Below are 72089 nucleotides of genomic sequence, written 5' to 3'. Positions count from 1 at the left end.
CCATATTTTGTCGTGTGCTGCGGAAACTGACAGAGAGAGCGAAATAGTTCCAGAGTTTCATACAATAATTGCTAGAGAGAAATATGGCGCTAAAGTCTACGGTGGAGCCAGCGAGGGAATTATGGGAACTACATAGATTTGCCTAAACTTCGTCCTTCCGGCTTCAAGCGGCTTCGCGACTTTGTAAGCTCATCATTTTCAACAATGTACTGTGTAATAAATAATTAAATAAACATTATTGAAACTGTCCGACGGCAGGATTTGAGCACCGGACCTCCAGCACACAGGACCGATATTGAAATCATCACGCCACGGCATGCATGAATAAGCGACATATTGATTTATACGCCCTTATGAAGTTATTGTGGGGAAGTCGGTGCCAAGATCGATCCAAGTAGGTCGCGAACCTTCGGGCGAAAAGCAGTTCAGTAGAAATTGTGACCGACATCAGCAAAGGTGCTTATGGGAGCAGTGATTGAAGCGCGACTATGTTTGAAGGGAACAAACATTGGAAAAGAAAAAAAGCGTTTTTCTTTTTATTTCAAGTGAGACAGAGTTAGATTCATTCAAAGAAAATAAAATTTCTGGTCAATTTTGTATATTCGTGACGCGTTAAGAAAATACAAGTTTATTTAATTTCATTATTAAAATACGTACATTTCTTTTCCGCGCCCATTGTTACAGGGGGCGTTGACCCCGTTATCGCTCGCAATCCAATGCAGCTCTTGAGATGTGCAAGAAAGCACGCTCGTAAAGTTCACCTGTTGAAATACGCCCCCCTCACACGTTGTGCTTTTTTGCTTGTCAGTGCTTGTCTGAATTTGGTGACGCGGGCAGCTTCATCGCTTCTAAACATGTTCAGTCAGCAGTAGTGGGTTACGACCGCTGGATAATTGTTGTTTGCGCTGGCCGACGGGCGGGGCGTCTGACGATAGGACCAGCACTCTCCGCCTAAAGTTTTCATCGGCCTCCAAAGAAAGTATGTTCCGTGCAGGGGTACGATTTCGACAACCGTACGGCTGGTCTTTCCCCGCATCGCTTTCCGCACTGAAAGTTCGAAACGCCCATCAAGTCTAATGGCGGGGCATTTGAATATATAGCTCTAAAGACGGGCCAACAAAACGAGTTTCGCGCCTTTGAAAACAAAATGACGTCACCTCTGTTTTCAACGGATGGGGCGTCCCATTATTTTTTCTTCCGCCCGAAGTGTTCCCTCCACATACAAATGGCGCTAAGCCCCATGAACCGCCGATGAACCGCCATGTTTTGAAAGTATGGGCTCCTATGGAAGCTTCGCTACCAGGTATATTTAGCTGGTCAGTGTCTCGAGACGCGTTGAAACGGTAATTGTCAGTGCCACGAGCTGAACCGTTGCAATTAGTAGCGATTGTGAGTGTACGCAATGTCTTCTGCGCTTAAAAAAGTATAGATTGCTCTGAAATTTATGAGAATGAAGCCTAGAAAGCGTAATCCATGTACTTCTAATCATTCCAGTGGTGACTCAACGATTGCAGCGCCAGAGTTCCCCCTAGTAGATTGTAGGAAACTCTACGGAAAGAACAATCCGCGATAGCCCTCAGCCTGTCTTCACTCGCGCGCTGGCCGCCATTGTTCGCTCGCCATGGTTCTGTCGTCTGCTGCCCCGTGATTGAATTGGCAGCCCAGCCTGGGCTGCACCGATAGCAGGTCACTAGGGTCGAGATTATGTGCGCTTCCTCTAAGCGGGTGTACGAGAGCAACGGATTCTGGTCTATGAGGTATGCATGAATTAAAAGATGAACCGAGACACTGCCGCTCACCAAGTTAGGGCGTCTCAGACAAGCCAGCCGACGTTTCGATAGGTCACCGTATATAGCTTTATTAATGGAAGACTTGCCTTTCTTTGTTGCTCGTGAGCGAAGCATCTCATTTATGTGGCACAGACAAAAAAATATAAAGAGAAACAAAAACAACTCTGCATATACATACTTTTGCGCAATGAGACCTTTCTGTCGATGTCGGAAGAAAAAGAAAAGGGGGCGAAAATTCTCATCTTCATCACCTCGTTTATTAGAAAGACGTACGTTGAGCGCTGTCTTCTGTGAATACATTTATATCATGTTTTGCTTGCTTGGAAACGACGATTCATGACGGAGTTTGAGGACCGAACAGCATCAATTTTGCCGTTTCTTGAGCGAAACAGGTCTGTAAGCAAAATTAACACATAAACGCAATCGTCAGGAAATCAAATGAGAATACGCATACACAACTATGCAGGCAACATATGTGTCCAACACACAAACACAACAAATCGTTCAACTTGGCATGACCGTTTTTAATACTCACTCACTCACTCACTCACTCACTCACTCACTCACTCACTCACTCACTCACTCACTCACTCACTCACTCACTCACTCACTCACTCACTCACTCACTCACTCACTCACTCACTCACTCACTCACTCACTCACTCACTCACTCACTCACTCACTCACTCACTCACTCCACAGTGACCAGGAGATCACTGCTGGTGCTTGCCCAGCTAGCGCCTGCGAAACTAGGCACTCACCGTGAACGCCTGGAACTTCGACCTGATTCCTTGGGCTATCTCGGTGCTGGGTGCGTGACTGTCCTGAAATAACGAAGGGAAAGAAGGGATGCATAACGTGTAAGCGAAACGAAGTGATGATTGAGCAAACTCAGCGCCACAAAGGGCGATTTCGTCGCACTACTGATACCGGTAGATTAAGCACGAAGTGAGCTTGCTTAATCGAAAAATTGGGCTAGGCAACCAAGTGTATAAAATACAGCTCTTTAGGGAAAATGAAAGGACTGGACTCCTTGATTTATTCATCCAATGGAGTGATCTTAAACCTGAAAGAAAAGGCTTAGTATAACAGCTGCAGCTGTGTTTTATACATTTTGAGGTGCAGATAGGCTGAACAAGGCAACGCGGTGATAAAACCATTGTTTATCGCGATGGCTTGACGATTACGTATAGTACATACAATAAACAAGGCTGTCGCTCACTACCAGAAGTATACGGTGTGCTGGTTTTCCCCAAACTGTGCAATGCGCTTTCCGTAAAACTATTTCCGTAACTAACATCCTTAGTTGATTTCGTAAAGTGTAGCTTTTTTTTTTATCCTCCGTAAAATCCTGCTGAGCTTAGTGAAAGTTTTCATAAATTGGCGAACTTACAACGTATTCCAGAACGTCCGTCGGCTGGTACTGAAAAAGAAAGGACAAGTGAGAAAAAAAGAACAGTGACAGATTCATAACCGTGAGTACGAATTAAACTGTAGAAGCGTTTTGGTTAGTTGTCTCGTATAGCAACAGACGAAGCGCACTGTCGTCAACGTTTCCTCTACGCTTTGCGCATTGTCGAAGTTGAGGTTCATATGTTCCCCGTTTTCACTAGGTTCAAGAGAGAGAGAAGGAAAGGGCATTTTTCTACCTTACATACGGACGCCCGTTATAAGGCAATCGAATTGGGAGACATTACAAGTAAAAAACACATAGTAAGCCCAAAACATGGATGAGTGTTAAACAATGTGCATCACTTGTAACACTGCAACCTGTAACACAAAGCGAGAATGCAGTTTTGTTTTATTAGCTACACCAAATTTTTTAAAGAATTGCCTGGAGTAGATTTACCAGTTTTAACCATTGATCGAAATGACTCGATGACGAGGCCATTACTTCAACGAGAAATCGAAATGTTTAATTGAATATTTACCATACCCATGCTAGTTAAGCTTCTTACTAGTTACTTCACGGCACATATTTAAATCTACGGATTGTAGCTACTGAGTATGCAAGGCATATCGACACACAAAGAATTCTTAGTATGGCACCGGTCTTGAGATATGCGCCTTCAGTGTTGAGGTAAATATATGCTGCTGTTCCACTTCGATAACAAAACGTTGTTTTATGCACCGAAGCACGAAACTGGAACGTCAGTGTATTTCGTCGGATACCTTGAAAGTAAACATCTAGAAATTGGTGTAGTTCTGAATATTCGTTCTAAGTCGGCATGCCTTGCATTCTGGCTAGCTACAATTCGTAGATTGATGTTTGTGCGATATAATAATTATTAAAAGAAAATTAGTGTAATGACATTATTATTCAATTAATCATTTTGATTTATCGTAGAAGTAACGACCGCCTCATCGAATTTTTTGACCCAATAATTAGAAATGTGCTATGTGCCGCAGGAAATTTTGAAAATTTGGTGCAGCTAAAGAAGAACACCATGTAGGCTGTGTAGGGCGCCTTCAGTAGCTATGCTCCCTTTAAGGTGGTTGACGAGTGTCTCTCTAAGGACCAGCCAATGGTCCTTAAAATGGAGGAAACAACTTAAAGGAAACTGAAGTCACTTTACGACACACGAGCATTATTAGTTTTCCAAGTCGACGCCCATCGCAGAATCGTATTTCTTTATATACTGTTCTGAAAACGGGTAATCGAATTAACTTTTCGCCGGGTGCGAGACCGATGGTTCGATCAGCAACCTTTCCTAACCCGAGTTACTATGCCCTTCACACTTTAACACACGTACCAATAGCAGCCATACAGAATTCCCGCGTGTCGGAAGCCACCGCTTGCTGCATACAGTGTCCGAAGGCCGAGCTCCATTTGCATTACGACACCGCCTTCGTCCCGCGGAACAATCTCGACCCGCGATGAACCAGCGCCTGTGAGTTGGGCGAAAAGAATTGCACGCTTCTATAGCTTTCGTTGTGAAATACAGGTGTTAACGGAGTGTTTCGGAATACCTTTAACGTGCCTGTTGGTCTACGTGCGCACCTGAGACGGTTAGTTCGCGTGTTCGCGGTATGCATCAACTTATCTTTCACCCAACGCGTTGAGTATAGCGTGCCAGAGGGCAGTACGAAATTGCGAGCTAACAGGGAACAGCTCACATTCTGTTAGAAATTAGAAGGAATACAGCGGGCTAGATGGCGTAACGCATAGATGATATAAGCGGTGGACTGGCAGATGGAACGGGGTGGGTGCCGAGGGAAGGAACACGTGGTCTAAAACCGCACAGAATGTGATGATGTTGCGCGATGCGAAATTTCGTGGTTAGAGGATGCGATCGGCTGACGCAATTCAGAGGATATCAGCATAGAAATTGTTACAAGAAATTAGTAGGTGAAAGCTTGGCCCTTGCGTTTTACCGGAGCTAAGAGTGTGGCAGCTATAAGCCATGTGGCATGGGAGTGATTGGCTGTAGTATACGCGAGTAGGCTCGCGTTTTGTCCTTGTGGTATCAAACGGCTTTCCGATCTTGCAAATGTAACCCAATATTATCCTGTAAGTGCAACGAGTCGCAATGGAAATGCGTGTGCTTCGAAACATGCGTGACCCTCGCCTCTTTAGGAAAGTAGGAGTACTTGGATATCTAGAAAGACGAAGTGCAGTAAATACTGCCACGGGAACGTCTCAATCCCCAATGCTTAATGTAGAACAGATCGATGCACTATATCCATCATTCCTCTAAAAGCTGATTTCACGATCACCGCGCTGGAGCTTCTTCCAGTGATTTTCGTAGGTAACATCTCTTTGGTAATTGCAGATAACCGCGAGTGACTTTTGTCACGCAGTGGGCAAGAAATAGACTGATGAAGGTGACGCCGGCGATGGTGGCCTTGGCGATGCCCGGCCGTCACCCAGGTGTCCAGTCTTTAGCTGCAGCCGGCCTCCCATGTTCGCTCTCCAGCTCATGCCACTAGTTCCGCACTGCGCCGTTGGGAGGCGTGACGAGCGCGACTGCACTCTACCCTCGCCCATGCTCACCGGGCGAGACCCGCGCTCTTCGGCTTGTTGTCTCTGGAGGTTCAGCACCTGGAATTACAATGTGTGCACGTGGAGGGGACGTCACTGAGCCTCTCGCAGAATCACATGGCTATTGCACTGTTTAGACGGCGGTGTAAAGTGTGTTTTGATTGGTGCACCACAAGGCGGCATCCTTCGTGCATGTTTAGCTTCAGATGTATGCGAAGTCGAACGCCTCTAAACGAAATGATCTGTGTAAGGATAATTATCTCCAGGGTATATTGTGAGTCGTGCAGTGCGCAGAATTTGCAATGAAGTGACATGTATAGCGAATAATTTCGGAAGCCCAAGACACTTCGTTGTAAAAGGTGTTCGACTGTACGCACTACACTTCAGTTAAGGCGAACCCGGTTAAGCCAAATTTTCGCATGTCACGAACCCCGCGGGCGAACACCCGTTTGGTTTGATACAGACACAGGGTAAAAAATAATCCGCCTAAAACGAACAGGTGCTCTCGTTCAGCTGAACTTCAGCATCCTCCACTGGAAGGAGAGTCCTGAATTCGAGTAGTGGGTGATGTTGACATGGGGACATAAACAACTACGTAAACGATGACGTGTATATTTGCAGGGCTGACACAATACGAACAATAATTGAGGAAGTCCTCGAGGTTATTCTTAAGGCTCATAATTACGGCGTGCACAGTAGCCACAAGGACCAGATGTATGGTGCAGCTAATAATCCCCTGAATGCTTTACCGTCTTTTTTTTAGCAGGACGAGGGTACCGAAGAAAATATCCGATGAAGCTAAGTGAAAAATCATATACAATTCATGGTGTTACAGTATTAGTACTGGACCAAGGATACCGGCGCAAAAAAAAGAAAAAAAAGAAGACGAAGCTTCGTTTTCGTGTTTTCTAGTAATCGACTCCACACGTCGAAATGAAGGAAAGTTTCATTTAAAAGTACACTTACACAGTCTAAACGGTTTAAGTGTGACTCTTTAGTAGCCCTTTTATGTCCAAATCTCACTGTACTAGTCTGGTGAATTGCGCAAGACATATTACAAGCCAATATGCGACACCATGCGGTAATAAAAGCAATACTAAAGCTCCGTATCACCTATATATGACACTTACGGTGGCGCTCTCTTCTGCTGTCATCTGGGAGTTAGCCAAGCACGTTTGCTCTGGAACAATAATTCGTCGATTAGAGTTCACGCAGGAGAAAACATGTGGGAAAATTAATTAGCAGCTAACACTTGATGCGCACATTGTGAATTGAACTATTAACACATCGATCACGACAAGAATATGAACGAAGTCGGCTACAAGCTACTTCGCGTCTGTCCTCTACGATTAGTCAACAGGCATCAGTCAGCGTACCGAACCATGAAACCCACTTCAGGAAGAGATAGAGAAAGATATAAGATGAGGAGAGAGTGAGATTGAACAAAAATAATTGGATTGGGATTCTCATCGCCTGTATAGTAAATCAATATGCGGGCATGAGCAAACGTTGAAGTAGCAGTACGTAGTCCCTTGCAAACTCTTATACAAATGTGAATAAAGAAAAAGTCAGTGGCGATTTGGGTCCCATATCCCCGAATTTTTGAGGTCTTGGACCCATAATTCAAATTACACTCGCCACATTGAAAAGTGTTGTTGAGGAGCTCACTCGGTCCAGGACCTGCCTCTTCGAGGAGCGAAGTGCAACTGACTGTGGTCCATATCGGATCATAGATAAAACTCCTTCCCCGTTTTGCTTATTTGTTGGCGATGTCTTCGCGTAAACGTGTTCCTGAACACTCTGTATTCCCTTTACCCACCTTCTTTTTCATGCATAAGCCTGTGAAGTTCCCTTCGCGGCTGTCTAGTGCCGCGGGAGCGGTGCGTTTTCGAGGCCTTTGGCGCTGCCTACAGGGAGGAAGCTGGAACCACGTAGTTGCTTCTGAGCATGCGCTACCGAGTAGACAGGACGTCGACACTCCCAGTAATAGCCATGCGCACCCTTATGCCGCTCCTGACAATTCTGCTCGATGAGAGGGGGAACCGCGGTAGCTGCAAGACTGTGAGGTCATCGCAGCAGGAACGGCTCTTGATCAGTGCTGCCTGCTACGCAACCACTCGTCAATTGAGAAGAAACCATGCGCTTGTACGGTTTGTCCATATGAGCTGGTGATTGATGATGAATACGGCACGAATGCTTAGGAACAACAACAACAACAACAATTATTATTATTATTATTATTATTATTATTATTATTATTATTATTATTATTATTATTATTATTATTATTATTATTATTATTATTATTATTATTATCATTATTATTCATGTCCCGCTTTGCATTATAACGACACAAGTATTTTTCACATCAGAAGCGCTGGCATTTAAGCATGCCGCTTTAACTTCTGTGCTGGCCCTGACACAACTGATTTCCTGAAGCATACAGAGATATAAATAACGCAGCGTTGTGCCAGTTTTGGCTTCATACAGAAGCACCCGCAATGTTTTAACGTACGGGGTGTGCTCGCATGCCTGCTGAATCCGCACATGCACAAGGTTCATGGCTATGACCGCGAGTGTCGAAGTCCTGCCTACAAGGCAGCGCATGCTCAGGAGCAACTGTGTTGTTCCAGCTTCCTCCTGTAGGCAGCGCCAAATTCCTCGGAAAAGCACCACTGTCATGCTCTAGACAGGCCGTGACGGTGGCTGTACTTAATAATATCAGCCTCCTCTTTCAGCAATACAAATTAGTGTTAATTGATTCATGCGAATTTTTGCTTGGATGTTCTTTTACCTTCTCACACCACTATTCATACGGTTGTACTTTCCACACATTCGTGACAATATATGGACGCAGCACGAAAGCTCACTTGTATTTGCGTTTGTCACCCTTTCTCCTCTTTGTCTTGCAGAAAATTTGCTGTCACACAGCGCAGCTTAGAGGAAAATGTTCAGCGTTGAAAATGTAGGCACTAAGACTATCTTGATGATTCACAATAGCTGTGAAAATAAATACTGAATTAGGCATACGAAACGACAAGCACAAATCAATACCAAATAGGGCAGACATGGCGCCGCTGACGTACACTTTTACCTGCTCACCAAATAATGTTCCAGGTGCATGTTCGATAGGTAAACGCAGAGTTACTAGGCGTCGTGTTGACGCGTCTGCGTTTGCTGCGGGGCGCTCCAGCTAGAGAGCCTCTGGGTAACGGTGGCTGTTGCCTCAGAGATCACGGTGTCAAACGTTGCGTCACCCCTCGCCTCCCGCCTATTCTTGATGATTACATTTTTTAGTTACACACGTACGGTACGCAAGCTGTATCACACAAGATTATACGAACCAGTGCAAACAGTAATAACGTAGTTCGCTATTGCAAATAAAACACCAGTTAAGCACGTGTCTTGGAGGCACAGTAACATATGAAAGGCTTCAGACAAGAGGCTTTACGAAACCGTGCAAACACTAAGTATATATATGAATGAATAGAATTTATTCAAAGGAAAGACAGAGAGGTCGACGTGAGCTAGTGCGCTCTAATCTGCTACTCTGCACTGGGGAAGAGAGAAGGGGAGTGAAAGTATTGGGATGGATGATGATGAAAAGAGAAGTGGTGAGTGCTTATGTACATGAGACAGTTGCCTTGCTAGAGCCGCTCGTCGAGCTTAGCTACAGTTAATAAGTGTGTCCCTAAGTATCGCAAGTAAAAACATATGAACTAGGAGCGCATTAAATGGCGTCAGCGTAACGTGCGCTCGGCCTCACACGATTGCCATCCAATGAACGTTCCCGCACTTTGGCTATAGCGCATTACATTTCAACTATACTAAGTAACTTTACTCTCTGTTCTATTGCCACCGTAATGCAATGACTCAATTTCAACAATCATGGCCGTTGTGACATCTTTAAGCCCCCGTTTCGCTTATGGCGTGCAGCGCGACACAGTGAAAAAAAAAAAACGAAAGGCGCTAGAGAACCAGTCTCTGGCAAACATTTACCGCGAAGTCTGATTGTGGACTCTTCCTGAGTAATCCGCGCAACGCGATGAGCCACGCCTGGCGATAAGGCACCGGCTAGAAACTGGAGAAGAGCGATAATACGCGATAACTTGTGGCACGTGTATGGCGGGGCCGAGACAGGCTTGACAAAAGCTGTCACCCTGATTCATGTCTCGGTGAAGACGACACTCGCCTGTTATTTTCGCGCGGAGAACGAAACAGTCTTGAAAACAGCGGCAACGCAAGCGACTCTATATATAAAAAAAGTTGGGTGAGCGAGGATTCTCTTTTTGAAGCGAACCAGAGGGTCTGATCACGAGATTTCTTGTTATGTTCTGTTACATCATCCTTTCACTTAACCAGAATGGGCTTTACGTTTGGGAAAAGGAGGACAATGAAACGCATATTGCTGTACATTCAAACAACGTAAAATTGCAGAGAGAGAATTGAGCAGCTGAGATACCTGGGCTATGAGGTCCCAATCGTAGAGCACCCATACACTGTAGCAACAATAATCAGAACAACTTATTTTGGCTGTGTTCGGATGAGATAGATAGATAGATAGATAGATAGATAGATAGATAGATAGATAGATAGATAGATAGATAGATAGATAGATAGATAGATAGATAGATAGATAGATAGATAGATAGATAGATAGATAGATAGATAGATAGATAGATAGATAGATAGATAGATAGATAGATAGATAGATAGATAGATAGATAGATAGATAGATAGATAGATAGATAGATAGATAGATAGATAGATAGATAGATAGATAGATAGATAGATAGATAGATAGATAGATAGATAGATAGATAGATAGATAGATAGATAGATAGATAGATAGATAGATAGATAGATAGATAGATAGATAGAAAAAAGGATATCTCAGAATAAAAAAAGGAAAAGAAACCCTCCTGCGGTTACGTGGTAATAGTACCTGACTTCTGAGTGACAGAACTTGAGTTCGGATCCTATTTTCCGGGATCTGTTTCTTTAGCTCAGTAATTTTTTTATCAGAGTATAAATGCCTAATTTCATTAATTCAACCTTTGTGGAGCATCAGAAAGAATGACCGTTACTCCCTTGAGGATCGGAAAAGGGATACTGTTAGCCCTGAAGGAGTAACCGCATGGGGAGTAACAATTCATCCCCTCGCACTTACCCCCTAAAGCGAGGAATGGTTGTGGCAGATCAGTTACTCCCCTAAAGGAGTAACCTCAATACCTCATTTCCTCCTTTTCTTCTTAGAGTGTATATTAGCTGTCCGGCTGGTGACTCTTCACTGGAGGACGCAAGCATACATAAGGTGCTAACAATTAATGTTTTTAACGAAACTGGAACTACTAGACGACTGCGATCGTTGGATGTCAGACAAGTTGTCGGAGACGTTATTGCTGTGCCTGCTCAATGCAGAGCGTTGCGCATTTCAAATTTTTGTTGTTGTTGTTGTTGTTGTTGCTGTTGTCACCTAGCAAACCTTACTATTAAAAAAAGAGAAGAAAAAGAAAGAAAGAAAACTCTGCAAGGTCGTAGATCTGCAAGGTTCATCTTGAATATCCCTGTCTTACAAAATATAAACTGCATAATCTGGAAGCCTGGAGCGCAAATTTATGGGCATGTGTGATGAAAAAAAAACGTATGGATTTATTCACCGACGGCACACGTATTCAACCTAGTGGAAATACGGCGAACCTGCCTGGCCGTAGATCCCGGTCAGTCGGCAACAGCTGCTCGCCGAAAGTCAGGCCGTCCACGAATAACTGTATCCATGTTTTCATCCCGAATGTCCATTAACTAGAGGAACATGCCCCCAGATTATACATTTGTGCAATTTTCTGAAGCAGAACACTTCTACAGCATGTCTGAAATCTGTTATTTTGCCGAGTATTGAAATAATTCTCTCAGGCAGCCAAGCGACGAACTGCAGAGAATGAAGCTGCTTATTGGGCCGAACTTGTGCCAGAAAAGCAAACAATTCGGCAGTGATAGTGGCAATACTGGCACTATAGTCGGCGATGGGGGGGCACCCGTCGTGGTTACTTAGTGGCTATGGTGTCACGTTGCTAAGCGTGAGGTCGCGGTAACGAATCCCGGCCACGGCGGCAGTGTTTCGATGGGGGCGAAATGCAAAAATACCCGTGCACGTAGATTTAGGTGCACGTTAAGGAATCCCCAGGTGGTAAAAATTATTTCGCAGTGGCTCCATTTCGGCGTGCCAAATGATGAGGCCGTGGTTGCGGCGAAACCCCATATTTTGATTTATTTTTTAATCATCGGATCCAATGACCAAGCCGTGCGGTCGGACCCACGCAAACAAGGATCAAGAGTCCGCCAGGCTACAAGACGCATTACGCAGCACGGACCTGGCGGAGCAGCTCTGGGCTGTCCAGCGAGCCCACGATGCGGCCAGGGAGTTACAACTCCCGGTCCCAACGTGGGAGTAGCCCGCTCTATGGGACCTTGCGCCCCGTAGCTCGCAGGACCTTTCTATAAAGTTACTCCATCCATCCATCCATGACCAAGCGGAAATCTGTCTGCCATGTTTACACCTGTACACGATGCATCACTGCAAGTTCTAAAGTAGTCGATCATTTGATTTGTGACGTCTTTATGGTGCTTGCGTCGATTCGAAAATGTACTTTGCACGAGCAAAGCAACGACGCTTTGTTACAAGCACCCCATTTAGCATGTCTAATGTAAAGTGCATTCTGCTTGCATTTTGGTTACCTTGGTTTGGCTTTATTTTGTTCGCTTTGTGTGAGAGCTCCAAAAGCTGTGCATATTATTCGAAAGTTACAGTAAATCTGCTTACCTCTTTCTTTTTAATGTATGGCTTCCTCTTCATCACTGTGCCTCAATTCCTCATTGTTGCTGTAAACCCTATACATGTCTGTCAGATATGCCATGCTATCGTACATTGCCATATTATCGAGGGAGCATTCCCCATGTCCAGCTACTAAATGCAGTAACATTTAGTAAACATTCCTTCCTTTCATGCAAAGGAATGAATAAATGGAACAGAATTGAATTCGACTATGTGGGATAAAAGTATGCTGTACAAAGCTGTACGACCAAAAACAAGCAGACAACAGCGAGGCGGACGGCATTATATGCTGGGAGAAATCGTGCGGGACAATATCATTCAGGAAAAAACTACGTGGTGACAATAATACAATGTGGCACTAAATCTCTCGAAACAAAAAAAAATATGCCGGACGAAAATTTAATATGCAGGGTATGCGCGACGAAGTTATGTGGGGCATAATTATGCGGGACGAAGGTACGAGAGATAATGATATGTGGAACGAAGTATCACGCAACAAAGGTGTGCCGAATGAAAACTAAATAGGCGTGGTATGTAGGACAAAGCTATGTCGGACAAAATTATGCGGGACACCATGCGGTACAAAACTATGCGAGAGATATCCGCGCTACAAATACACATTAACAACCTTCACCGCGACTTTCTTTTTGGCAAGGAACTTCGAGCGTCCGGTGTCTCTCTAGGTTATTTTTATTTATTTATTTTATTTAGTCATACTGTTGGCCCGGAGGCCGTTACAGGGGTGGGGTACAGCACAGAAAATGAAAAACATAATGTACATTATACACAATGCACGCAAATTATACACAAAACACTGCTTTTGAGCATACATTCATAAAAACCAGGAAACTAGTAAAAGCACAAATACAAAAGCAATATGCAGGGACAATAAACACAATCTGTGTTGGTGTAACATAATGCACATAATTTTGTTTAGGGCATGATTTGCCTCAGATTGTTTTCAAATTGTGTAACGGTATCACATTGAACAATGGCTTTTGGTAGTCTGTTCCATTCATTTATTGTTCTGGGGAAGAAAGAATTGGCGTATGCATTAATGTGCAGTTGAGATATACGGAAATTATGTTCATGTGTACCTCTTGAGGTTCTGCCTTGTTTTGGTGCTAAATAGGGAGTAGTATTTATGTTGAAATGCCCTTTCCAAAGCAAAAAAAAGAAACTTAAGTCTGGCTACATAGCGTCGTTACATGCAGAAGAAAAAAAAACATAATGACAGAGCAATAGAATGTCGCCGCTGATTGAGTTGGCGACCTGTTATAACATATCTCGTCCTGTTGCATTGTGTGATAAGCTTCATTGGTTATTTTCGCTTCTGCATCGCTCGGCTTAAATTTAGATCTCTTCAAATGCATACTGACATCAAACACCATCTTCATTGTGCAACTCTGGTACAGCTCTAGAAAAGCAGACAAAGAGCATAAAAGAAAAAAAAAGAAAAAATCTACTTCGAACAATTAGCAATAAAAGAAAGTGTGACGTCCGCGACAGGACTCGAACCTGCAATCTTCTGATCCGAAGTCAGACGCCTTATCCATTAGGCCACGCGGACCACGTCTGCGGGGCGGAATAAGTATCACCAAGCTGTTGAATGCCTTGCTCCTCGGCATTTTGGATTTTTCTATTTGTATACTTAACTAGACTTCCGTCGTATTTAAAATTCGTAAGCAGCTTGCTTGCTTCACTTGATTACTGATCCTTCTCAACGTGCATAGGATTAGTACATAGGATTAGTACATAGGATTAGTAGGATTAGTAGCGCATCACGTGTGGAAGAGCGTTACACGTACTGGAAGTCCTGTAGTAATTAGACTCCATTTCTTGCACGAAAAAACAACATAAAAGTCATTTGGGGCTTATATTGGTGAGCCCGATATCGTTCTAAATTTATCCGCAGGCCCTTTTGTGTTATTCCTCACAACGCCGTCCATTCCAAACATTTTCCTAAACTTTCCCATTCGTCAGACACTTAGCGCTCTAGCAAGAAGTCCTGCGTCCCTTGCCCATCAATAAATATGTTTAGGGACCCTTTCGAATTCGTTTAGAATAATGTTTAGAAATATGTTTAGGTGACAACAAGAAGGGCAATACCAATAAAGATGACAATACCGACAACGAAAGGTGAAAACTTTGTGGTGCTGAGTGTTCTGTGCATTTATACAGTATCTAAAATGTCGTCATAATGCCTAAAGGAGTAAAAATGAAGAGATTTATGAAAAAAAAACATAAGCGTCAATTAAAATGGCCCAGGGATGCCCCTTATCCCTCCATCCTTGAGCTTCTCCATGAGAGGGGAGCGGGGGGGGGGGGGATGTTCCGGGCTGCATAGTTTAGGCAACAGAATTACCCACTGTGACAAAGGAGAATGTTCAAAGGAAATTATATTTGTACAAACAAAGTGAGCGCTTCTCTTCCCCGGATCCCGGGTGACGCCCTCTGGGTCCCGGACTCCGGGAAAATGGCGAGAACTAAGTCACTTAATTGCGACGTACTCACAGACAAAAAATAAAAAAAAAATAACGAAAGAAATGTGCATGGAGAAAGAATGGAGTTAACTTCCCAATCGCTGTATAAAATGCTCTGTTCAAATTAGGTATAGTGTATGTAAGCAACTTACCGCTGCATGTTGAAATTTAACATTATTTACACATCTTATTATTGATGTCCCCCTGACAGTTTTTATCTTTGGGACACGCCATCATGATACTTCTGTGGAATTTGCGCAACTACAAGATCAATGCAATAAATCTGAATATCCGAAACGTCTGAAAAGAGCATGGCGCATAAGTGGCATGGCCCGCAAATTTATGTGGGACAAACTATATGAGACTGAACTGTGTGGCAGAACATTCTCGCGCAGCAGAAATGGGCGACACGAAAACAAGTAGGCATGGCATGCGGGACGAAGTTATGCGGTACAAACTTACTCAGGACGAAGGTACGAACGATAATAATATGCGGAACAAATCTCACGCCACAAAGATGTGTCGAACGAAAATTAAACAGGCGTTGTATGCAGGACAAAGGTATGCCGGACGAAATTATGCGGGACAAAACGATATGTGAAGGAAGTATGCGGTACGAAACCATGTGAGAGATAACTGCGAGACAAATACATATTGACAACCTTCATCGCTTCTTTTTTTTTTTTTTTCGGCGCGGCACTGCGAGCGTCCGGTCTCTCTGGGTTATCACACGCAGGAGGAGGAGAAGGAAAGAACTTTATTGTGTGCCCTGCGAGTTGGTGGGGAGGGCCAAAGGCCCCGCCTAGGTGACGGCCAGGTGTTCTAGGGTCCTGGCGGCATCCTCGGCCCGCTGGACGGCCCATGCATAATTGATCTTAGAGGGCGAGGCTGAGCAGCAGAACAAAAAAAAAAAAGAGGCAATACAATGTGGCCGGTGATCGAGCTGGCGGCCTGTTATAACGCATCTCATCCTGTTTCATTGCGTGACAAGCTTCATTCGTTATTGTCGCTTTTGCATCGCTCGGCCTAAATTTAGATCCCTGGAAGTGCACGCTGAGATTAAATATTTTCTTCATTGTGCAACTCTCCTACAGCTCTAGGAATGCAGACAAGAGCACATAAGAAAAAAAAATCTACTTCGAACAATTAGAAATAAAAAAAAGTGTGACGTCCGCGACAGGACTCGAACCTGCAATCTTCTGATCCGAAGTCAGACGCCTTATCCATTAGGCCACGCGGACCACGGATGCCAAACGGAGCAGGTGTCACCAAGCTGTGGAGTGCCTTGCTCCTCGGCATTTTAGATATCTATAATATTTGCGTCCGTAACTACACTTCCGTCGTAAATAAAACTCTTAAGCAGCTAGATCACTTTACTTGATTACTCATCCTCTTCAACGTGCGTAGCATTAGTACATGCACGTTGCGTGTGGAAGAGTGGTACGCGCATTGAAAGCCTTGAAATAATTAAACGCCATTGGTTGCACAAAGAAAAAAAAGGAACGTAAAAGTGGTTTGGCGCTTATATTGGTGACCCCGATATAATTCTAAGTTTAGCTGTAGACCCTTTTGTGTTATTCCTCACGCCACAATCCACTCCAAACATGTTCCTACATTCCTCCATTAGTCAGACACTTAGCGCGCTAGCAAGAGTTCCGGCGCCGCTTGCTCATCAGTGAATATGCTTAGAGACCTTTTAGAATACATTTGGAAATATGGTTAGAAATATGTTTAGATGACAACAACGAGGGTAACATCGATAAAGATGACAATACCAAAAATGAAAGGTGACAACTTCGTGGTCCTCAATGTTCCATGCAGATACACATTATATACAATGTCATCATAATGCCTAAATGAATAAAAAGAAGGGATATATAGAAAAAAAACCTAAGCGTCAATTAGAACGATGCAGGGATGCCCCGCCCCCCATTCCCTAAGCTTCACCAAGGAAGGGGAGGGGGGGGGAGGAGAGTTTCATATCTCTCCCTGCGAAATTATATTGTCGATATTTCTGTGCGCCCAAGGTTGTCGGAATGATTACATTGTTTTTACTACGTCTTTTATTATGGCACGTCTAGTTAGAGCCCCGTTGTCGGCCTCCATACATTTCTGTGAGGCCCTAATGGTAAGGGTGTTGCCAGTGTGACAAGAAAATGCCCTAAACGGTGTAAACATTTTTACATTGTGTAATTTACTCATCAACCGAAATGAGGTCAAGGCGCATTCACTCGAAATGACAATCCATAGCAGCCATGCGCAGCAGAGCTTATACTCCAACTCACAGTAAAAAAAAAGAAAAAGAAGAGAGAGGTTGCAATTTCGCCGGAAAGGCCAAGCATTACTAGCAATAACGGAGTAAAATGCATTTACACGAAGGAAGATTACACAACCGAGAGACGCTAGGCAAAACTGCTGCTTTTTCATTTGCTGTTACTTTTTTTTATGCCGGTTCACTTCCTCTCTCGACCTAAAGTGTGTGCCGTAAACCATCCTCCAACCTGTGGCGAGCACGTCACTATCGGTGATGTTCGTCTGCTTCTCAGCCAAGCGAGTCGGCCTGAGTCATTTACGGTACTCAATGCAGCAAAATACTCGGCTTGTAACGTGCGCTCTTCAGCACTGCTCGGTTGCGTATGCTGTCTCAAGATGGGAAAGAAGCTCGTTGTTTTCTGTATACCATATTACATTAACAATACTGGCGAATGACGCAAACAGCTTGTGCGCAGCAGACGACAGAGGCGAGAGGCGTTTTCGCCGGAACAATCGTATGCCCCGAGGTAGCTAGCCCCTTTATTTTTACTGAGGAGGAAAACTGGTGCCCTATAACGTAAAACTATCGAACCTGTTTTTATTCTAGGCTCTTGACGTCGAATATACGTAACCACCGATGTAAGCATTGGGCTATAACGAGCCGGGTTGTTTCAAGAGCCCAATGAAAAACTCCCCTCATTTCTAGGGGATCACATTTGTTTGTTTTTAAAGCGAATGGCTTTGCCTGCATTGAGCGGTTTTTCGTATTTGATTGGCTGACAAGAGGCGAGGAGCTCAAGTGGAAAGGGTTTCGACAGGGTCGAGCCGAGGCAGGGAAAGTAGATAACCGGATGAGGAGGGTGGTGCCGGCTTCTGCGATTGGTCCGCTTCCCTTTGCTTAAGTTGCAGTGGTTCGTACAAAATTTCCGCACCATGCAACTGAAGGATAAAAACGCCGATGACGCAGATTCTCAGAGAAGGAGAGTTGGCAGAGTGATGTCGTATACTGCCAAAGGGCTCAATAAGCTTACACTGACACGCAAACAAATCCAAGCTCCCGTGCAGCTCCGAGTAGCCAGTGCCAGAGTAATCGGCGGGCAGTCATTTTTTGTTCGTTTCGGAACGGTCTAGTCTCTGCCTATTCAGGAAATATTTAAGTTTGGTTCGCCATGTTGCATCTTTAACGCGCACACGTCCCTTTGACGCAGTGAGTCCTCGCGGTTTTGGGATGTCGCGTGAGAGACTGGCGAAGTGGGCGCAGGCCGAAAGTTTTTGACTAATGGGAAAAAAAAGGCGTCGAGAAAAACGACGTTTGAAAAAGGCGCCGCCGTCGTAAGCGAAAAAGGCTTACTCGCCGTTCAGGAGAGCCTCACCTTCCTTAAAAAGTTAAATTCTGAGGTTTTACATGCCAGAACGAAAATGCGATTATGAGACACGCTGTAGTGGGGGACTCGGTATTTTAACTACCTCGGGTTCTTTAATGTGTGCCCAATGCACTGTCACGGGCCGCGCCGCGCCGTGGCTGGGATTTGTACCCGTCACCTCGCGCAGAGAAAAGCAACGCCATGGCCACTTAGCCACCACGGCGAGTATATCTCGACTCATGTAGGCAGGCTTTCCAACGTTACTGCTGGCTTCGAAAGCGGAAGCTCTGTTGAGAAACTTCGATGTGAACCGAGCACTACACCAGTAGAAGGGGGAAAAATGGACTAGGAAAACAGTGGCGTGACTTCGCCCCTACGCCAAACAGTTCTATTTCCTCTGCAATCAGGTACAATTTATTGTCAACACGTTTAGGTAACTCATATTGTTATGCGCATATCTGCAGCTTATACGTATAAGCTTATCTATATGAATTGAAGCGTCGGTTAATTAAATCAGCTACGATCGCAACTACGCTTAGTGTCTTATTTTGTGCCTCAAACCCCTTCTAGTCATGTACCAACTAGCCCTACAGCAAACGCAAGTCTCAAGCTGCGCCCAGCTCTACGCTTTTCCCACTTTGTGACATTCTCCTCCTCCACTCCCTTTGCGTGCTTTCGCCTATACACCAGATATTTTCGATGATTACTCACTACGCCGATGACCCTTGAATGATCCATAAGAGAGTACAGTCACTGCATTCCATCGCGACACTTATCCTCAACCAAGATGGCCGACCTGCGGCCTTCAACTCTCTCAAAATCGAGATACGTGCTCCGAAAGCTTGGATCATTCGACGGACGGAGAGCGGCATGGGTAGTGGCACCAGTGTGCATGTTGTCACCTCTTTAGTCCGAGGTCCGGCATCTTGATTGGGTCGAACGATATGTGTGGAAGTGGGCACTTGCGGAATTTTTCGCTTGCCTTGTGCCTTGTTCTTTTTTATTATTAAATAAAACAAATACAGTGTTATCCCTTAAGGGCCGCCATCCCGAAAAGCTCGAGTTCACCGCACAGCTTGGGACGGCATTATTGCAAAGACAAGCAATAAACAATCTAGTTTTACATCCGGCACAATTCATTTGCACTCGATACTACTGCGTGCGTGCCAAAGTTGTGCGACAGTCTGGCGGCGTCTCGAGAACTTGCCGCAAACCGTTTATGTGTGCCATTGTCACTTGTGCAGAGACTTTACTGTACATTCCCTTGTAACGTTCAACCACGCTGTCGCTGGCGGCGAGCGTTCGGCCCGCACACGCAAGAAACCCTTCAGACAAGACACTCGCAGCCCGCTTCCCCTGGAGACAACGCAAACTAGAATATTTTATTAGGTGAAATGGCCCCGCCCACCAATTTATGCGGCCTCCAATGCGTATTTTTTTTTTTTTTCGTGAACCGTTTCGGGAGGCGCTAAAGGCCTAAATGCGATTCTCCAGGGAACGAATCTGGAGCATATAACGCGTGCGTATAACATTCCAGCTTCGAGTCTAAGTCCCGGTTTTGTACTTCCATGCCTAACGAATACGTAGGAGAAGTTACGTAGGAGAAAACAAAAACAAAAACAAAAAACTTTGAAGTGCACGTATTGTCATCATGGAATATATATGCGCGCGCTAAAGACACAGTTCTAAACGCTCACTATACATTAACATGCACTGCGCCGTAATCTACAGTTTACCACAATTGCAATGCAACACATGGGCGGTCCGTGCTCGTGGCATAGGCATCTCTCGTAGCAATCAATATATAGTTACCATGCTGCGGTGACGCGGCCTGTTGCACCTGGTAACATTGTCTTGACCGCTGCGGCATCGCAGGAAATCGCATGATTCGCTTCGTTAAAGCGATAGAGCAAGTTGATTATCAACATCCGACTCCGTCGCTGAGCAGACTCGCCGAAAGATGGTCCGGGTCGCCATTCCTGATGCGCAGTGTGTGGTAATGTACGTAGCGCTCATGATGAGCCGATGGCTATATTCACTATGTGCAGTAACAAAGAGTGAATAATAAACGAGGTCCAGCAAACGTCGATACACATTCACAAGATACGAAATGTCCGATTGAACCGAAATAAAAACGGAAGGAAAGAGAGAGAGAACGCCAACGAGACAGAAACAGACTGGTTAACAGTACTGGTGGGAAGACTAATATGAAACGCCTATAAACGAACGCCTATATACCTAAACGCCTATATACCAGCGAGTGTCCCAAGAAGGCTGGCTGCGAAGTTGCCACGGTAACAGAGAAAACAAAGTTAAAGTTGCGTACAGTTCGTGCGCTAAGATCTGCGTTCCTCATTACGACGTAGCAAATGGCAGTTGGGGGCGAAAACGAAATATATGACTCCCTAAAAGGTAGCGGCTCATTCCGGAGTCGTTTGGGTGCTGAGAATGCCGTACTTGTCCGCTACGTTGACCATCACGATGACCATGCTCAGGACGATGGCCTTCGCGAGCAAGCCAAACAGAAGCTGAAAAAGAAGAAGAGGAGGAGGATTGATCAGTGTATGTATATATATATATATATATATATATATATAACCCGTTAGGAGGAAGAATTACCCGGCGCTAACTCCCGATTTTCCTATTCAAATGCATGTGACAGACAGAAATGCTCTCTCCACAGTCGACAGACGCACGGATTTGAACTTGAATGAAATCTGCTGCACTATAGAGAAAGCTGGGTTTTACCGACTCTAGGAAGCATTATTTCGATTTCGGGCGCCATATAGATTTAAAAGCGAAGCTTTTGTTTGCGAAACTCGCCGAGTTTTCGCGACCGTGAGGGCTGCGGCGTGGCTGTTCCGTGGCCGAATATGCAAGACCGAACACAGCGGTGGACGCGCACGACATCACCGCCGCTGGGTACCTTTCACCACCACCAGATGACGCTCGCCTCCACACATCTGTGAAAGCGGCGGCGCCGGCCAGGCCGATAAAAAGATGAGAACGAGAAAGCTTGCCTGTGCGCGTCCGCGGCACCGGTAGCGGCATCATTGCATTAGCCTCTACACAGCACCTGAATAAACCTTTCCTTGTCACTTTGCGGGGACGCCTTTACTTGCCACATTGTGGGGACAACAGACTCTGTTTCGAACCTTTATGCACTCAAACAAAGCTTCGCTGTGTAGAGAATCTAACTCGTTGGATATGCTGCCTTTTCTTTACTATATCTGCCCAATATCGTTAACTTAATCATACTCAATGCCTTTCCACTCTGTGAAGAAGGATGACCAGCGAAGATGTGTATGTGGAATCCTTAATGGCAAACTGCACCTCCGCCGTGGGTCAGCCCCGCAATGCGCTCTCATAGTTTCTTTTTTCTACACGCGGACACGACAGTGGGGAAAGTAGCCATTAACAGCTTCCCTGTAAAAATATTGGGGCGGGAACTCTACGCTGCGGAATTGTCACATAGTGCGTAACATTCTTTGTAATAATGAATTATGAAGCTTTTAATGTAGCCTTGAAACCAAGGCTGCCGCGCTTTAAGGGATAAGCAACTGCAAAGAATACGACGCACACAGTGACGATCTACCCAGGAAATTTTTGTTTACTGTCATTTTTGTGTTTCGTAAATAAAAGGAAATTAGGGCAGGAATTGCCCGCTGGGAAATTTTCATGTAGTGCCCAGTGTTGTAGAGATGATGATCTCTGCGGCCATTACCAATGAAGATTATACTGTACCCTTGAAACCAAGACAGACGTAATTTAAGAGATAAGCAACTGCATAGGATACCACGCATACTATGAAGATCTCATCACTACACTCATTTACTAGGGAGATCGCGCCGCATATTCCACGCAGTTTGATCGGACTTTGATAGATAACGTAATTATTCGTCGCGCTCTCAATAGTGTAATTTACCGGGTATACACGACTATCCATGTCACGAAGATACCAAAAGAACACACTTCTTTTTTTGTGGTAACACCCAGTACCTGTTAAAGCTAACTGCGGCGAACCGCGTGGGAAGTGGGACACGTACCAGCCTCCAGAAGGACACTCGCGCCAATTCGTGCATCAGGGCGAGCGGGGCCGACGCCGGCATGATGACGTTGGACGAGGCGCCCACGATCACCGGAATCGCGTAATACGTCTGGTGCACGCGCTGTACCTCTGCCTGCGGAGAGGCCGAGCAAGGAGTCTGCGTCAATGGCAGGGTCACGCAGAGGTACGCACATCTTGATCGGAAAGAATTATGCGTCCACCTCCTTTCTTTTTATCTCTCTATACATGTGTTTGTTTTTGATTTTGTTGATGTGAACAGCCAATGAACAAACGGCACAAAAAAAGTAGACGCCATCAGGCAAACCACCGTCGTTGTCATGCGTCGTCGTTTGCTATTACTCCGAGTTTCTAACCATCTTTCATTGTTTTTGTCTCTCCCTCCTTCGCAGTGATGCATTGCCGCGTCGCCTTTCGGAGCCGCTAGTGTGGTTCCGTCAACATGTTTATCGTTTGCCTATTTTATTTTACATAAACATATAAAAAATGAGGGCGATCAAGAGAGATGTGTGGCCGACCTGAGCTGATTCCGTCGAGAACGGCACGTTCGCGCGCCCTCCGTCAACTCGCTCGATCCTTTTACGATTGGTGTCACATCCACTCGAGGAACAAAAGCTCCACCGACATGGCTGACGAATTGCCGAGATGTGGTTGTGCCTGAGCAAGACGGAGGCAAGGACATGTATACAAAGGATGCGAAAGGAGGCTACAGGACGAGGACAAACGGTCCGTCTAGCTATGCCGTGAGGTGCCTGCTTCGTCCGCACTGCTCGACATCGCGGCTTTATTGGTGCGCGCGGTGGGTAACTGCACTGCTCGCGATCTTGCTGATCACTTGGGGCAGTGCTTTCACATACCGATGGTCTCTTCGTAAAGGAATTATTTCACGAAGAGCAGTGGGATGCATGGTGAGCTATCACTGTCTCTCTCTCTCTCTCGCCCCCTCCTTCTAGTTTTGTTTTTGGGAGGAACACGCTTTCCTCAACGCGTGCCGCCAATCTCGGAGACCATAGTCTAACTAACACATGGTCTAACTCATAGCGTATGTTACTAAAATTACTAGAGGTAACTTCAGCGCTGAGGTCATTCAGCTTGTATGGAAATGATAGGTACTACACGAAAATTAGTTTGACTTTCGTGCTTATGCCTTCAGACTTTCTTGTGGCTTTGTCCACTTTGCACTTCATTCTTCTCGATTGGCCTAAATTTTGAAGCAATGTTATTTTTCCCAACGCACAAATGATGCAAAGAGTGTTTGAGACCGCAGGCATGATCACTGCAAATCATGTCATTTTTAAGGCAAAACTTAATTTAGATAATCATTTTGAAAAGTCAGAAAGCCTTTTGACACCAGAAAGAACAAGTCTAGACCACTCCATTAGCTAGCCTCCATTCTCGTGCTGGCTCAACCCCCATACTCACTAGCGCCAAAGTTACCTCTAGTAATTTTTATAAGGAACTCTATAGTCGAACCATATACTCGTATAGTTGCCCTTCAGTCCGCTAGGGCTGCTACTATACCGGCATCCCTTGCAGCAGCGGTGGCGTAAGGAAACTTGTAGCGAGATCAATCTATATCAGGTTTAAGGACGCATGCAGCTGTAATGCAGCCCTGATTTCACAAAATCGTCCGCTGTCGCATGACCCCTGAGGCAGACTCCGCTTAACCCGTGCTCGTCGCCGGGTGTGCCCAGACGTGTAGATGACGGTCTCGTGATCGCTGCATTCCACTCACGATGTTCACCACGACTGGCGCCATGACCTGGACGAGCACCCGCTTGTCCGCCGTTTCGGCCATCACCGAGCTGGCGATGGCCAGCATGAATTGCGCCTGGACCGCTGTGCACTCCTCCCAGAAGGAAGTGGACACCAGCTTGAAGACCTCGTGTGGAATATCGTAGACCTGCAGAGGTTTCATTAATGGTTCGGTCGCCATTGAAATTCCTTACACCTCCGGCAATCAAAGATGAGAATGAGCCTCCATTAGTTAGACCACTAGTTCAAAGGCTTTCTTCTTTGTCGCATGCTCCCAAAAAGGAAATAAAAGGCCATCGTATTTATATCTTCCAGGCCTCGCGCAGCATGCCGGAAGTGGGCTACCTGCTACAAGTGCAATGTATTATTATGTTGTATTACAATTATTATTACTGAAGATTGCGGACGAGCGTCCGAGTGATGGACTAAAGCCAACACTAAACATATGGGATGTTCTGCAGGTTAACTTCCCCACCTAGACAAGGTGCAAGATGGTGCAGCGCCATACAACCGCGGTGCCACGGCGAGGTTAGCGCGCAGCTTACAATGTTGGCATTACCACTCAAAAGCTGTTAAAAAATGCAGCCAATGCAACGAGTTGGCATCTATATACAGCGCAGCTTAGTGTGCGTGCATAAAGAGCCGAAACACGAGTTTGTGTTTATCGAATGTCCGTACCGATTGACACGGAAGGCTTTATTCAGGCTGCCGCGGACGTACGAAGGCAAGCCTTCTGGTTCTTTCTTTTTTTTTTGTGCCCCGCATGGCCTGCGCCGCCACCTGCGCCAACATTACTAGACAACGTTACAGACGTTGGCTTGCGCGGTTGCACGGAGGCGAGCGCCATCTGGTTGTGGAATGCAGCGGCGCGCTTCCTGCTCTGTGATTGGTTGGCCTACTCGGCTAGGGGACAGCTACGCAGCAGCACTCTTGGTCCCAAAAACCCGGATAGGCTTTCAAAGAAAAATCTTCGCCTTTAAAAGCAAAGCACAAGATCGGTGGAGAGGCTCGGCAGCTTAACTGGCATGGACTTACGAATGCTTGCGTAAACTTCGCCAGTTCTTTACACCCTTGATTGTGATCACGCTATGCAGGAATCAGATGCCCCTTTACAATTAGCACGTTTATCTACTTGTAAGGACTACTCTTTATATCACACCTTGGGGGCGTCGAAGTTGTAACCGGAAGACTGTTCAAGCTATAAATCGCGAGAAAAAGCGCCAGAACGACCAGAAAGCGCCACAAAGCGACGACACGGTAGCGCTTCTACCAGATAGCGAAGAGTGCGTCGTCATAGGTCGCCGACACCGGCGTAGTGGCCGCCGAGGCTTGTGTCTCGGTGGCACAACTACAGGATAAAGAATGCAAGTGGTGGGCACATTACGGCCGAGATTCTGGCATCCTGCATTTCTTGCAGTACTTCCCCTTGTGTTTTACGAACGCTATGCCAGCGGTTAACCATAATAAGCAATGTAGTTTCAAGCAATCAGCGCCCAGCTATACACGAAGGAAACGTTGGGTTCAACAAATCACATTACTGAACAAGAAATACTTAAGTCGAATTCGTGGTATCTATCTATCTATCTATCTATCTATCTATCTATCTATCTATCTATCTATCTATCTATCTATCTATCTATCTATCTATCTATCTATCTATCTATCTATCTATCTATCTATCTATCTATCTATCTATCTATCTATCTGTCTATCTGTCTGTCTGTCTGTCTGTCTGTCTGTCTGTCTGTCTGTCTGTCTGTCTGTTCGTCTGTCTGTCTGTCTGTCTGTCTGTCTGTCTGTCTGTCTGTCTGTCTGTCTGTCTGTCTGTCTGTCTGTCTGTCTGTCTGTCTGTCTGTCTGTCTGTCTGTCTGTCTGTCTGTCTGTCTGTCTGTTCGTCTGTCTGTTCGTCTGTCTGTCTGTCTGTCTGTCTGTCTGTCTGTCTGTCTGTCTGTCTGTCTGTCTGTCTGTCTGTCTGTCTGTCTGTCTGTCTGTCTGTCTGTCTGTCTGTCTGTCTGTCTGTCTGTCTGTCTGTCTGTTCGTCTGTCTGTCTGTCTGTCTGTGCGCGTGCGTGCTTGTGCGTGTGTGGGTGCGTGTGTGTGTGCGTATACCTGCAGTAGCTTCGACGAGACTTGGGTTGCCCCGATGAACAAGAGGATGCTCCACGGCACCACTTGCCAGATCTGTCGGACGAAGTCGAACGCAGCTTCCAGGCATGACGTAACCAAGCTCGTGGCGAGCATCATCGACGTCAGCGCACTAAGTAGAGCCACCCTGCACGTGGAGCATGCATTTAGGCACCTATTATTGCGTTTTCTGTTTACTGTTAGTGTTCGCGCAGGGGTTACTGAGCGGGGAAAATGTCAGTGCATTACAGCGCAAACACAATGGAGACGTTGAAGCGCGAGAGGCTCACGGCAACCGCGAGTCAAGCGCTACGCCTAGCAACTGACTTTTCGATGCCTCATCTTAAACATACACCTTGGGCTGCCCATGTTCATCTATGCACTACGCACTGTCTAGTACCAGGTAGTCACGGCCCTTCAAATGTCTGTTTGTATCTTCCCCCACGCCACATCGATTGCAAAATGACTCGCTCGACGCAACACTCGGGTAATCGTCGACGACGCGCCGTCATGTGCTCACGCTTCACCTTTCTCAACATCAACTCTCCTCGGCTTCATCTCTTCCCGCGAACTTGCGCCTTTTAAGCGGAGGCACCGGCGCTGCATAATAGCCTTCGCTTGGACGTAATTGCCATAAATCGACTCGAGATGGCGCGGATGCGATTTGGCATTGACGTGAAATCACGCGTCCGAACACTTGCATGCTACATCTCTCCCCATGCCCATGGCTCAATCGCTGTTGCGTCGTATATCAGGGGGAAAACGCGAACCGCATGCGAACGCTTGTGAGCGTAACGGGCTGACGTACTGAAGGAAACTGCTATCGGCTTTCCTGTATTATGAATCCTTGGCGCCAATATATACACTAAAATCAGTTACGAACCAGTTACAGAGAATGCGTTTCCCTCGGTCGATAGACAATTTCATTATACCAATAAAGAAGCCGATCCCGTAATAAAAAATGGCTGTGGCTTAGCTAAGGTGAAGCCCAGGATGCGAAGCATACTAGCGTTTATTTTAACGCGACAGCGTTAAGGAGCTCGTGTCGCAGAAAAGCCGGTGTCGTCGGCGTCGGCTCAGGCGTGCGGCGCTTGCTCAGGCGCACATTTCGTTGTCGCGCCGAACGCTGCGTTGCTCGACGCTCACCGCGTCCGATGCGGGGCGCGTAGTCGCTGCGCCGTAGCAAAGCCACCTAGAAACAGTCTCTGTAGCACGCCGTAACCTTCGCTTCTCATTCCAACGAGCAGCTCTGTCTCCAGGAGGCATCTCACCTCGTGAGTGTCTAGCAGAGGCAAGCGCAGCTGCTATATATATATATATATATATATATATATATATATACCGCCGCGACGCCGCGAGCGACGGCGCGAGTTGGAGCCCCGTTTCTCCTCTGTCGTGACGTCACGGTGTCACGTGGTATTGAAGGCGACACCGCCGCGCCTGAGGAGCTGGGTTGAGCTCTAGTAATATGCTTCGCATAAAAAAATTACTGACGATTACGATACTCCTTAACGCAAAATTTGAGCGCAGCTGTACACATGTTTTTATTAAGCCATATATCCGCTGGCGCGGACAATCCGTGTCGTGCGGCACGTTGCAAACGGAGCGAAGTGTTGCGCGACTGCCTCGCTAATCGCGGGAGATGGCGAGAGGCAGCGCATGGGTGACGCGTGGGCGCGATTCACAGCAGCCGCCGCAGACATACCTTCGCTCATGCAGTGCTTTGTTTCCGCATATGGTATCGGTGGGCGCGTTCGCCGCACGACATCTATTTACAGACGACGGCAAGCTACTCTGGTACCATCTCGTATAGCGGTAGTCGCCGTTGAGCCCGTCTTGCGCGGCACTACGCGTTCCGCCTCCTAATAACGTTGCACCCTCCTCCTCCGCTTTCCTCCTCGTGCTCTTTTCGCTATCGCGGTCTTTGATTCCCCGCTGGGCTCCACGTTCTCTTTTTCATCCTTCGCTATGCTCGTTCACTCGGTTGCGCCGACGCTCAACGCAGGAACGGGCGCCTAAGAGCTGCAGCATAGTGAATGGATTTCAACAAGAGGGTACACTCGGCGAAAACTGGCAACAGGAAGTACGTCACGCTAGTATTCATGACAACCGTTTGTTCCCGCGAGACTCGGCAAAAAATAATTTGAAATGAAGTTAACAGATATTGTTTTATTATTGTATTCTTTCCCGGCAGAACTAAAAATACTTGCGTATACATTAATTTATACTTTGCGACTTACTTTTCCCTGCGTTACCTAGCGACAGGCCAACGAAGCGCCAGATGTATGCGTCATGCGTCAGACACGCTGCCGACGCGAGCGAGGCCGCCTGCGGATCCGAGCGTTCACGACCCGTCTACCTGTTTTTATTTTTATGCGAAGCATATTACGAGAGCTCAACCCAGCTCCTCAGGCGCGGCGGTGTCGCCTTCAATACCACGTGACACCGTGACGTCACGACAGATGAGAAACGGGGCTCCAACTCGCGCCGTCGCTCGCGGCGTCGCCTTCAAGGCTGACCACGTGACACCGTGACGTCACGACAGACGTCACGGTGTCACAGTTGCGCTTGCCTCTGCTAGACACTCACGAGGTGAGATGCCTCCTGGAGACGGAGCTGCTCGCTGGAATGAGAAGCGAAGGTTGCGGCGTGCTACAGAGACTGATTTTCTAGGTGGCTTTGGCTCAACTCTTGCAAGATGGGCTGGGTAGGAATCGAACCAGGGTCTCCGGAGTATGAGACGGAGACGCTACCACTGAGCCACGAGTACGATGCTTCAAAGCGGTACAAAAGCGCCTCCAGTGAATGCGGTGTTGCCTTAGAAACGAGCTGTTTCTAAGGCTCAGGCGTGCGTCGCTTGCTCAGGCGCACATTTCGTTGCCGCGCCGAACGCTGCGTTGCTCGACGCTCACCGCGTCCAATGCGGGGCGCGTAGTCGCTGCGCCGTAGCCCATTGTCTTACACCCCTTGGCGGGTCGACGGGAACGCTGTCGCGTTCCACTCTTGAAGGCGAAGCAGAGTAACGCATGAGTTGTTTCTTCGTCTAGCCGAACCAAATATAGCCAAGCAATAGCAGTTCACCAGGCTAAACAGTGGTTCAACAACTAATATAAAGGCTAGTATGCTTCCCATCCTGGGCTTAACCTTGGCTAAGCCACAGCCATTTTTTTGGGGGGGATTTAGCCTGGTTTCGTGGGCTCCCAGCATATTCCTGCGTTCCTTCTGTACTTGTGTCTTGGCGCAGTTGATTTGAATTAAAGACTCTTACTGAAAGATGTTTGCGATGCTTTCTGCGAATCCCACATTGTTGTTACTAATTTCGGTAGATTTTGGGCGCGCTCGCTGCGCCTGGTGTTGTCATGCAGAGGAAAACAGCTCGGCAACTTGAGGCTGTTGTTTTCGCGCGTACTGAGTCTTACTGGGACAAGTTCGTGACGTTTTCTCTGACCCTCAACATAGTTGTAATTCATTTTACTATTTTTTGGGATAATATTGAGCCACACTAGCCGCGCTTGTCATGACGCAGCGATGAGCAGCTCGGCCGGGGTTATGAAATTAGCTTGGCGTGTACCGAGTCTTAGTGCGACAACTTTGTGACGCTTTTTATGGCCCTGCCACAAAATATGCCTTCTTTCGGTACTCACGCTTGTCGAAAACGCGATGAGCGATTGACAAGAGTGATAACATGGGGGTGCGTTGCTTGCGCTGGCAGAACGTGCAAAAGATAATCCCACAGAGCTCAAACACCAGGGATTTGTAACTCAAAAATTCTGTGTTCCGAGGGACTGAAAACAGGCTTTTCACCCAAGAATTTGTCTTGAGTGCGAGTAGAAGGAATTTTGCGAGCATTCAACATTGTCTGTTTGAGAGCCTGTGTTGTGGATTTCTCTGTGTGCACGTAGCGTACTATCGCGTGTGTTGAAGCCATGTTCTTTTTGAAACGCGCAGTCGCCCATTTGATAATTTTCTTAAAGTGCAGCATATAAGGCCCGTGAATGGGGGAATGCTTGCAGATCGGATGTTTTCGTGGTACGCATGTCACTGTTCGGAATGAGTCGGATATTGTCTATGCCATGTGTGTAAAAGCAAATTGTTCTTGTTTGTAATGCCGCCCATTCACCACTTTGGCACTTTTCACCTCTATACGCATTATTCCTAAAAGGTGGTAAAACCAAAATGGCATATGCTTGTAATTTAATTTATTTAAGCTGACGTCGTCCAGTCGAGATTTGTACGCAAACTACTGCTGCTTACGTGGTTCCATAACGTTGGATGAATGAACAAAAAGCCCGGAACGAGCGTTTATATAGGGTGAAATAAACAGTTCCTCATATCACAAGGCGTTAGGCGTCTTCTTCGTGAAATTGCACGAGGCACATATTCTAAGGAGGTATATAAAAATCGTTCGCAATTATTTTTCACTTAACAGCACAAGTATTCCGCAATAAGAACGGGCGTGGGCGAGCATTAGAAGCAAAAGCAAAAAAAAAATGGCTGTGGCTTAGCTAAGGTTAAGCCCAGGATGCGAAGCATACTAGCCTTTATTTTAGTTGTTGAACCACTGTTTAGCCTGGTGAACTGCTGTTCCTTGGCTATATTTGGTTCGGCTAGACGAAGGAACAACTCATGCGTTACCCTGCTTCGCCTTCAAGAGTGGAACGCGACAGCGTTCCCGTCGACCCGCCAGCGACTACGCGCCCCGCATTGGACGCGGTGAGCGTCGAGCAACGCAGCGTTCGGCGCGGCAACGAAATGTGCGCCTGAGCAAGCGTCGCACGCCTGAGCCTTAGAAACAGCTCGTTTCTAAGGCAACACCGCATTCACTAGAGGCGCTTTTGTACCGCTTTGAAGCATCGTACTCGTGGCTCAGTGGTAGCGTCTCCGTCCCACACTCCGGAGACCCTGGTTCGATTCCCACCCAGCCCGTCTTGCAAGAGTTGAGCCAAAGCCACTTCTCCTCTGTCGTGACGTCACGGTGTCACGTGATTTCATGGTCACCGCCGCGCCTGAGGAGCTGGGTTGAGCCCTCGTAATATGCTTCGCATAAAAAGAAATGCAGTGCTTATCAGCGCCGCCGGTTCAACGCGTTCCAGCTAGCGTTCAAAACGCGCGCACCCAGAACTGAAATCGAAGGGTGGTTCAGGGATTAATGCGGGCGGCTTGGTGCGCTGCAGTCAATTCGTCCGCTATTCTCTATGGCAGTGTCCGCTCTTGTTAAATCCCTCTTCTATGGCTGCGCTGTAAAATACCCCTGGAGTGTCCATATGTTTCTTATCGCAATGAAAGACGTTGATTTATTCTACACTGAACTGTTGAAACGAGTGTACCCACATACGAATTGTGCTTGGAGCCAACCATCACGGCAGGGCCACGAGATACCACTTTGCTTAACCTAAATAGTTTCTCAAGATATCTAGGTAGATTATTTTCCACTGTTTCTTAAAATAATAACATCTAAAAAAATTACTTCAGCAGTGCAATGCAGTTGTGCACCTAGCATGAACTTGTTAACTAATGAATGCTTGAAAACACATGCACTGTCTATCGCTAATACAAAATAAAATTTAAAAAATAAAATTTGCGGAAACTGCTCTGGAATTGTGTAAGTATGCGTCAGCTTATCTGCAAATTTCAGTTGGCCGACCGCCTAATTTCAGGTTGGCCAACACCAAATTTCAAGCTAACCAACCCCCAAATTTAGGTTGACGCGCCTCGAAATTCCAGTTGGGCCACCACTTAATTTCATTTTGGCCGAAATCAAAAGTTGAATTTAGCCCAACCTCAAATTTCAGTTGGCGCACCCCAAAATCTTAAGTTGGCCCACCTCCAAATTTATCTTGGCCCACCCTCCAAGTTGTGGTGTTCACCCGCGACGCTCACGGCGCGCCGGACGACCACCACCGCGGGTTCGAGCACTCCGAGCCGCCGCGCGCGCAGGGCACCGCGCGTCCGCGCCTGCTCCGGCCCGCTCCGTGTGCCGACGCGCAGCTGCGCGCGTACGCGCCCCGCCAGCCGCACAGCTTAGGGGAAGGCGAGACCGCGCGCGCGCAGCAAGGGAGACCCTAGGCAAAGCTCTCGAGAAGACAGAAAGTACATTTATTACACTGGGAGTCAATACAAAGACACGTTTAACATAACACAAAACATAGCCGAATGGTCGCCGGTGGCCGCTAATGGCGCACCGCGACAGGGAGAGAAACAAAGAACAAAGAAGTCCCAGCAGTAAGAATTTGCCTATCCTTCGGTCAGCGCCTGCCATCGTGCGCCCCACAGCAGAGAAAAGGGAAATAGAGAGAAACGACAGACGAACAGACGGGGGCACGATCGGCAGACGCTGCCTCAGGACATCGAGACGACGGAAGAGTGCGCGCACGCCCGCCGAGGCCGGGACCCCGACGAGCCGGAGTAACCATCGGCCAGCGGCGGACAAAGGGGGCCGCCGCCGGCAGAGAAGGAACACGTACGCACCTTCCGACGCCCCGATGTGGTCTCCCCGGGCGCCCGTCTTGCGCGCGCTTACCCGGAGTGCACGCAAGCAGGGCCCGAATCCCGCCAAAATGTCGGCCAATGGGGATAGCCTGTTGACCTTCGCGTGGGCGGGATGACAGCAGAGCGACAGTGTTTTATGACCCGCTGCCACCCCGTCCAGGCAAGGAGGAGAGGGACACGGAGCCCCCGGCAACACAACGCAATGGCCTCCACACAACCATCGCGAGAGCCCGAAAAACGCTGCTCGAGCCAGAAACCCCACATCCCTCCCTCCTTAAATGCTCCCTACCAATTCAAGGCTGGTGGCTCCGATGTCAGCCAAAGAAGAAAAGAAAACAAAGAACAAAGAAATAGTAATTACATTGCCAACACCGGAGCCACCCATTGGCAGTCCGAACCCAAAATCACCAGCCCCCCAAAACATAACCAAAAAGACATCAAAGGAAGAAAAGCAAGCTACTAGAACAAATCAAATAGGGACGTCTGAGCTACACAACACCAACACAAAAGAAAGTCCACACGAACCCACGCCCCAACGCGAACATGCAAAACAAAAGCATCCACTGAAGAAAAGGCAAGAGCAACAACAAAAGACAAACTCTCAGAGACACAACGATACCCAGACACAAACGCGGACAAGGGAAACGACAAAACGTTGGCCCACACAATCAATCAAAACACAAGAGAATAACAGATGGCCAAGAAAATGTACAGAGAATGTCCGCGTTAAATATCGCCGGCGAGCACGAACAAAGCCCGCATGCCACGCGATAAATCGCCGGGGAGTCCAAACACCAAGCCCACATGCCACGCGTGCGACTCCAAGCCACCCCAGCAGCGTCCGGCAATGGCCTCTGGTGCCGGTGCCTCTGGCGGTGTCCGCTCCATGGTAGAGCCATGATCCGCGCCAATCGTCGTGACCGCACAGCCCGATCCACAGCCCCACCGTCGCCAGGCTTCGATCCAGGTCGACATCACCCGTTGACGCAACATGGCAGCGGAAACACACGCGAAACATTCTCGAAACGCGAAACACATAGATACAAATAAATGACTAACATAAAAGCAACACGAACGATACCTAAGGAAACACATACACAAAAGCAAAACGAAGGCGGCTAGGTAAGACACAGAGAAACGAGTAGCCTAACAAAGCAGCACTGAACAAAGGGAAAACAAGGACAGAGAAAGACGGATAGCAGCCTGCCTGATTTCAGCGAAGTGAATAGATGAGAGCTTTTTGAACAGAAAGGGGTGGCTGATCCAAGGTTGTGGATCCGCATAGGCATGCCTCACCTCAGTACAAATAGTTACTCCGTCTGAGTTCAGCCGGACACTGTAAACGTGGTCTTCACTAGCGCGATGACATACGACTTCGACGCTAGCGGAAATTCCTTCCACGGACGCACACTGTCCATCCGCGAAACCAATCAAAATTGACTTCGAATACGCGATGTCTCTTTGATGAACAGACGTGGAAGGTTCGGCGATAGACGAAGAGTCGCTGCACGCCGGGCCAAGTCACAGCGCGAATCGATTTTAACGAAAACCTTGGCGCTGTGATGACCGTGCGATACTTGCCGGAGTGGTGCTAAATTGCGTTTCTCCGGCTCCGGGGGTTACCACCTTGAACACAGCTTTTACATTGCAGTTTCAGCGGGTGGCACGCGATCTTCATCGGCCGAGCTCGTTGTGACCCCGCAGAGTGAACCCACCCGGGGCAACAGCGACACACGCTGTATCCGGCCCCGCGCGCCCGTTGCAATACCAGCAACGCTACGGCGCCCGCGCCCGTGCAATACCAGCCACGTTCCGGCGCTCCGCCTCCCTGAGGCCGTCGAAGAACTATTTACAATTATTTACAAACGGGTCACACTGCGGTCCCTTCGACGCTCTTCGGGCCGTTTAAAAAAATAGAAAAGACAGTTCCGACATCCTTTGGTGGGGGTGCCGGGTTTCGTTCCCCCGGCTGGCTTTCCACCCGGGCTGTCCTCCCCGTCATCGCCGCGGGGTAGCGGGGGAGCGTCCCCTTCTGCGCGCGCGACGGAGGGATGCCCGGGGCGCTTGCCTCTTCGCGGAGCGGGCCTGTTTCGTGGCCTTTGTCTCCGCTCGGCTATGCGCTGCCAGCTTTGCCCTCAATTGGTGGTGCAGAAGGCACCACCACCAACCGGTCTTCCTAAAGGTGACAGAGGGCATATTAATAGTGCGTCAGCTATCATGGCTTGAATTTTGCGAGGAAAGGCGCGCATCAACTGAGAACTGCCGGGCAAGCCACTGAGCCGCGCCAACAATAGCAAAAACCGAGAACTTCCGCAGAGTTAGCCGGCCTTAGAGGCACTGTACCCGAGCAGTCTGCGCAATGAGCAGCCGCCAGAATGGTAATGATGCTAGAGACCCACGAAAATCTGTCGGACTCACCGAATCGTTGAGCAGATGCAAGGACGGAAAAGTCAGCCCTCCCGGTACGAATCGGCGAGACCTCCGGCCCCGCATGGTCTCCACAATCGATGACGACTGCAGCATCTTGGCGGCCACTTGACTCCTTTCCTCGTCCGCGCTTCGCAGCGAGGAACTTCGAAGCGGTGGTCCGATACGCTTACCACGCTACATTTACTGAGGCAAGGTATGGCAGAAAGAGCGAGAGGAAAATAGAGGAATTCGGCACACAGGGGAGAGACATGGCTCGGTTAACAAAGCACGTTCGCAACGCAACCTCAGCAACGCAGCGGCCCGGACACTCGGCCAGAGGCTGATTGGGCCCCTGGTCCCACGTTGGGCGCCAATTTGTGGTGTTCACCCGCGACGCTCACGGCGCGCCGGACGACCACCACCGCGGCTTCGAGCACTCCGAGCCGCCGCGCGCGCAGGGCACCGCGCGTCCGCGCCTGCTCCGGCCCGCTCCATGTGCCGACGCGCAGCTGCGCGCGTACGCGCCCCGCCAGCCGCACAGCTTAGGGGAAGGCGAGACCGCGCGCGCGCAGCAAGGGAGACCCTAGGCAAAGCTCTCGAGAAGACAGAAAGTACATTTATTACACTGGGAGTCAATACAAAGACAGGTTTAACATAACACAAAACATAGCCGAATGGTCGCCGGTGGCCGCTAACGGCGCACCGCGACAGGGAGAGAAACAAAGAACAAAGAAGTCCCAGCAGTAAGAATTTGCCTATCCTTCGGTCAGCGCCTGCCATCGTGCGCCCCACAGCAGAGAAAAGGGAAATAGAGAGAAACGACAGACGAACAGACGGGGGCACGATCGGCAGACGCTGCCTCAGGACATCGAGACGACGGAAGAGTGCGCGCACGCCCGCCGAGGCCGGGACCCCGACGAGCCGGAGTAACCCTCGGCCGGCGGCGGACAAAGGGGGCCGCCGCCGGCAGAGAAGGAACACGTACGCACCTTCCGACGCCCCGATGTGGTCTCCCCGGGCGCCCGTCTTGCGCGCGCTTACCCGGAGTGCACGCAAGCAGGGCCCGAATCCCGCCAAAATGTCGGCCAATGGGGAAAGCCTGTTGACCGTCGCGTGGGCGGGATGACAGCAGAGCGACAGTGTTTTATGACCCGCTGCCACCCCGTCCAGGCAAGGAGGAGAGGGACACGGAGCCCCCGGCAACACAACGCAATGGCCTCCACACAACCATCGCGAGAGCCCGAAAAACGCTGCTCGAGCCAGAAACCCCACAAAGCTTAAGTTTCCCCACCCTCAAATTTCAAGTTGGCCCACCCTGAAATGTAAGTTGGCCCACCCTGAAATTTAAGTTGGGTTACTCCCAAATTTACGTTGGCCCACCCCCACATTTCAAGTTGGTCCACCCCAAATATTATTTTAACCCACCCCCACATTTCAGGTTGAGCCACCTGCAAGTTTAGGTTGGCCCACCCAAAATTTCATTTAACCCACTCCAAATTTCAAGTTGGCCCATCTCCAAATTTAAGAAGACCCTCCTCCATATTTCAAGTTGGCCCTCCAAATTTCAAGTTGGCCCGCCTCCAAATTTCAAGTTTTCCGGCCCGGAAACTACAGTTTGCCCACCCCTACCATAAGCATCAGTATGTATTTTCTGTGGAGCCCTATGTAACCCTATGGGTCTTCTTTTAGATCAATTTTTTTGCTTTGAATTGTCCCTGATCGCTTATAAATCAACCTATCATCTACGTTTACACTATTGTAACTATTGAAAGCCTTAACTTCGCAAATTGCGCATTTTTGTGCAGACGCAAGCCGTTACACTTTTCGCGTGACGGGCCCTGGGGTGTTTGCCAAAGAATGCTGAGGCATAAAACGGGGTCAATATAATACTGGAGAGCATTTTTTCTAGTTTTTTCTTACTTGCCTTCGTTTTCGATTCGTGCTCGGTTTCTTAGACATGAACATGCACAAACAACTCGCCCATCTATTAGGAAATTTGATTATTGATTGACAGTTTTCGAGAATTTCGCGTCAAAATTAACATATACGAAGCCTTAGTGACATCTCGAGTTAAGCGAGGCGAAACCCGTCGCTTGCTATAGTACCAACTATATTGAGAAGCTGGTTAATGGATGCGCATGAAAAATAAAAAAATAGAAAGAAGTGTACTGTGTCAATTTTCATTAAGAAAATATTTTAAAAAGCACGGCTTGTTTCGAACGACCCCTTGCCCCCCCCCCCCCCCCCCTCCGCCTCCCGCCCAACGCGTGTTGAGCCAGGTTTCGTTGACAAAGAATGATTTGAGAAACGCTATGTCGAACGAGACACTGCAAGCTCTCCTTCACCTGAAGCTTGGTCTGGCAGAGAGTGGGGAGTGCTGCGAAAATTTTCAGCCAGATGAACATTTCTGTCGCGTTTCAACTCGGCATTTCAATATGGTCCATGTGACAGTGGAAGTTAATTCGAATTGGGCTAGATTGCATATTTCATCCATTTGCGTAAATCCCCAGTGTGAGAAAAATCAACCGGTACTCTACACAATGTCGTTTTTTACCCCGCTCTTTGTTTTAGTCAAGTAGCTACATATTACGTGAAAGTTGCGATTGTTTCATGGTACTTCTTCAACGTTGCATATTACAATGATACGCTCTGTAAATATATGAAAAACGGTGTTCGTCCAGAGGGAAGATAGCAAGGCAATTGCTCACCAACGGTCGGCCAGTGATTGACTTGCCAACGTCAGGATGATAACTCGTCGCTTTTCATACCGTACAACTTTCTTCCCTATAAACTTTGTGCGTACGAGTAATTGCAATTAGGGCTTACTTTTTATATGCACGTACTTTATTATCATTGTAATTTCTATTTTGTTGCCTTACAAGTCATTACATTGTGCATTGTTCATGCGTATTTTCCAGCTATGATGAAGAAAAAAACACTGCATCCGATACACAATACATGCATGCGGTAATGTTACGTCCATATTTGATTGTTTTGCACACATCGCAGTGGTGGTTGGGCAAAGAGTTCTTGCCAGTTCGGAAAGGTACATATAGAGTTCTACTGATTTCTTATTTGGATGTGTAGTGCTTCAATTTCTTAGATAAAGGTCTTTACTTTGTACTTCATGACAGCCATGCGCGACCCGTATAAATTGATTTTGTGTGTTCCCTAGCGGAATTACATTTATCTATCTTTTTTTGAGTCACACTGAAAGTAAGGTGCGGTAAAATCTTTTCGATACGAATATTACCTGGATAATTTCCAGCGCCGTAGTGTAGGTGACAATTAAAACTACAAACTTTAATTCACCTCTAACGTTGTGGGTCGCTCTGTTTGTTCCCATTGACAGGCTACTTGCAGTCACAACTGCCGCTTCTTCGCACGAGAAAAGCGCGAGGATTAAAGTTTTCTGCAGAGCCGATTGTGCCTCGAAGCGGCAGCATTTCCTAACTCAGAGTCGAGCTGCTTTCGAGTGAACTGAAGAAGAGAGCGGGAGAGAAATGTTTATTTTACGACTCAAGCTTAGGGAACGCATCCCTCTTTTAATTCCTTGACCTCCTCGGTCTCACTCTTGGGCACGCGATCGGGAACAGCCAGACTGATCTTCGATGTTGGAGCTGGCAATAGTTAGCTTGACTCATACACAAAAATGCCTCGGGTACAGCGGGGCTTGAACTAAAGTCAACTAAGATCGTCGTAAATACAAATAACGTCATGAGCAAATGGAAAAAGAAATAGTTGCGCTCGTTGTAATAATGAGTGGTGTACAAACCCACGTCTGAGTGGCAGCTCTCAAGAGAATTCTTTTCGTAGATCTTGAGGCCAGTGTTGTGCTGGTTGCGTGCGGCAGAATTAATTTTGGCGCCGACAATGCGCGGCGAGATTTCGACGCCATTTACACCACATATAAGACACCTGTAGAACATCATCAAACACCTAGGCTATGTTTTTGGCTACTCTTCACCTTTGAAAAAATTGAGTTCGGCTATTTTCGGGCTACACTTTGAGATCGTTTGGCTTTTATTCTGTGGGGCCATCTGGCAACCCTGCTCGCGGATCAAGCACGAGCCATCTCGACGTCGCGCACTTCGGAGCGTGTTGGTGGCATCCGGATATTTTGTGTGTGCCAGGGCGTCGAGATATAGACGCTGTTGTACGCGCCAACGTGACGTAGGATGAGGGCGCGCATGCGCTAACGCTACGTAGGGCTAAACACGCTCCTTGTGGCTCACCGGTGGTCGATGTTGAGGAGATATGAAGGCAGGTACGTCGCCACAAATACTGCCACGTAAGCAGCGCAGGCAAATTGCACGCCTCTGCGAACATAAAAAAAAAGCGTAATGTGCAGTCATTATGTGAACCTTCACTCCTTTAATTGGCGGCAATGAAAAATAACAGTGACGTTAGCCAAGTTGCGCCAGCGTTAATGTGGCAACCTTTGACAAGGACTGAAATTCCTGTACCTTTAACCGGGCGTTTACAAATTTCATGACTGTGGCCTGCTGTTTCTAATGTGCGTAAGCGCTTGTTGATGAACCATAAATTCCATAAAGGATAAGGTGCCATGGCACAATGAAAGTCGCTGTTAAACCTCGAGTTCGGGTAGTTCTTGCTACTCCTAATAAATAATTTAGTGGGTTATGCCCTAGAGTTATTCAAGAACAAAGCATAACACAGCCCTGCTCTAAGAGGCATGCTCGTCGTTAAGGGTGCGGTACGCGGGTTGTATATGAAATCCCCCCTTACGTGCGTCCACTGTTATATAGGACAAACGCAAACGTGTATCAGCGGCTACCTACGTGACCATGCAGCTTGGCCTAATGGCTCTCCGCACAGTCACCTTGTTACCCGTTGTCAGAGCTGAGATTGCATCCGGATCTTTGAAAAGCGCGAGGTAGTTATCAAGTATAGCGCGAATAACGGGCATGCGAGATTTTGGAGACCTTTAGCATTTCGGACATGCGGGAGGTGTGGATCAACTCTCTGACCCTTTTCGTATAGTGACAGAAGAAATAGAAGATATGTCCTGCTGGTTTCTGTCCCTCGGCGACGTGTCACCTTCCTCGAGCATTTATATGCCACTTCACTAAATAAAGCATTTATTTGTTAGTCTATGCCTCTATTATTTGGTTGTAAGCCTTTGGTCCTATATGCTGTTGTGCCATTACCACAATCCCGGATTCCGAATCTGCAAGATGCAGAATCTATCCTGCGAGCGCCCAAATTCTCCCTTGACAAGTCAAGATGCTGAGCCGTCAGGCAGCGGTGTCCTGCGAAGAAGCATCGGCGGGCAGCATGTTCAAACGTGTCAGCAAGTGCCAGACAGCCCGGCGCCGCACCTCCTTTTGCCTGGAGGTCACCGCGCGCGCGAACTTTGAACCGGCTGGTTGGACCTCTCGGACGACCGTCGAGTGCTGACTTTGTATTGGGCCGTTTGAGTGACAATGGTTCTCGGGGATTGTAAAGCGGCGAGGCGGACGCCTCGTAAACCGGATCCGCCGACCCACCTGGAACCAGTGCCGCTCTCGACTGGAATGAGATGTGTCACGCGTTTTCGCCGGACGTCGCCGTGCGGGAACAGTCGCGTTTGCTGTGAGCACTCGGCCCCAGTGCCGATCCGATATTGTCCTGTATAATGACCTGTATATAATGTACAAAGTCCCTTTTGTTATTCTCATCGACGCCTGGCTCGGAGTCTTCGCTACCAACGCTCTGTCACGAAACGGGTGACGAGCGCTACGGGACCACAAAGTCGTAATAGTGGTGCAGCGGTGCAAAGTCGTAACAATGCCTCTTTTATCTGTCCGGTGTCACGCTGTTTAAAATTCTGTTGTTTGACAACGTGCACCTTTGGGCACGCTAACTCAAGGGTGAGTAGCGCTATTGATGCCCCACTTTGTATAATGGCGCGGGCTATTTTATAATAATGAAGGCCGCCGCGCCTGGAGGGCGAAAAATGCCACTGCCCTGGTTAACGGCTGTAAGTACTGAAATTAGTCGAACCCCACCACCCGTATGATCTGAAGGTCCTAATACACGTAAACGCTTTCTTACTAACAGGCATTGGAAAGCCAATTTATCAAGTTTAATTAAACTTAGCGAACGGGCATTTAGCGAACGGGCCATTTATTGCTTATTTAATTAATAATATACATGGTGTCCCAACTATCATGCACCACGATTTCAATATTTGCCAATGCTGGGTAGCTGGACAGAACCAAGGGAATGTTGTGTGCCGTCGATTGGAGATATTGAGATTAGTTTTGGCATTCAACCTAATTACATAGTTAGTGTTAATTATAAATTCAACTTCTCAAACATTAGCCTTAGATGAAAAGTGTCAATGAGAAAATTGTAGAGCCACACGGAAAACTCCCGATACAGCTTTCTGTTTCTCAATGCGTGCTACATAAAAGCATGTTTCTCGAGCGTGAAAGAAGCCCGCGACTACACGCAAAGTGCCTCGAGCGGCCAGCCGCGCGACAGGCCGCTTAAGACTAATTACGTCATTAGGCGGAATGCAAGAAATAATCTGAGTATCTCCAAGTGACGGCAAACAACATCACCTTGGTTCTGTCTAGATACGTGGTACATGGATATCTTTAAATCTAGGAGCATGATAGCTGGCATAGCCTGCATACCATATGTGTATATTGCTTTGCTCACCCTATACAAATAAATACAAAAGATGTATTCCATTCGCACAGTAAGCAAGGAACCAACACTGTAGCACTGGAAGGTGCACGGCGTGTCTCATAATCAGAAATTGGTTTTGGCACGTAAAACCCCATAATTGGATTTTTAACAGCACAATGCACCACGGCCAAAATGAGGTGGTAGTGTAATAACTTTACCTCCATGCACCTGACGACATCCTGTTTTGTAAATAGCCAGTAAAGAAAAATGGTCAGTTGCAGTATTTGCCGCGGCTAGAAACAAACTTGCAAACAGATAATTACGAACATTCTTTTTCCACTTTTTTTGCGAACTTTTGCTACGGAGTTTCCGCGTGCTATATGCCTCGTGTGTACCGGCGGTACGTTATTATAGTTATCTATGAGAACCATGTTTTATCATGTCGCGGCATGTTATATCAGTCGTGTTATCAATCCGCCTAATCGGGGTCTCACCTCTGCCGCCGCTGCCCGTATGCGCGCTTCTCGCGAGCTGCTCTCTTGACGGCCAGGTTCTCCGACGAGTACGAGAATTGTGGGCATTCCGTAAAATTCACGTTAACTACCTCTAACCTTCTATAAAAACCTCTCTAGAAAACCCGCTGAACTTCGCTGTCAACTTTTCCGAGGTACTTATGTGGTTTCCGTTTCCCGATACTCTCGTGTAACTTTTGGGCTTCGACGATTTCTTTGTTTCTTTTTATTCAAGCACATGCGTAATGCACGTGTTTCATGGTTTGGCAAACGTTCAGATGAGTGAGCGAGTGATTTCTTTGAATAAAACTAGAAATCTTGGAAACTCCACCTACTAAGCTCCTACACACGGTCAAATGATTCATGCTTATTAACTTCATTTTTTTTACCGCAACGTTCTCACTATAATCCTATGAAAATTACGTAATGATGGATGGTTTACCAATGATCCCAATTCGAGAGTGAGAGATTTTTAACTGCTAGTCGTAACCGGAATTTCTTTGCGAATCGCTTTTGAGTTACCTGTGCGGTTGTGCAATTTATTACTGCATATGCTGCTGTACTGAGTTCACGCTACGTTTCTATGAAAATTACTTTCTTCATGGAGAATTTAGCCGTAGTGGCTCACAAGTTCAGATCGAATCGGGTTATGACTGCCAATTGTAACAGCAATCACAAGACAATTCCTGTTGCTACTAACAGCTATTGCTCATGCAGCTGTGTCAATACGATGCACAGCAATGTTGGTCAATGCAAAAAGAAAGAAATCGCAGATACATGCAAGTGCAAGCCATTGACATATCAATGCGAACGAAGCTGTATAAAGGAGCTCTCGTGCCCTTTGGAAGTTTTCCTATCCTAGCTGGCCCTCGCCCAAAACATTGCAAACGTCTCACATCATTCGGCAGAATTTCCTTCGTTATACAGTAAAAGCTCGTTAATTCGAACCGCAAGGGGAAGCCGCTTCAGTTCGAATTAACGAAAGTTCGAACTAACGAAAGTGAAGGAGAGCAACAGTACACTACGATTTGGAAGCAGTAGGGCGTGTGAGAAATTTGCCGTGTCAGAAAGTGATGGTGTGTGCCGCGGGCACACGCCATCTTCTAGTCGAAGCTCTGGTTCCGACTGTACCACACCACCGATGTCCACCGAAACGAACGTTAGCCGAGGCTTAACACCATCACAATGAATCGCGACGGCCGATACCTCCTAAGCTGAAAACAGAGGTGCACAACCGAAGAAGACTGCCGAGACAAAGACGCTGAACATGTGAAGGTGGCGAAGGGCCTGATTCGTTGGTTCTTGATTGCAAGCGCAGTTGCGACGTACTTGATTCGCTGTGCTTTGGCGCTTGCCGTGCCATCTCCGCACAACATTAGCAGCTGTACAAGATTTGCAAAACCTACGAGATTCGCAACGGGCAAGAAGTCTCGGAGGTTACGTAGAATGGAGAGGCGGCAGCCGCCGTTGCCTTCTGGCTGACCGCGCGTCGGTTAGCTTTTTTTCCGATTTTGCCTTCTCTCGCCGTTCTCTCCGTTTCGGAGGCAATACAGCCTTGTGTGTAGGCAGTAGGCGCGTTTCTCTGGCCGTGTGCCAGGCGAGCGTAGTTCGAATTATCCGTGAGGGAACCTTCTCGCGTTCGAATTAACGGAATTTTTTATACATATACTTCTGTGGAGCTTGGCCGGACCAAATCGTACAGTTCGAAATATCCATAAATTCGAATTATTGAAGTTCGAATGAACGAGCTTTCACTGTAACCTAATGCTTTAGGTGGGCGCTTCGCAATATCAGAGCTTAGTACTTTACTGTAAGCTGCATCCGACGTATGTTCTCGTAGTCTGCGCTGCTGGCTGTTCTACGTCGACATTTGATGGCGACCGACATGATGGCGATCCTCGAACTGCGACGCGCCGCCGCAGTTCGAGGATCGTTGAGGAACTCCGGTTAAGACGCCAACAGCTACGAAATTTTGGGTCGTGTAAGAAAGCTTAGGTTCAGATAATGTAGATTCAGAACAGTCTAGGTGCAAAATTACGCGAATGAAGAACGAGTGAATGCGCCGCGAAAGGCTAGAAAAACTCGGCGTTCACGACAGCGGAACTGGAAAAAGGAATGTCCGCCATTATAAGCTAGCCAGAAGTGACGTGCAACCCGGACTGCGCGACTCCCCGCAGTGACCTCCGAGATTAGTCACCGCCTCCGGCCATCCGCGGGGCGCGTAAGAATCTCAGAGGCGGCATGAGACGTGCATTATAGCCGCTAACCACTAGGGGCACGCGTAGTCGGCTTGGGCGTTCTTAAATGCCTGCTAATAATAATAGCAGTAACAAGAAGAAAAGCCAGGCAATTACCACTCCCGCAAGACAAGTTAAATCTGTTTCCCTTCGGTCTTTTAACAGCTTCGCCGCAACACTTGCAGAAATCTGCGAGAGGCCCGTTTACGAAATGGCCGCATGCAATGGCTGCCTCACTGTGACCTGACGTAGACCAACCAGGTGACCGCGCTGCAGGTGACCAGCGCCAGCAGCACCCCGGGCAGCGTCACGACCGCCCACGTGACGCCGGAGACGGAGCGCTGTGCCGCGCGCGACCTGCGACGCGAGTTGCTTCGTCACTGCAACGCTTGATAAGTCACGTGGTGTTTCACAGAAGTCCCAACTTATTAGTCGCATGCTTAGCGAAAGCTTCCGTCTTATTCGTATGAAACAGCCTCGCATTTTATGTATGCGATATATATATATATATATATATATATTGATAGGAGTATCATACACCGCATTAGATTAGTACAATCACTAACCCCCGCATGCAGAAATGCAACTTAAGTCGAAGCACCTGCTTGCCTGGATTTAGATGACGCCTGGCGTTAACGTGCCCAAAGACGCTCGCTGCGTTTCCTTCGGCGCGTTCCCGATAGGCGTCACTCGGATCAAGTCAAGCATGGGCTTCAACTTAAGTTGCATTTCTGAACACGGGGGGTGATTTCTTGTCTACCCATTAAACGTTCGCACAGGGTGAATATAATTCTGTACGTAATTTGTATTTGTGCATATACAATGCAACAGTGCTTGCAAATTGGCAAATAAAAATACGTATGAAGTGCACCATGAGTTCGTATTATTACAAAGATATCATTTTATTCTTGGAAACCATAGTCGCAGGCGAAGATTGTGCATATTTATGTAGGAATTTGTATCGTGATTTTAACTAAGGCCAACTTATCTTGATTGGGCTTGATATGGCACTTAATTACAATAGGAAGCCACTGCATGAGTAATGCCGTGCATTAGCAAAGTAGTATTAGTGTAGTGGTAGTAGTAGTACTCGTCTGTTGTAAATAATGATAATTATTATTATTATTATTATTATTATTATTATTATTATTATTATTATTATTATTATTATTATTATTATTATTATTATTATTATTATTATTATTATTATTCACGTACTAAACACATCTTTGTGTTTTGGCCCAATCAGTGGAAAGGAGCATTAAATGTTTTCTGTGGGATATTCCTCATTATACTGAACAATTTATCGAAAACCCCCTGCAATTTGGGCCACTTCGTGACCCATATTGTGCTTGAATATACGTAACATGTGAGAGATTGCAGGTAGTGAAATGATGGTTAGCACTTGAACTGACCGTGTTTACGTTCGTACGTATACGCAAGCTTCTCGAATTGATTCTCAAGCATTCGTTGGGCTAATAGCTGCCAGTTGTGCTAAATTGTCTTGAGGAAGCCGAGTGGTCTCCAATTGAAAATCACAATTTCTTATTTGATTGGACTGTTGATTGTCAACAAACGAATCGGCTATTGATTTTCACTGTAAGTACTTGCTGGCTAGGCTAATAGGCTCTTGTAAATCGATAACCATATGCAACTATGTAATTTTTCCACAAAAATGTTCATTAAAGTTTGAAATGTCAGACATGTAGGAAAGGCTTCTTCGACAAAAGACGTGCCCTGTCTTATTACCATCACTCCACCTTAACATTATGTCATGATGTACTTGCCATGAGCAGGGAAGTCCATATAAGAACGTGCACTTAGATAAAGAAGTTGAAAGTTATCTTCTTACATTGTGGTTCTAAAATATGTCACTTTTTATCGGTGCTCTTTCTCAGTATGACAGACCAATTATCCCCAAATTACTGCTTCGGTCAATTTCGTTAACTCGAGCGGTACCTTCTGCGGCGAATACCGCAAGTCTCTCGCCAAACGTGGACACCTGAACTATTACTCGCAGAAAGGAACCCTCGAGTCATCAGCACTTGGTGTTACGAAGAATTCCTTCCAAACAAAGATCCAGCGAGGACAGTCGCCTACAACATGAAATGCTGGGTGGGCAAAGAGTGAAGACGGCGACACGGATACGTCCCTTTGCTTAGCACTACCCGAACAACATTCTAGCACGGCCATGGGTACAGTGTACTAGAAGAGTTCCCATTCCCTATTCTTCCTATTGTTCCCTATTCTAGTACACTGTATACCCATGGGGAATGCAGCCATAGTGGGACATTTGCACTTACGCGTGAGAGACGCCTCTCAGCGTCTGCTTGTTGCCACCCGTATGGAAGCTGCAGATGTTTCCCAGCACGCTCATCAGCGACGGGCCCAGAATGAAGGCATTGTGCACATCCACGCGACCGCTGCAAAACCAGGGCCCCGTACCACGTTATCACGAACAGAATGATGACCGCAGTATGTCGCTATTATGCTAAGCGGAAGTGCCACGTGTGGTCACCTACGTGTGAGAAAACAAGACTATCTAGCCTTAGCTGGCTAGCCTATTGATGAGGACACATGGTACTTTTAAACGTTCCTTGGTTCCGCACTACTGCGAAGAAGGAGACAAAATTCACGAGTAGATTTTCTTTGGCGCCCCGTACGGCCCAGGGCGATGTCCACTGATAAATTGAATGCTTGAGCATTTGGATCACGTGTTGACTTTTCCCTTTGGCAAGCATGGAATAGCCTGGCTTCGGGGCAGATTACTTGTGGCGGGTGGCCCTGGCAACTTTCTACACACATTTTCAGTGCATTGGCACGCCTTCATGCCACCACTTGCAGCTCGAGCGCAAGCAAACTGACAACCGCTCATTGAAGCGTCCTCATTAACAATGGTGCGCACTGTACGTCTAATTCTGCATTGCACTCTGACGCAACGGTAACGCGCTCAAGTGTGCGCAGTCGCCGGGACGACGTTGCGTCGGCGATGATGAGAGCCTCGACATGCAGCCCGCTGCGCCGGCGTAACGAACGGGAACAGCAGCGTTGGACGTGCTCGGATGCACGCGATGCGGAGATAAGAGCTCGATTGCCAGAAAAAAGAATCTCAAACTTGTATTTTCTTGAACCTCAGGACGAATGAAACCTCAAATGAGCCACTCCGCCTGTTCGGCGTTGCGGATTTCAAAGCAATTTCTCGTACTTCGGCTGCTGCTGCGCTGTGAAAGCTGTCCGGAGCACTCTTAAGAATCCAATACTTGGCTAATTTGCGATGTGATGTAGTCCGTCTTTAACGATTAAAAACATAACAAGGCCCCCAAAGATGACGCCAAATTTCACGACTTCAAGGTAACACGGAGCAGGAAGTTCAAGGCAGCGTTGCCACCTGTCTTTCGTGTATTGTTAAGAACAGCCAGCTGCAGTGCAAGTTTGCCATCCAGTTAGAACTATGGCGGCAACATTCCGGGAGCGTCGCCGCCAACTTCTAGCTACAGCGTGACTAAATCGACTTTGTGTCGGGGAACAACACGGGCATCCCCCACTCTCCGTCGCTTCAGCTAGGATGCGTTCGAAGAAGCAGGCTTTGTGCTGAAACCTTCACAAACCTCTAGCCTCATCGCCGTTGTGACGGAATGAGATCGGCGGGCCGACTACTGTTTCCCACACTCCCCAACGCGGTCCTGATCTGCTACGGGTGCGCGAGTTGCCGTGGGAACGCCATTTTGCACTGCTTCCCACGCACCTACCAAGACGCAAGACAACGCGCTACCCGGAACGGCTCCGATTTCTACGGGGCCCCTCTGACGTCGGCTCCGGACCTTCGCACGTGTGTGCATTTGTGTGTGTAGACCGTCCTGCGGGGAGGCGGCTAGTTTGCGATGACGAAACGAACGTTCGCATCACCTTCTATCGGGAGAGGACCGAGTGTTTAAAAACCGCTGTTGTGCGGCTGCTCAGGACACGCTCTCTTAAGCAGTCATGTTAGACTGATATAAATACTGTAAATAAACCCATATTCCTCGTTCTCGATGAGAAGCAGTCCTTCCCTTCATCAACGTCCTCAGCGTGGATAAGTTGGACAACGGCATGGGCCAGCTACCCTCTAATTCATTCCCGACTCCAATCTTGACAACGGATCATGAGCGATGGGATTGAACCCCGAATCATAAAAGTATGCGTCTTTTCTGCCTTGCCTATCACCTCCAACTCTCAGGGTAGGACTGGAATATTTTTATATATTGCAGTAGTGCAATATTAGCTGTATTGTGAATCATCTCAACCTAATTTTCTCATTATAGACTCTTTATTTAGCAGTTGACTTTCTAGCCTGCAGGGTTGCTAATCAACCTGTTCGACGTGTCAGTCACATTATAAGTTAGAAAGAAAAAAAAACAGCGCCGCCTGCACAGGGCATGCACTGTACTCGCCTTCTGGTCTTCTTCTTGGTTGCGGTTCCAAACTGGCTCCCTATGTGGCTCGCTGCAAGGGAGAGGGAAGGCATGCTGAGATATCTCCGTGTCCGTGCTATAAAGGTGGGGTACAAATCAGGATACACGTCAAAAACCGCCTCATTGCCAAAATTCCTCATCGCTACCGCTCCGATTGGGTCACACGGCTGGGACGGCCTCTCTGATTGGCCCAGAACAACAACGTTACGGACGTCCCCCCGATGACGTGGGGACTTGTTAGCGCAAATAGCTTCTACTTGCAATGAAAAAGTGGAAAATCCTAAACGTAATATCACTGCTGCTTTAAAATGAATGACGAATATTGAACAGAGGAGGCACGGCGCCCTGACCGGTCATGGACTGTCGGGCACTGACGCCGCTTCGCGTGTAGAGCGTGTCGTCGAACCAGTGGCTTCGGGAGCCCATCGCGCGGCGCGGCGCGGTGGGTCGGCGGCCCCGGTGGCAGCCGCTGCTCTCGCCGCACGACGACATGCTTCCCACAGAAAGCTTGGACGGCCTGCTGTGCCCACGGCTGCCAGTGGTCGTGTGCAAGGGGCTGCGAACGCAATCACACATTATACCACCTGCGTTTAATGCGAATGCTACATTTTTTTCTCCTATTTGCTGTATAATGTTTTGTAAAACTGATCATCATTATTTGCTTGTTTAAGGGAACAGGGTAGGCAAATTTTTCGAAAAAAATAGATTTTTTGTTTTTGTGTAATTTAGAATCTCTATTCTTTCCTTAACATGGCCCAGTGGTTCATTTGCGCGTACGCGAAATATTTACCTCAAAATCAACATTTTTCGAAACCGAGGCAGTATCCAGCCACGTCCCCCTTTGACACACGACGCTGCTGTCGACAGCGTCGCTGCTGACACACGACGCTGCCTAGCACGACGCGCGCAAGGGAAACCGAGCGGGGCAAATGCTCTCCAACCAGTGGCTTGGCGACGCACTTTCGCCCCAAAGAAGAACAGCGGCAGCAGGAAGAGCGGCATGAAGACGCCAAGAGGCCACAGTCGTCGACAGCGCAAGCGATCTCTACCCGCCGTCACGGGTGGCGCCCGCAGCGAGTACGCGGATGGATGACGAAGCACTTCCGACTCCGCGCCACGGGGATACCCTGCGCGTACAGCCAGCGAAGGCGCTGGCATCAAACGGAGTTGCCAACAGAACATTCATCTCCGACTTAGGTATTTATTAACGCGAAATTTGAGCGTAGTTGTATACGCGGCGAGACAACATTTAGATAGCCCTAGCGTCCTTGGAGCCAGCCATTACGAGAGGTCTACAAGATGGCATTTCTTATAACCTAAACAGTTTCTCTAGGTACCTACACTAATTGTTTTAAAATATCTTCTACATCTTAATCTTTCTTTAGAAAATGCATATGTGGCGCGATGCACTTGTACACCTTGCATAAACCTTTTGTCTAATTTCTGCTTGAAAAAAAAAGAAACGATAACGGCCAGGCAGTCGCTACCAGCATCCGCCACCGATCCATTACGATTTCATCTTTGCGTTAGGTCGTATAAAGTGCTTATTTGATTCTTTTATTGATTTGCCCACATTTTAGGTATTCATCGGATGACATGTTCATAGATGATTACGGTACTCTCTTAGGCGAAATTTCAGTGCAGCTAAAGATGTGTCTTCATTTCGCGATGTATTGGCCGGCGCGGAGAATCTGGTGTGGCGCGTTATAAACCGATCGAGTGAAGTATGGCCCAACTGCCTCGCTTATTGGGAGATCGCGCGAGGCAGTCCGTGAGTGGCGCATGGGCTTAAGTCCCTTGATAATTTGAAAGTACCGCCACTCTATAAACTCTGCCGCCGCCGCGCAACCTCCTCGGTTTCTCCACGCCCCTTAAGAAGTGAGGGCCGCGGAGAAAGAAGTATTAGGGTGGATTAAGGTGGATTATGGTGGATTAGGGGCAATTAGGGTTAATTAACAGAATTAATGATGATTACGGTGTATAGGGGAGCTTTAAGGTTGCGTGAACAAGGAAAAAGGTGTATTAAGGAGGATTAGGGAGGATTAACGCGGTGAAGGGAGATTAAGGTAGATTAGTGTGAATTAAGGTGAATTCTGATTGATGAAGGAGGATTAAAGTGGAATAAAGTGGATTAAGATGGATTAGGGTAAATTTAACTGAATTAGAGTTGATGGAGGTAAATCAAGGTGAATTACAGTACGCCTTACTAGGCTTTCGCATCGGCGTCGCTTAGGCGATAGCGAAGGACACCTTGGGTTTTTGGAATTTGCTTTGAGCTGCACTTCCACGCACGCATGAGTGACTGACGATTATTATTTTACTTGTTATTTGCTTTTCTCACGGTTACAAGCAATGTGCACGGGGTATTCACATGATCGCGCACGCTTGCTGATGATAGCGAGATCTGGGTGGAGGGAATGAATCTTCGCTTTAATAGCGAATGATTTAAAACAACTTTCTGCGGTTTTCTTCTGTCGGGAAACTTTTGCCATTGATTTAACATGAGCCGAAGTCAATGCATCAATGCGCTTTGATTAGACATGTTGAGCAATCAATCATGATTGTGGTCATCATGTAGTAATGCAGATAATATTCTGCAGGCAATAATGCTGCGCACTGCGACGTATTCCACCTTAATCCACCTTCATCCTCCTTTATCTACCTTGACCCTTCTTATGCATGCACATTAATCCACGTCCATCGTCCTTAATCCACCTTATTACACATTAATCCTCCTTAATACACGTTACTCCATCTTAATTGAGTCACTAATGGACCATTATTAACTTTGCTAATAAGTAATCATCTCATATATACGGTTCGACATTCTTTGGTTTCTCTTCCGGCCTTCCTTCGGTCACGTGGTATTTTCTACACCTCACAAGACGACTTTGAAAGAGATCTAAGCCTTTCGCTTAATAAGCCACACGCAGAGGGATGTCTCACAAGCAATGCTAGATCAGACGCACAAAGTAAATCCTAATCATGTGGCAGAAAAAATGTCTGGAGTATAGAACTCACCTCAAACCTCCTTTTACATCAGCATACCCCCTTCATACGCCTTTAAGAAAAAACCAATCTCCTAATAAATGTTGCCTTCAGCATTATCGATACTGTTATCAGCATATCTCAAAATTTTCAGCACCAGTGGGGCGCGCAACTGGCCCAAAAAAACGCACCTCCATAGAATGCTGCGGTCCGTCCGCAGGAGCCCAGGAGAAAAAGCGTGCCGTGCGCAGCGCGCGCGACTGGCGGGCGAGGAGAATAAAGGAGGAAAGTGCCGCGTGGAGGAGGGTGCTGCTATTTTTGATTCATCAATGGGTTTTAAATATAAACCCCAAACAAACGACAGCGACAAGCGACGCGATGGAGATGGCTGTCGCGTTCGCTCGTCGTCCAGAAGCCTAACTCCAAGCGACTCACCGCTTCGCGCGACGGCTCTCCAGTGTTGCTGGTATTAGGGGACTGAGTTAGCGCCAAACCTGGCGTTGCACTTGCTATAATAATCTAAGTTGATTTGTTTGGCAGTACAAAGCAACGCAAAGCATTTCTTAAGGTCTTGCAGTAGGTTTTTGTTTTCGTTTACATATCAAAATTCGGCAGTTCACTCGTTCTGCTCGTTCCGTTTGTATGCTGAGAAGCGCGTGCGTGCGCAAACCAGTAGTACGTCACTAATATACATCCCGTTCCGGCCGCCTACTAGTGGCTAGTCGCTCATAGGACTTCCGGGTGGCGAGCGACGAATTCTAGATTTGCAGAATCGAGCGATCTCGCGACAAGACCGAGTGATCTGTTCAACTGACGGCCCGATCCGTCGCTTGAAGCCGTCGCTCGTCGCTCTCGCGCACAAGATTGCGCTCATGGGGTTTGTTTAGCCTTTAGCGTGGGCGCGATTCACAGCAACCGCCGAAGGCACACCATAGAATAAAGAACAACTTTAGAGAAGGGAAACTGTACCTTTGGCAGTGGTTCGAAAATAAGCAGCGGCAGCGCATGGAACTAACTTTCGGGGACGCCAGATGACGTTGCTCAATCCGGAAGCGGAAGTGCAAACTTTTTTTTTTAGCGCAAAATTCAATATGGCCGTTTTTTGCCGGTCGCGTCATTGGTCGCGTACGCTGGTACGTGCCGTGCTTGCCCTGCAGGCATGCCTCAATGCCTTCGCTGCCGCTTAGCTGCTGCGTTCTAATTGCCAAGAGCCTCTACTAACGCCCATACAAACAAGCCACAAGTGAGTGAACAGAACGCGCGACTTTATTGGCAGAAGACAAGCAGTGTACATTCTCGTGCAATAGCAGAAATAAAATTTACATGTCGAGATACGCTGGAATCATTGACGCGAGCTCGTAAACGGCTCACCGTCGTCGTCGCACGTGGTGGTCAGGTTAACGAGCAAGAACCAGCAGCGGAAACATATTGGACAGAGTGTGCCACTTATTTGCAGCGACAGTCGCCGTTAAAAATGCCCAAATTGCATTGCGAAGCAATCGGGAGACGCAGGCATCTGCTGCCGCAGCCTACACAGCGACATGGGCTACCCCAGATTTTAGCCGTTCACTCCTTTCCAACCTGCACGTTTCTTTTCTTTCGGGGGCCGCTAATGTGTGGCTCACACTTGGTGTCTCACATTGTCTCGCTATGGACAAGTCGCTTTCGTGGGCATCGCCTCCATCAGCTACTTTTGCGGGCCTTTCCACCCATGTAGCTATCAACTTCATACGCATCGGACTATGTAAGCACGTATGCTGGTCTCCGTTCATGCTTAATCGCGGCCGAGAAAGGCCAGAGGCACAATATGCCCATTGCTGCAGCAGGAAAGCGCGAACGGGGAGCACGAATCACGGTGCATGAAAATTGGGAGTCTATGTCGCTGTGCAGGCTGCAGGAGCGAATGCTTACTTCGAGAGACTGCTTCCCAGTGCAACCGACCAGGCCGCAATATTCTAAAAACATAACACTGCGACCATAACCAAGTGACATAAGAGCAAAATTAAACAGCAATCAGTCACCGCATGAGGTTCAGACAATACGTTATACATTGGCGACGAACTATATGGCAACAGTGAGCATTCACATACACGGGTCTCTTAGGGTACATTGAGCTGCCTACCTACAGGCGTAGTGCCCGACTTCGTCGCACGTGGTGGTCTACTAACGAGTAACAACCAGCAGCAGAAACAGATTGGACAGAGTGTCCCACCTGTTTGCGGCGACAGTCGCTGTTAAAGATGAGCAACTTGCAGTGCAAAGCAGTCGGGTGACGCAGGCATCTGCTGCCGCAGCCTACACAGCGACATGGACTACCCATCATTTTAGCATTGACACCTTTCCAGCCTGCATGTTTCTTTCTTTTGGAGGCCGCTAATGTGTGGCTCACACTTGGTGTCCCACATTGTCTCAATATGGACAAGTCGCTTTCGTGGGCATCACCTTCATCAGCCACTTTTGCGGGCCTTTCCACCCAACTTCATACACGTCCGACCATGTAAGCACTTATGCTGGTCTCCGTTCATGCCTAATCGCGGCCGAGAAAGGCCAGAGGCACAATTTGCCCATGGCTGCAGCAGGAAAGGGTGAACGGGGAGCACGAATCACGGTGTGCGTAAATTGGGAGTCTATGTCGCTGTGCAGACTGCAGGATCAAATTCTTACTTCGAGAGGCTGCTTCCCAGTTCAACCGACCAGGCCGCAATATTCGAAAAACATAACACTGCGACCATAATCAAGTGACATAACAGCAAAATTAAACAGCAATCAGTCACCGCATGAGGTTCAGACAATACATTATACATTGGCTACGAACCATCTTACAGGCATAATGCTTGCCTTTGTCACATGTGGTGGTCTGGTAACGAGCGACAACCTGCGGTACAAACAGATTGGACAGAGCCTTGCACCTGTTTGAACCAACAGTTGCCGTTGAAGATGAGCAACTTCTATTGCGAAGCAATCAGGTGACGCAGGCATCTGCTGCCGCAACCAACACAGCGACATGGACTACCCGGCATTTTAGCGTTAACTCCTTTCCAACCTGCACATTTATTTTCTTTCGGGGGCCGCTATGTGTGGCTCACACTTTGTGTCCCACTTTGTCGCAATGTGGACAAGTCGCTTTTGTGGGCATCACCTTCGGCAGCCATTCTTGCGGGCCTTTCCACCCATACGGCTATCAACTTCATACACTTCGAACCATGTAAGCACATATGCTGGTCTCCGTTTTGAGCAAATCATGGCCGAGGTAGGCCACAAGCACAATTTGCCCATGGCTGCAGCAGGCCAGAACGAACGGGGCGCACCAGTTACGGTGTGTGTATACTGGGAGTCTATGTCGCTTTGCGGACTGCAGGAGCAAATGCTTACCTCGAGGGACTGCTTACCAATGCAACTGACCAGGCCCCCACATCTGTAACACAGTTACCACAACCAAGTGTGGCAGCAAAACCAGATTCTGCAATCAATCACTTCACTGTAGCTTGCACAAAGACCCAGGCTATCAAGGAAGAGGAGCAATCATCAACGAGACTAGGAATATGGAAAATGAGAAAGCTTGCATTCAAGAGAGAAGCCACTCTGCTCTGCAAGCATTGAAGGCTAAAAACACCAAGAAAAGTAAAATGGTGCATAGCACATGTGCATAGGATAATGCAAGACGCATGCCGATGCTGCATCAGCTATTTCAGGAGAGTAATTGCGCATGACAACATACACTAGAAGATACTGCTACAGATATGTTAGGCTGCTAGACAGTGACTGGTATTAAGTATCAGCGAAATATCCAAATATAAAGGTTGACCTTTATATTTGGATGAGGATGAATAACCTCTAACAAAAATGGGCAATGAGAAAGCTTGCATTTATAGAAGAAAAATTACACTTCGCACAAACGGAATTAACATGGCTTGGAAGCTGATTAAGGACGAACTGATGAAACTCAATCTTTTGGCCAGCGTTGTCCGTGCTTGGTCAGATGTTGCAGGTGCATCTGAAGACGAAGAATTTCTAGAAAGTCCTTTTTGAGTTACTTGGATGACTCAGCCAAATGTCCGTGCTGGTGGAATGGTGGCTGAAGCTCTTTGCAGTCTTAACACAGTCCTTTGCAGACTTGATATCTCATCCATATTCTTGTGCATGTGCTTCTTTGTTCTTGGTGTAAAAGCCTTGCAAATTCGGCTCCAGCCCCTTCCTGTTGGTGCAGATAGGAGCTCCTGTGATGACCAAGATGTGCTTGGCATAGACTCTGTTGGGGCAAAACGGTGACACGTGAGATACAGCACAGAATAGCCAAATTTATGTGGGTTTTATATGTTCGAACCAATTATACTGAACCATATATATGAACAAACATTCATATCTGCTGCAAACAGCAAGCCAATACAGCATAGATCAAACATATTTATTTCTGAACCATATGTTGTTTACCTTGTAGTAGTAGCCAATGTCCACACAATGACCTTGTCGTAGCAGGCAGCAGCTTCTGTTTAGTGCGTGGAGTGTGTTGCTTTATACTGGTGCCGTCCTCATTACTGCATGTCTGGAACAGAAATTTTGACTGAATCAGAAATTGAAAAAGCAAAGTTTTGCAATATGAAATACAAAAAGGTGTGACATATGTTGTAATGATTTGCGACTACAGAACACATGCAAATGTACACTGTCTATTCTAGGGTGCTTAAGCAGCATGTTAAATAAATATTGCTATTGTCCATAAAATTGATGTCTGCCTAACTACAATGCATGTCAACAGCGCAAGTACTATTAAGATCACAAATGAGAACATTTGTGGGTTCATTTATGCTCTAGAAGTGATCACACTGCTAGTTACTCAAGCAAATGCATGAAAGTCATGAAGCTATTAGAACTGATGCATTATTTTTCTCCACGAACGTGATGCACCGCTTCACTACTGCAAAAATAAATGCCCTACGGTAAACCAATCTGAACAGCAAGAACATTTGGAACCAACAAGTACGAAATATGGGTGAATTATCATGCTTGCAACTGTTTAATACATTAAATTCTGTACTTTCACTTCATTTTACCAAAGGATTATTCGGTTTTGTGGACGAAAGACGTTGCCGGCCGACTCGAAAAAAAAGTTTAATATGTATATTGATAAGGCTACTCAGTCACCTACAACCACGGCTACAATAACATGAAAAATGAGACGCGCGTTCCGATATCGCTCTTTCTTTCCTGGTTGTGTGTGTAAACCAAACGACAGCCTCGCAAGTAAAGGTTTATTTAGGAAACAGCAACTGAGATCCTCACTGCCCATATGTAATGCAGGATCTAGTTCGTTAACTTGTGCCCGCCTGGAAGGTAATGAGACGGATATTATATAACGATTGAAGCAGCGGTGTTAAACGACTCACCGTTATTGCCGTTGTCAGCCGCAGCAAAATCCAGCTCCCGTTTCGATGCAGACCTGTTCCGAATGGCTCACGACCGAAACCCAACTGCCGGGCTTACATGTCCGCTTGCAAACACGTAACTTCACCCCAAGTTACATAGAAGCGCAAGAAACTAGTTTTAGAAACAAAGAAGCAACCAGTCTTGAGTGTACGAACGAATGAATCCGTGCCGCCGTGCACTCGGAAATACCGGTAAAAATTTTAAATCCAGGCCAGAGGTCACGTGAAAGATCGATGATGCTGAACGCTATTTGCGTTCATAATGGCGAAGAAACAATAAACTTACTAACAAAGAGTACAATATCTAATTAGCAATGATAATTTTGCCCTGTTTTTATGTAAAAGAAAATGCTTCGGTAATTTTAAGAGAAAGTTTGTAAGATAAAATTGCGCTTATTACGACGCCTCTACCGGGAAATGTTGGAACTAACGAACGCATCCCGAGGTGATGCTACTAGGTCGGCTTTGTTAGCAGCGGCGCGCGGTCGATTTTTTCGCCCTCTGTGGCCATTAGTTGAACTTGAGAGTGTACGGGGCCTGGGCACACCTCCGCTCCAGCAGCGCTTTGTTTCCATACGGACGAAGTGCGCTACTCTGGCGCCACCTCGTAACCATCGCCTCCGCAAAATCCGCCTTGCGCAGCACTACGCTTTTCTTCTCACGCTTTCGCCTCCGGCTCGCGCTCTCCTCGCCATCCGCGTCTTTCATCTGCCGCTGCGCTCCGCGTTCGCTTTCACTCTTCGCTGCGTTCGTTCCCTGCGTTAAGAGCGAGAACACCGACGCTCGCCGCAGGAAAGGGCGCCTAACAGCTGCGCTCCGAAGCAACACTAGAAGGAAATCTAGCGCTAGTGTGGACTAGAGCTGCAAGCAAGGAGGCTCAGATAGCACGAGATTCATCGGCGTGCGTTTCCCTATCGACCTTATGTGGCTTCGAACGGCGTCGTGAGTTCGCAAAGTGATAATTTTCCAAAAAATGTTCCCTTTGAAATGCCATAATCACTGGTGATTATGCAGGCGCTATATGCGTTTCGAAAAAACAATGGGTTGCTTCAACATTTGTGTCACTATATAACACGGCAGATAAAGCATATCAAACAAAGCCACAAGAGCTTCTGAAGTCGCAAGCCCGAATATTGGACAAGTATATATGCATTAAACGTCATTTATATTGCTGACTGACTGAATGCCGAGCGAGAGGTCCCACTAGTAATTTTAGTAGAAAACTATAGCTGTATTCTGTGCGTATGTTTATTGGAGGCGCAAACAGCTGCAACCGGCCGATGGATGTCAGAACGGTTCACCGTGAGGCCAAACTTAAGACAGCGAGACGCGTCATTTAAGAGACACGGACTCACGAAGTACCGAGAATATTGAACCGCGAGTGCGTTAGATGATGATCCTCTGTACGAATGGCACATACCCATTGTGAGGAATCGGAAGATTAATTTAGAGAATGTAAGAAAAAAATGAAGAAATGCAAATAAGAATATACAATTGTGTGCAATCTTCTACTTTTTTTCCACAGGATATATATACTCCTGTGCACAGTACATTAATAAAATGTGAGATGCACAGATGTCGATGTTAGGCACTTTTTTCCTCATGTCTCTTTGTAACCAATTCGAAACCACTATCTTTTGCTGGTTTGTCGGCGCTTCTCGTCCTTGAGAGGGAGTCCATTGGAAATTACTCTGCGCCACTTTGGACTGTCCATAAATATTCATGCAACGTCACCGTTTGGAAGGTTCGACTATCGGGCAGGAATGTATGCGGTTCTATAGAAAAGCTCATTTGTGATTTCCACTGACTAAATTGTTACTATATTGTTCTCCCACTTGGTTGTTACCCTGTCTCGGTTTAGTAGATTCATATTTGTTTGTGTTTTACAGTTTCTCTTAATTAAAAAAATGGAGGTTACATCATCTGCATGTGAGTGTTCGACAACACTCGTTACTTTCTCTTTTTCGTTTAATTTCAGGAATAAGTGTTGAACAGTGGTGTACCGACAAAGAAGTTCGACGCGCTTCTGAAGCTTCTATGCGTGTTGTGTCACAGTGGTACGCACCCATTCTACGCAATTGGCTAAGAATTGGCACATTTCCAGTAATACATGCCCATTTTCTCAAGCCGTACAATTGGACACGTACCCAGTGATAACGCCCCAAGCTGTCAACCGTACGCAAACCCAGTGACCCGTGTTTACTCCGAAAGACAGCAACCAGCAGCTAGCTTTCCGTGCGTCCACATACCACGTGACACACTACGAGTGGTCCAAGTTGTCTACTTGGCAGAACAGCCACACCAGCAAAGCGAGGGGAAGATGCAAAGAAAAGTTCTCCTTTGAAGATGCCGTCGCCAAACCTATTCGACGTACCGAAGATACACGGAAACGTACTCGCTCAGTCTTTCTGTTCCTAAGGGTTCTTTCATCACTGCAAAGATACAAACGTGTTTTTCCTCTCTCCTGGTGTCAGGTTTTTGTCTTCATAGTCTTCGTGTCCCATCTTTTCAGCGCTACGAAAATACTTCGAGTACGACATATTCCGTGCTAGTCGCGCACGCAGTTCCTGCTGTTGTACATTTCTTGGCTCCTACTTTTCCCACCACAGTCCACCCTGCATAGAGTGCACAGGCCAGGTGTGGGCCTGGTTAGGCCTTTCCCCTTTTTCCATATGTCTCTCCGAAATGTCCCCTGATAGAAATAGGAAGTGCAAGCTGACTAGTTGCATGCACTATCGAAGCGGTTCACGACGCCGACAGGCTAGAAACAATCTACTACGATGTTGGAATCATATACGCATTGCCATTGCTTCGGAGGTCAATGTGTCCTCGAATTGTGAAACGGAATTTTTCTTTTATGGCGCGGTTTGTCCCATGTACTCATTTTTTTTTCCAACGTGTGTTTTGATTACATCTGCTGGATACATATTGTTTATTTGTTTCGGCATTCGCCTATTCTACAACGTATTGTAGTGTCTTGCTTTGTATAATCAGAAACGAGGTAATGGTTTTGTTCAAGGAAATAAATATGTAATGATTTGTATTCATCATCTATGTGATCGCAAATGTATTTATTTTCTTTCTTGGGCGCACAGGCCAACCATTCTTCAATGATACATTTCTTATATCATGTCGTGTATATATTGCGTGCGTGTGATGTCAAATAAACTTTGAATGACGTCGGCGAAGCATACAACCCACTACGCCCGTGGACAACGTACTCACCCCCACCCTCTCCCTATTCTCGCCTTGCCAATTAAAGGCAGAGGGGAACAGCGCATGATACGCAAGCGCGGAACGCATGTGTGTTCTGTCTAGACTCCGTTCTGCTTGTTGAGCGATTTGGTGAGGGCGCGACCTTCCAATCGATCAGTCACAGCAGGATAACCATGCAATATGGCTTAATTTTGCGCACCTGGTTATGTTTGCAGGCCACCTTTTGTATTTAGTAAGGAAATTTTCACATAGCTATGCGCAGGTAACGTAAGGACGTGGCGAGGCCGAGGTCTCCCGTTTCGATTCAAATTTAAATGGCCTACATGAGTGTATTTAACTTCATTGCGACGTTATGGGGCGCGGCATCCTAGACGAACGATTAAAAGAAGTAAGATTCAAATTCGCCCTTGCTATGCCCCGTTCGTCACGACAGCATTAATTAAAGCGTAAAACCAGGTTAGCAAAGTTAATTTTACTTAGTAGCAACGCTTTAAAGTTCAGTTATTACGAAGATTAGCCATCTCTTTTGACGCTCCACCTACTGCACTTTTTCTGTGGAAGTGGTTCGATTTTCATCCACCCGATGGTCGCCCCAGCTTCTAGCTTTTTCAACACAAAGCGCAGTAAATCGCTTTTTGAGGTCGATGTTGGCTGCCCGAGAACATGAAAACATACGGGAGTCAATATTCTCTACAGTGGGAGGGATGTGCCTGGTGTAAACAAATTCCACATACGGGTCAGCCCATTCTAAGGGAATATCAAGGGATTCATCCACTTAGCTAAAACTGCAGGCAACGTCCGCCTTCCAGAAGCGCTGGGGCTCAAAGCAGATGGCAGCGCTAAATAGTCAGCGGTCAAGCTAAGCTTGGTAATTTGAGAGTACTGATGAAAAAAATAAAGCTAGGAGGTGATAGCAGAGGAACGAATGCAGGCATGCGTAACTTTACAAATTAGAGCAGGCGCCACGCCTGCTGTTGTGACGCACCTAGCGAAAAGCAGTTTGGTCGTGTGACGCAGTTGCACGTGTACAGAACCTTAATGGGACACATTCCTGAGGTTTTCCTTGACCCCGAGCATTATTGTAATTAATTTCGTTAATTTAATTATTTATTTCGTTAAAGAACTAAAAACCAAGAACTTGAAAATTCTGTCTTCTGAATGACTGAAAACAGGCTTTTAACGCAAGCATTTGACTTGAGTGCCAGTAGAAGGCATTCTACAAGAGTCTAGAAAGATTTTTTTGCGAGCCTATGTTATGGCCACCTCTGTGTATACGTAGCCTATACTACCGCGTCGGCAGAAGCCCAGTTCTTTTGCATACGTCCAGTCACCCGTGTATCTGTGCTCTTAAAGTGCAAGAAGTAAGGCCTAAAAATGGCATATTGCTTGGAAATCGGATGTTTTCGTGGCATGTACGGTATGTACGGTATTGTTTGAGATGAGTCGGGTAGTTTCTACGCTATTTCTGTAAAAGCGAATTGCTTTTGATTGTAATGCCGCCAATTCACATATATCGTACGTTTCACCTCTACACGCATTATTCCTATAACGCGTTAATACCAAAATGACACATGCTTGTAATTTACTATTTGGAGCTGACCTCTTCCGATGCAGCTTCGTACGGGCACTACCGCTGCCTGCCTGGTGAACATTGGATGAATGCACAAAAAGCAGTAAAAAAAAACATGTCCTCATTTCACAAGGCATCTTGCGTCTTCCTTGTAAAATTGCACGTGGCTCATATTCAATCTAGACTTGTAAAGATCGCTCATCACGAACGCCGAATACCCCACAAGAACGGGTAACTCGGTCAACAGCGACACAACGACAGATCTCACTTTCGTCCACAACGCTTCAAACTATCAGTGGAACAACCTCTTCGAGGATCTGGGCAGCGATCATCACATTGTTGAGACAGCGATTGACACCCCATCCAGAGAACCCAGAAAAATGACGTACGTCGACTGGGACAAGTTCCGCGAGTTCAGACACGAATGCCGAACAGGCAATGAATCAATTGAACAATGGACGTCGCAACTAAAGGCCGACATTAAGGCGGCCACGAAGAAAATAGAGACAGAACTATCGTTCAAAGCATGGACAGCCGACTGGCTCACATGCTCGAAGCCAAACAATCGCTCACCAGGAGATGGAAGGAACAAAGACACAATCGACGGCTGAGGAAAATAATTTCTTCCCTCAACCGGCTGATTGCAGAATATTGCGCGCAACTATCTAACCTGCAATGGAACGAGGTGTGCGACGCCGCGGACGGCCGCATAAACAGCGGGACGACGTGGCAACTGCTCAAACATCTTTTAGACAGAACCAGAACCAAAGCGGACCAGGGTCGTACGCTGAACAGGATCATGCATGAGGAACTCAAAATTACCAAGGAAAATGAGCTCATTGACCGTCTCGCCGACAAGTACCTCCCGCTGGCCGAAAATACTAGAGGCGCAACCGCCGAAGCATATCGCAGCAAGGCCAACCCAGAGCTAGATCGGGAATTCTCAACCGAAGAGATACGCAGGGCGCTTCAGAACCTGAACACCACAATAATGACACCACAGTGATGGTGAAACTATATCAAAGCGTTCCGACGGACACACGCAACTCCTACACGGTTCGCCCACTCCCACAGAACATGAACCCCGCGCACCATCAACCCAGAAGGCTGGCACGCGGATCGTTCACGCTGCGCGAAATATGCGATAAGAATATCTTAGCCTGTTTCGTAGACGCGGCACAGTACCCGACCAGGAAGGCTTTCGCTGCCACCACGATCAATAAGCAAGGTCAACTCACAAACGCTCTCACAGTCAAGGCTTCTCGCTTTTCCGCGACGACAGCGAGATCTCGCGGAGGTTTCTTTTTCGGTTTCGCGACTTCGCGAACGAGACGAGAGTTCACGTGAGTGCCTCCCCTTCGCGGGCTTTTGTTGCGTCTGCTTCTATTGCGTCGTTGCTGGGCTTCCAGCTGCGAGATATCGAGCACAGCACGATGGCGAGCTTTTCAGAAGACGAGGAAATGTCGGAAGAATAAATTGTCACGATTCTGCACTGCAATTCAATGATGGCTATGCTTCAAGAGCTGCGACGGGCTGAGCAACCAAGATCGCGGCGGCGACGACGACGGTGGTGGGTCCGCCCGTCCTTGCAGGAGCGGGATAGGTTGGGAAAGGCCAACGATCTCTTGCCACTGCATGAATCGTTAGAAAACTTTACGCTCACCGTTGTAGCAAAGAAAAGTTTCTATTGTAACACTGCTCTACTCTCGCGGTGCCAGCAGTGTCGCGCGTGCATGCCTGCGCAGGCATTCGAACGGCGCACGAGCTGAGCATGCACGGCATAGGAGCAAGCAGCGGCGCAGGAAAAAAGTTCGCTGACGTTTGACGGAGGATATGCATATAAGCAAGGTACTGGCAATGGGAAAGTCTTGTTGCTCCGGCATCGGCGCGAGTAAGCGTGAATAGCAGTTGTACTTACCACTCACTCCCATTTCTTTCCGGATCACGTCCCATAGCTGCTCCTTGTAGGCAATGTTCTCGAAATTCAAGTGCCTTTTGTCGTACAGTATGGGGTGCTGCCTAATTGTATCGATGAGCATTTCCGCGGAGAAGGCCGGTCGCTCAAACATGCTGGCTGTCATGGTGAGATTAGACGTGTTGTGACGTCAAAAACGCCACTTCCGGCGGCGGCGAAAGCGGAAAAAATGGGTGCTGGACCGATTGCCTTCAGCGCGCCGCTTTCCGCCCTTCTCGACGTCAAAAGCAGCCGAATCTGCTTCGCTCGCCAGATATTTCATGTAGTGTGAACGGGCCTTTAATCCGATTGCGGTTTTGGCAAGCAGAGCTCGATCATCAAATTCAAGTTTAAGGCTTCTGCCATGATGCGATGTGCCATGTGAGCCAATGACAACGCTCAACCCTCTCTGAGGTGAAGAATTATGGCGGACAACACCTAAACCAAACAACTCTCCCCTTGTGTTTTGTGCACTAAGTAGACAAACAGAAGTGGTGCACACAAGGTAACGTTTATCACCACCTCACCACACTCGTGTTGAGAAACCGTTGAAGAAACTAAATATTTGCCGTCAACATCACCAGTTATTATGACAGTCAAAGCAAACAGCACAGAAAGCTTCGCTTACATAGATTGCCATAGTGCGTGGTATCTCCATAATTTAATTTTTTCGCGCATCACATATTGCGGACCTAGTCGACACCCATCGGAAACAGTGCGGCAGTACCGTCATATGAAACACAGCCTTCTTTTTTTCTACACAGGCGAAGGAAAATGATACGTTTGCAAAATTCGTGGAATCAGACATGATTTTCTGCTTTGACAGACACCGAAATGCTTCGCGACAGCAGGTGCATCACCTCTATTTGGCCTCTGAGAATAGACACGGTACCTTATAGTTGACGGTATACTGTATGTGCGGACGTCTCTGATACCGCGATCACAGCTTTTACCTTGATCACTATTTCTCTCGCGTGGGTAGAAAGACGCAGAGAGGGGAGGATGACAAGCATTTTCCCCAATTGTCTGCACTCTAATCGGGCTCAACTTTTTTTCCTCCCACGCCACTTCTGATGGTTTATGGAACGGAACACGTGACTTGTGTCACTATTTCTCCCTCGTCAAAATGCGGGTGCCTAAATCTTGTTGATTTGAAATAAAAGTTTACGCTCGCTGGTCAAATCTGCGACCTCGAGCAATGCCATAGCCACAGTGCTACTTCGGCGGGCACAGAAGTGTTTCTTTGACGTGCACCCACTTCCGTTGCATCGCTTAGCCCCTGAGGTGCATTTTAGTTAACGCGACTCTGCTTACGCATGTCCTGCGTATGTTTACCGCTAAACATATTTGATGATTTTATTTTTATATATAGCAGAAGCGGACCGTTCCGTACTTTGAACTTACGTTTATTGTTACCTTGCGCCGCACACCCTTCTTAATTCCACTGAAGGTTCACCATTATGTTTCGGCTATAGGACCCTTGATAGCAGTGAAGTGTCTCCATCTGGTCTTACATCATTGTCCCCAGCGAGACGAGTGAATGAAAGCATGTTTCCACGCATGCGATAGCCAAGCTTCTTTGCCTTTTATTGTCATAGCAATTATAGCGACACTTCAGGCGAATTTCTTCCCTCGTCGCAGCGCGTTGTATGCTGCAGATTCGGCGGAAAGCGTTCGAGGGAGAGCCGAGATGGACGGCGGCTTCATGCGTGGGGTCTCGTCACGTGCGCACAGGGGGCCGAGGGAAGGTGAGCGCCCACTAAGAGGCAAAGTCTATCGAAGAGTATGTATTGTCACGTGGTGGTGACGTTGAAGAACACAGTAGAAATACTGCGAAAGACAAAACTAACTTTTATTGGGCGAACCTGTTCCCACAAAAACAGTCTACACTTATAACTCAACGATAGCGGCGAACACAGTCGGCGATCGTCGAAAATCTGATCAGTGGTTTAAGCGCGTCGGCTTTTTACAGCAGTCATCGAATGTTCCAGACTAATCATGCGGACCCGCGTGCCTTCCACAAAGTTCTACACCATTCGCGTCGCGCGATGAAATCAGATAACACAAGGTTCGGCGACAACATACAGCCGGATAGAAGCATCGATAACTTTCCAGAAACTTCGGATACGTGCAGGCGCATCTCACGCTGTGCGATTACATTTGTTAGGCGGCGAAACGTGGTCGCCCGATAAAGATAAGTAGACGTGTCAATACCCCCCTCTCTTAAAAAGCATCGTCCCGATGCTACAAGTATAGGAGAGCGAAACACAAAAGGACACCTATTAAACATAAGTAACAAAACAACGAAAAGATGAAACTCACAATGTGCTTGTAACGTAAAAAGAACAAGAACTTCTTCGCACACAAAACAAGGTGAAATTAAGCAAAATAAAAATAAATTTATGCACGTGAGACGCGACTAGCTTGGTGCCAACTTAAATATGTGGATGTGAATATACGTTGAATCTAAACAAGCAGTACAATCGAACGAAAGGAAAAAAAAGACAAATACGACCAAAGTTCGCGTACACAGTGAACTGTGTACATTGTTTCTCGTCTTGTGAACGAGTGCGTTTGCTTGTTCTCAACCAACGTGTCAATGACTGTTTTAGGCTTGTAGCGCAGCTCGGAAGAGCAAAAAAGGAATAAGGTAGGGGTAATCAAAGGGAACGGGAAACAGAGTGAGCGCTAACTTCCAACTGACAGTTTATTTCGTGACACGAGACTACTTATACACTCGGCAAACCATATGACATCAGGAGATAACAAAGACATGAAGCAACCAAACCGATAGTGACCAAGTGGTAACATTCAGACAGCCTGTGGCTGCAGTCGGAGATACGCCAATTCAGTATTTGATAATGATAATGAAGGTGAGCTTACACATGCATGGCAATGTTAAACTCAATGTCGAGTTGAGTTTCTAAAAGTTGGCAGATTTTCATTGCTCTGCCGAGAATGTAAAAAAATAGTTTCGAGTAAATGCGATCACGGACACCCCAGCCACAGGAAGCAGTCACGATTTCTCTGTGAAACCGAGCTACTGCGTTATCACGTCCTTCCTCTCTGTGACTCGGTTCTGATCTGTAGTGCTCGATCAGGATGCTAGAAACACGACCGTCTGAAGATCATGAGTAAAAGTTCGTTTTAAATGGGATTACTTGAAAGATGATTTCGCTCAACTTAATTGCCTGAAATCTGCACAGAAAAAAAAAATGTGATGCGGCCAAGGGGGCGCACACACTTTTGTTCCGAGGAGCCTCTGACATAGAAATCCCCCCTTTTTGCGTTTCGTTTAAATTGTGAAACATTAAGTCAGTATTCGTGTGTTTTTGTCTGCATGCGTGTGCTTGTTAGTTTCGGTTCATCTTTTTTCTGGGGGCGTCATGGTCATGCGCTCTCATTTTGGAGCACTTTCCTAGTTTTTCCATTGGTCCGTGCAAGTCGGTGACGTCGATCGGGTGTTGCGTCTGTGAATGATTGGCCCCTCACCTCTTTTCTTTCACTCACTCTCGCGCTGCATAGGTTCAAGACTGGGATGGACTCAGCCAAGAGGACAGATTGTTCTTGAACCTATGCAGTGCGAGAGTGAGTGAACGAGTGAGTGGTGTTCTTCAACCTAACCACCGCGTGACATCTGCGAGAGGTACGGGGAACGTTACCCCGCACCTCCACCAGATGTCACGTGGTGGTGACGCTGAAGAACACAGTAGCAATACTGTGAAAGGCAAAACTACTTTTTATTGGGCGAACCTCTGCCCACAAAAACAGGCCACACTTATAACTCAACGATAGCAGCGAACAGGGTCGGCGATCGTCGAAAATCTGATCAGCGGTTTAAGCGCGTCGGCTTTTATACAGCAGTCGTCGAATGTTCCAGACTAATCACTCGGACCCGCCTGCCTTCCACAAATCTCTACACCATTTCCGTCACGCGATGAAATCAGATAACACGAAGTTCGGTGACAACAGACAGCCAGATAGACGCATCGATAATTTTCCAGAAACTTCGGATACATGCAGGCGCATCCGACGCTGTGCGAGAAAATTTGTTAGGCGGCGAAACGTGGTCGCCCGATAAAGATAAGTACACGTGACAGTATAAGCGTGGGTAAAAAAGGGGGGGGGGGGAGAGGCCTGCAGGCGGCTCTTCTTGGCGGCAATCTGCGGTGGTTGTAAACGCTAAGGAATCAGGTATGATTGATGGCTTCCAGAATGATGTGTATGTTTTCCCAAGCATAATTTGCGCTAAGGTCAGAGGCAACGGGACAGGTAATTCGCTGACCACTGCGTCCACTCTTCATCACCTCAGGTTTGCGACACCAAGTGGACGTGATCATCGAGAGAGATGTGCTCGTGAGTTGCCGTACGTGTGTCTGAACACGTTCTTTAATTTAATATGAGAGGAACGATTAGTGGAATTTCTACGGCCGTCAAAAAAAAAAAAGAACTCTCTTTGTGTAGTTTTCTTTGACACAAAGGTACGTGACACGTGCATCTGCCATCGCGTACCGATGCTGCACAATGTGGCAGATGTTACCTTGTCTTGTATTTCTTTTTCATTTCTTCTTGATTATTGCGCATGTACAGGTTGCTTCATCACAGATCACCTGGGATGTGCCAATGTATGGAAAATATATTCCTCAACAACACGCGGCAATGATGTAAAAGAGCTACGGACACTATTCTTGACAGTGTCGATTCCGCAACGTCGTGGAATTGGGCAATGACGGCATTTTGAGCCAATTAGAGATGCCCACAGGTGCCTCCGATATGATCAAAATACCGCCATTACCAAATATGACAAGATGACAGAATTCAACACCGTCCAGGATAGTATCTCCAGTCGGTTGTACAATATGTAACGGCCACTTCTTGGTAAATCCCCCATTGTGGGTATGTGCAGTAATAAAATCATCCCATGTAATGTACAATATATCATATCTGCTACGCTGTGTTTTATGCGCCGCAACGATAAAAGAAACACAGAAAACCTCAAGCAAAGCCCCTATTTCGTTTTTTATATGTTGGAGTGACGTTTCACTTTGGATAGCCTAAAAACAATAAACAATTCATTAATTAGCACAATAAAGAGGTTACACCAGAAAAATATATTTCTTGGTTCTTTTTGTACGTATGTACTCTCCATGGCCAGAGTAAATGTGAGCAGTTCGTTCGATACTTCCTTGATGAGCAACTGTGCCAGGACATTAGAGACATAATCAAAACACAGACACGGTTCTTTGGCATTTCGCTATTGTGGGTATGTGTTATAGAATGGACATCATTATATTTAACCTGCAGTGACCATATGAAATAGCTATCTGGTGTGGGAAAGAGAGAAGAAGCCGTCCATGCTTACTTTGTAACAAGCTGCAAACGATATAAAGTGTTTTCAAGATCAGTGGAGATTCCATTGATTTCTTGGACATTATCCTGTGTACAATCCATAAGGAGTTGCATTTACCCTAACATATAATTTCATTTCTTGCAGTTGAATACACGGCAGCTGTACAATATCATTTTATCTTGATCCTAGGCTTCCACAGTGTATGTAACACACGTGCGGAAGTGAGGCATCGAGATGTCAAAGTAACTCCTCATGTAAAACTTTCACCGAGCTTGTAGCATATGTAAGACTGACGTAACGGGCACGGTCTGAACCTCCCGAGTGGACCAATGTATTTGATATGATGAATAATATATGAAAAATTAAAGAATTTGTTTCCGTCTCAGATTTCCCGACCACCGTGTGACGAAACATGGGCCGATTGAATTTTCACGAGAAGGCAATTTGTGGAACACCGCCAGAGAAGCTGCTTCTTCCACACGACATTTCACCACGTCCAAAAATCCGACAAGCTGTTTGTTTGCCGTGGCGGTTACAAATGGCGCCGTCATTACGTTGTAGTGACAACGCAACCTGGCGGTATGAGACCCTAAGCTATGCCTTGATCCCTGTCACGGTCCGTTTATGGAAAGCGACTTACAATAATATCGCTATCTATGTTTTCCATTCAAATGAAGGATGAAAGCGTGTAATTTCAGAAGTGAAAGAAGAATGTGTATTTACACATAGAAGGTGGAAAGAAAACACCCATAAACAAAGCATGGAGAAAAAGGATGAAAAGCACTCTACACTGCTCGTAACAAATGCAGTTCTCATTAATCAAAGTCACCGCTACTCTAATCCTAAAGTTGTTAGGTGTGTCAGAATACACAAGGACATTAGAATAAGAGCGGGGTACGCCTCGCCAACAGTTCTTGTCACGTGGTCGCGAAGTTGAAGAGCGCCGAGCCGTCGTGGCATCTCAAGGTTGCCACGCCATGGGACCTTGTGCTGACTGAGCAGGTTAGGCAGTCTAGGTTCCGCCTGTGGTAATCTGCAAGCTCGGGCCCACGGCCCGACAGCTTACTCCCGCTACCAGTGGACGCTGACTTCTTCGGCACTCACTTGCGTCCGAACACCACCACGCCGTTCTAGGGTCTCGATGATGATGACAATGGCCTCATGTTATGACTCACACGTACACGAGGGGATTGGCCAAGAATTGCGTGCTGAAACGATTACCTATACTTTTGGAATGTTACCAATTCGATGGGAGCAAAAAAAGAAAGAGAATGAAACATACAAAAACAAGCAAATTTTAAGATAACAATAAAAAGTTATTCGTTTTGTTGATTGTATGTAAATGCAAACGGCATCAAACACGGCCCTTGGTCTCTCTCTCATCTATTCGCCTTCCTTCATTTTCTCTTACGTCACCCAACGTGTACGGTCCTTAATGGTTCCTTTCTTCTTTGTATTTTGTTTTGACGTCGCATCAGACATCACGCGCGTCGCTTCTTCGTCGTCGGCTTCTTGCGATCACCCGTTCGCTCGCGATGTTAAGTTGTCTTCGCCGCACCACTCCCATTATCTGCGACACTGGCTTCGCACACTGTCACTCACCAATGCACAACAATCCCTCAATATTCAACATCACTTTGAACATGTATGTCTAGATAACACCGGAACGCAGCATACCAGCTTACATAAGGCCCCGAGAAAGATCACAGCACAACTTACTTAAAACGTGAAGGGGGCGAACAAGTTTGATGTGGGCGCCTATCCCGCATGAAATGGGTCGCACGGTTAGGTGATCACGTAACTTCAGTTGCATTCAGAAGTCTGCGTTTAACCTCAAGAATCTGTGGCATGAACAAAACCAAGGGCAATTGAGGAGGCTGATGATAGCGTTTGCTTCTGCGTAAAATGAAAAAAGAAGAAACTTGAGAGGGAAATGGTGAAGTGCCGCATTGGCATTTATAGCGTTTACTGACGCATGCACATCCACGCGTAAGCGCTGAGTCGTCAATCGTAGTGTCGCAGGGACCTACAGTTTCTTTCTCATAATAGCTGCAGCCAATCAATCAGTTGCGCGTGTGGTTTGGTCATTCATAATGCTTCCTCTGTTCAAAAAAATTTGGGACAACTCAATTTAGGCTAAAATCAGAAATCCTTATACTCTGCAATGCAATTTTACCGCACTTATCTAGAGTCCCAGCTGATA

The 72089-nt window shown here is 47.0% G+C and overlaps 1 protein-coding gene, 1 long non-coding RNA gene and 2 other non-coding genes across 4 annotated transcripts; all 4 read right to left on the bottom strand.

Annotated features, from left to right (window-relative positions):
• Positions 1 to 14101: 14101 nt before the first annotated feature.
• On the bottom strand, positions 14102 to 14174 carry TRNAR-UCG (transfer RNA arginine (anticodon UCG)). Its single transcript has one exon. It is a non-coding gene; the product is annotated as a tRNA-Arg (tRNA).
• Positions 14175 to 16255: 2081 nt separating this feature from the next.
• TRNAR-UCG (transfer RNA arginine (anticodon UCG)) lies at positions 16256 to 16328 on the bottom strand. The gene has a single exon. It is a non-coding gene; the product is annotated as a tRNA-Arg (tRNA).
• A 4359-nt stretch (positions 16329 to 20687) lies between these two features.
• Positions 20688 to 47353, bottom strand: LOC135915925 (uncharacterized). Its single transcript, XM_070533004.1, has 7 exons — positions 47238 to 47353; positions 45172 to 45291; positions 39782 to 39865; positions 26634 to 26796; positions 24506 to 24673; positions 22751 to 22885; positions 20688 to 21232 (listed from the first exon to the last, which is right to left on the bottom strand). The coding sequence occupies exons 1-7, from the start codon at positions 47309 to 47311 to the stop codon at positions 21125 to 21127; spliced, it is 852 nt and encodes a 283-aa protein (XP_070389105.1). The 5' UTR covers positions 47312 to 47353; the 3' UTR covers positions 20688 to 21124.
• A 2011-nt stretch (positions 47354 to 49364) lies between these two features.
• On the bottom strand, positions 49365 to 64618 carry LOC135915922 (uncharacterized). The gene is made up of 3 exons (XR_010568785.1): positions 64501 to 64618; positions 49736 to 49941; positions 49365 to 49416 (listed from the first exon to the last, which is right to left on the bottom strand). It is a non-coding gene; the product is annotated as an uncharacterized lncRNA (long non-coding RNA).
• Positions 64619 to 72089: the final 7471 nt, after the last annotated feature.

This window comes from Dermacentor albipictus, chromosome 2 (assembly GCF_038994185.2).
Source record: "Dermacentor albipictus isolate Rhodes 1998 colony chromosome 2, USDA_Dalb.pri_finalv2, whole genome shotgun sequence".
Classification (NCBI taxonomy): Eukaryota; Metazoa; Arthropoda; class Arachnida; order Ixodida; family Ixodidae; genus Dermacentor; species Dermacentor albipictus.
Note: the sequence above shows the minus strand (reverse complement) of the source record. Positions and strands in the feature narration are given on the sequence as shown.

Bases quoted from the DNA above. Each gene is read 5' to 3' on its own strand.
- LOC135915925 (XM_070533004.1), bottom strand. From the start codon at position 47,311: ATGAGCGTGCTGGGAAACATCTGCAGCTTCCATACGGGTGGCAACAAG. The intron at 45,292-47,237 runs GTAAGTGCAAAT...CTCGCGTCGCAG, and splicing joins CTGAGAGGCGTCTCTCACGC to GTCGCGCGCGGCACAGCGCT. The intron at 24,674-26,633 runs GTATACGCACAC...AAACCTCTGCAG, and splicing joins TCTCGTCGAAGCTACTGCAG to GTCTACGATATTCCACACGA.